Source organism: Budorcas taxicolor, chromosome 11 (genome assembly GCF_023091745.1).
Source record: "Budorcas taxicolor isolate Tak-1 chromosome 11, Takin1.1, whole genome shotgun sequence".
In the NCBI taxonomy this organism is placed as follows: Eukaryota; Metazoa; Chordata; class Mammalia; order Artiodactyla; family Bovidae; genus Budorcas; species Budorcas taxicolor.
The window spans coordinates 31,887,983-31,944,850 of NC_068920.1; the positions used below are offsets into that span (position 1 = coordinate 31,887,983).

General features: G+C 45.8%; 3 protein-coding genes across 3 annotated transcripts; 2 read left to right on the top strand and 1 right to left on the bottom strand.

The window, feature by feature from the left end:
• The first annotated feature begins 14,850 nt into the window (after positions 1-14,850).
• Positions 14,851-26,099, top strand: TRIM40 (tripartite motif containing 40). Its single transcript, XM_052649611.1, is given in 6 exon segments — positions 14,851-15,195; positions 24,442-24,537; positions 25,143-25,361; positions 25,654-25,676; positions 25,857-25,867; positions 25,870-26,099. Coding segments are annotated over 6 exon segments (924 nt in total).
• A 4,431-nt stretch (positions 26,100-30,530) lies between these two features.
• TRIM10 (tripartite motif containing 10) lies at positions 30,531-38,273 on the bottom strand. Its single transcript, XM_052649614.1, is given in 8 exon segments — positions 30,531-31,072; positions 32,792-32,824; positions 34,013-34,128; positions 34,461-34,483; positions 35,202-35,432; positions 35,949-36,044; positions 37,844-37,855; positions 37,857-38,273. Coding segments are annotated over 8 exon segments (1,470 nt in total).
• Positions 38,274-41,749: 3,476 nt separating this feature from the next.
• Positions 41,750-51,654, top strand: TRIM15 (tripartite motif containing 15). Its single transcript, XM_052649735.1, has 7 exons — positions 41,750-42,118; positions 44,257-44,352; positions 47,329-47,559; positions 48,317-48,339; positions 49,589-49,704; positions 50,082-50,114; positions 51,137-51,654. Exons 1-7 carry the CDS (start codon positions 41,750-41,752, stop codon positions 51,652-51,654), a joined length of 1,386 nt encoding a protein of 461 aa, XP_052505695.1.
• Positions 51,655-56,868: the final 5,214 nt, after the last annotated feature.

A 56,868-nucleotide genomic window follows, 5' to 3' on the forward strand; every position in this document is an offset into this window, starting at 1 on the left:
AGAGAGACTAGGACACACAGAGACATCAGAGATACTCTCATGCAGAGGAAAGGCTGTGAAGCTGGCCAGTGGCAAGCCAGGGAGAGAGGCCTCAAAGAAAACCGCCTGGATGGTGGACTGCTAGCCTCCAGAACTGTGAGAAAAAGAATTTCTTCTGCTTGAAGCCATGCAGGTGGTGGTATTTTGTTATGGCAGCCCTAGCAAATTAATATACTGATACACAGATTAATGCCCATGTTGCTGTAAAGCCCACCTTACACCTCACCCCTAGCTCTGAGTTGCCAATTCTGTACAAGGGGTCTCCCTACCCCTCCCACCTCCCATGGGACACAGCAGCACTCGGGGCTGTTCTTCTTCCATTCCAAGCTCTAGGTGGGACATGAGCTGGTTCAACCTCTCTGAACTGCATGTTGGCAACATATACTAGATAAAATTCTTTAAAAATGCACATAAGATCTTTAGTCTCAGCAATTCCATGTCCAAAAATTTGTCCTACAGATACTGAGTATTTCTATATGTGCCAGGCACAGTTCTAGGACTAGTGGTAGTGACAGAGCAGACAAAAGCCCCACTCACTGAGAAGAGCCCAACAAATTAGCTAACCAAATGAATTATACATTAAGGGGCAATTACATATTATGGAGAAAAGGCAGGAAGGGGGCGTTTTCAATAGGTGGTCAAAATGGGCCTACCTGCATCCTCAGCGGTGTCCAACTCTCTGCGAACCCCTGGAGCAGGTTGTCATTTCCTCCTCCAGGGGATCTTCCCCACCCAGGGATTGAACTCTTCGGCCCTTTTCATCTTCTGCATTGGCAAGTGGATTCTTTACCACTGCACCACCCTGGAAGTGCAAAACGGGCCGAACTAATGTAATGATAATCAGGCAACAATTTGAAGGCAATTAACAGCAAATTGTAAACAGTTGCTATTGCTGGTTGGTGGAATTATGGCTAATTATTTTCTTTTTTACTTTTCTGTACTTGCCAAATATATTACAATTAATGTATTTCTACACGGTAGGGGAAAAACCCCAAATAAATATTTTTATAAAGCCATCTTCAGTCAGTCCTGTTTTCTACAGGACAAAGTCTAAACTGCTGATGTTTAAAGGCCTCCTCCCTTCTATTTAGGCTTATCTTTAGTTTCTCCTCAAGATAAACTGTCTTTTCCAGTAAGGCTGATACTCTGTGATCCATATGTGCCAGTAGGATTGCCAGACTGAGCAAATAAACAGTACAGGCCAGCCAGTTAAATCTGCAATTTCAGATAAACAATGAATACTACAGTGGCAACCCACTGCAGTATTCTTGCCTGGAGAATCCCACGGACAGAGGAGCCTGGTAGGCTGGAGTCCAAGGGGTTGAAAAGAGTCAGACTCGACTGAACGACTTCACTTTCTTTCTTAAGACATTATGAAATCATCTGAAATTCAAGTTTAACTGAGACACCTGATTTCTAGCTGGCAATACTACATGTGTTCTTTCCTCATCTGCTGGAATAATCTTTTTTCCATCTTCCCAAACCTTTCTAATTAAGCCCAAGGGTGGGGAGGAGGAAGAAGAGATGGGTGGAACAGAAAAGCTCGCCTATATAAGCTCAGTCAGCTCCTATATAAGGTGGGGGGGGGGGGGGTGAGTGTGGGCCAAGTGAGGGGCTCCCCCTTTACTTGGACTGGTGACTCTCCAGTAGATAAAGAATGCACCTTTGATCGGAGGGCCCAGACCCTGGAGTCAGGCAAAGAGATGAAAGTGCCAAGGCTCTCAAATTCTCTCCCCAGAAGAAACTATTTTAGTTTAAAGGACATTTGTTCCAATCTTTGCTATTTTAATCCGGGTAAAATATCCTTAGTAACTTTTTTTTAACCTAAAAGTGTTTAAAAAAAATTACATTGCAATGCCTTTTTTTTTTAAGATGTTGAATAACTTGAGGCTTTTAAAATGGACAGTTTTTGTTCCAAATAAGAATACATTTCTATTTGTCTGACCCACCCATTGTCGGCTATCCCGTTCATTAGCTCCACTGGGACCTGAGAGCGCCTTAAAGTTGATCTGAGTCAGATTATTCAGTTGACTCAGAGATTCTGCTAAGTCTGCAAGGGGAAAGCTGATACTCCTCTCTCCTAGGAGACAGCAAGGTACTCTGGCCCAGACCTGACACAGAAGAGCTGCAACACCCAGGCTGCCAGAAACCCCTGGGCTAATCTCCAGCAACTCCAGTCCTCAACAAATCTAACGCTGCCCGGCTGCTCCAGTGAGTCCAAATCACAAGACAGATGAGGAAGCAGCTGGATGAACACCCAGGACAAATTCTAGAAAACCCCTCCCAAATCCACACGGTAGAAAAAAATTCCCCCTTAAGACAATGGGAACTAAAAGTCCTTACTCATGGCAACGTTTTTCCATCTTGATCACCTCAGCACTTAACCTGGTGCAAGATAATTTTGTTGCCATATTAAACTGAACCAATTTATAAGGGCTCTATGTACTGACATGACAAAGATAGCTAGGCTATAAAAGTGAAAAAGAATATTATTTGGCAGGCAAAATTTTGCTTTATAGGGGGAAAGTACAAATATATATACGTTTATAGATATATAGTATAAATACACTTGTATTTACTTCCACCTACATAAACATTGAAACCGTTTACCTCAGACTGGGACTTGAACTCACTTGCTGGGACTTGAACCCAGCCAAAACCCAGTTTGGGACAGAACCCACATGGCTGGGATGCAAACCCAGCCAAAACCCTGCTTGGGACTTGAACCCACAATCTTTTAATTAGAATCACTCACCCGATATCTGGACTTACTGAGGTTCAGGTTCTTTGTGTCTCAGCACAGAAGGAATTCAGCGAGAGGCAAGGTGATAGGATTTACTAACATAGGACCTTGTAAGAGATGCAAGCGGGCAGGCAAGGTAGCTCTGCCCTGAACTGAGTGGGCTACAATTTATAATGGAAAAAGGGAGAGGGGAAAAACCACTTTCTTCAGATAGACATAAAGCAGACATTAAGGCATTAACTTCTCCTTCATATTAGGTAGGAAACTGTCTGACCCTCTGAGGTCAAACTAGGATTATTATATTAGTAGAAGGGTGGTGGTCTTCCATCTAGTGGCCTCCAGCATATCTTGTGGTTTTGTTTATGGTTTTATAATTAAGCAAGACTGCTTCATTGAATAATGTTCCAATAGCTTTTTTTGAGCCATCACTGACTTACAAAGGCCTCCCAAAATTTCCTAGGTTTCATTCTCTATCTATAGGCCCCTCTGGGGACTTCTACAACTACTTGTATAACTATCCTATTCTATCCCTATCAAAAGGATACACAAGAAACTAGTAAAAGTGTTTACCTCTGGGGCAGGGATGGAGGTGGGTAGTGGCAGATGAGATGAATAGGGGTGGATGGTTGCAAATCTTGTACCTAGTTCTTTTTGAACCAGATGAATGTACAACCCTTACAAATTATATAGTTCAAATTATATGCTTTATTTTTTTGTTTATGTCATTCTGCGATATCAAAAGCTGAACTGGAAACAGGAACTACTCTCTCTAAATCTGTGTGATCTTCAGATAGACCAACAAGAGTATGACACTTGAGTTTCCATGACTTCATAACTTTAGTACCCGTGACTCTCTCAGGCTAAAGTTATTTTTTTTTAACATCTGCTATGCCACTTATTAAAATTCCTGCTTCTCTGCCAGATCTTTCAAGTCTGGCTTGTATCTCCTTGAACACAGCACACACAAAGTCGTTAGTCTCTGCCAGTAAAGGCAGTGTCTGAAATCCCTGTGCGTCTAATTCTGTCGTCCCTGCTTTCCTTACTGGTGGGGTTTCTTGTCCCTCTGGTGCCTGGTTATTTTTGCCTGTGTGCTAGATACATTTGAAGACATATTTGTAGAAATAATTCAAAGCCTAGGATTATGTGAGCTTCTTCCCAGAAGGATTCTTTTTTTTGACGCTGCAGCCTAGAGTCACCTTAAACAAGTTCAACACTTGATATTTTGGGGGCTTGGGGACTCTATTTCTAGTTCCGTAAGCCTTTAAAGGCTGTCAAAAACACAGTCTGGGATCTCAGCAACATGCAGGATCAGCAAATGTTCCCAGACAGAAGCAACTTTTAAGTTCTGGGCTCAGATCCACAGATTCCTTTCCCAAACTTTGGCCCAGCCATTCTTTACTGGCCCTTTGAATTTTTAAGATACTTGAAAAATATTTTATCCAGCTTTTTCAGTTATCTTCACCTGGAAGAAGTCTGAATTACTCAGTCCACTGATAAGAGCAGAAAACTTTCTGACTCAGGCCTCAGTTTTTGCAGGGGGTTGCTCTTCTCTGAACCTTAGCTTTCAGAAAATGTATTTTCCTCTTTTTTTCCTTTTCCCTTTAGTAATAAAGTCTATATGGGCTTTTCTTGTTGGTGCACACACACATTGCCGTTTTACCCCCAGACAGAGCTGAAATAGAATCTTGCATCCTGCACATCTAATATTCCAAAAAGAGCTGGAGTCAGACCAGCCCTCCTTACTAGGCTCAGAAACAAAAAGCCTGTTCCTGCATCTTGTCAGGTTGGTGCCTGGAAGGCACAAGCTTTCATGGTGGCTGTGAGGATTCTGGCTTCAGTGCAATATAAGGAGTCCTACCGCATACAGCATAAGGGCCCCTGATGCGTCTCAGTTTGCAGACCAGGATGTGACAAGGAGATTGGAGCTGCAGCCAGCTCTAGAGGCAGAAGAGGAGCCAAACAGAAAACTCTCAGAGAATGATGCATTCAAAGGTTTCTGCAGGCCTCACTTCTAAACAAAGTTTTTCCATTCCATTGGTTTGGGGTGAGCTGTGTGCCCAGAGCGCTTGCTAAATGGGTCGGCATAGGGCCGTCTGGAACGACGGAGGGTCCTGTATGGGAGAAAGTTCCGAGGCCGGTTTTCTGAGGCTGCCTCTGTTGTAGGAAATCAAGTGTTAATCCTCCCACGGTCAGTCACTTACAGTACATGCTTTTGGTCACCACTCTCAGGGGTCTTCGGGGTCCGCCTTTCAGAGCCTTCCGTTTTTGCACGGGCAGAATGGAGATGACTCCTTGGCAAGAGGTCGGAGGAGCGGAGGACCGAAGTAGGGCACCCACGCCGGCACCCTGAAATCCGCAGGGTCAGGAAGAGCCAGGAGCAGGCGCGCGGGGACTCACACCACCCGGGGGTGATGTGAAAGGGGTAGCTGGGTGCTGGCCGCGGCGACCCGCGGAGTGAGCGGAGGAGCGGCTGGGCCGGGCGTGGCCAGTGGGGCGGCTCGGGGGGCCGTCGGGCACCGTTGGGGTGACTGGGCCGAGGACCGCCGGTGAGCGCGCTCTGGAATGAGCCGGGGCGCGCGGCGCGCACCCGCCCCCACCCGGGAATGAGCGACAGCGTTTTCAAAAAAGCAACCGATTTGGCGGTTAATCCTGATAATACTGTCTCAGTTGAGGTGGATTTTTTTTTTTAATTCCAAAGCACATGTTTGACCAGGAAAGCCACTCCCTCAAAAAAAAAAAAAAAACCTGAGAGATGGTTGGAAACACGTGAGGGCTCAGTTGCCTGTTGGTGAAAGTGAAAGTGAAGTCGCTCAGTCGTGACCGACTCTTTGCGACCCCGTGGACTGTAGCCCACCAGGCTCCTCCGTCCATGGGATTCTCCGGGCAAGAATACTGGAGTGGGTTGCCATTTCCTTCTCCTGTTGGTGAAGGTTTTCTGCAAATCCCGAGGTCCAAGCCTCGCTTCTGGAATTATGGAATCGCTGCAAAGAGAGGAACCCAACCCACCTGAGCACGTGGAGCCTCGGCCCCGCCCCGGGGACGGTTCTGAACTTGCCGCAGGGACTTCTGAGTGGACTGGCCGTCGGGCACTCTCGCCAGGGCGGGGACTCGCCATCTCACCTGTCACTCTGTCCGCGGAGCCTCGCCAGCCAGTGCTCCCGGGCAACTTCTTTTAATGTTCAGATCTCCTTTACGGCTTCCTGATGGAGACCTGCGCCCACCTACATCACACCATCACTGCCCCCCACCCCGAAAAAATCCCTCATAGCAGGGAGGGGGAGGGTTGGGGGGATTGGGGTGGTGGAGGGTGGGGGAAGTGGAGGGATGGGGCGTTAGGTTTGTGGAGCCTGAAGCTAACACATTGTTGGGGCCTCTTCAAGGAAAAGGACACAAAATTAGAGATATAACATTAGGAATCAAAGTGAATATTTACTTAGAATGAGAAAAAAGCAATGGCAACAAATTACAAGGTTTAAGAAGCTGACATATCATAAACATCAAAAAATTCAAATATTTTTAAATAACTGGTCACCACTATATTTTCCCTGTATTTTTATACGTTTTTTTTTTAGTTGCTCAGTTTTATTTGCGATCACAATCATTTAATCATCTCCCTCCTCCAGCAACAAGGAAATAGGTGGGCCCCAAGCACCCAAGAGCTGGTATAGGCAAAAAAACTGTAGGCTTCAAGAATGAAGTGGCATCTACTGCAGGAAGCAGTGCCTTAGAAAAGGAAGTGTTGCCTGACATGGAACAGAAGGCTGGGCCTCAGCCCGCTTTTCCTGGTAGAGACTTCAGGGGCAAACAGGGACCCAAAGCAATGAATGGTCCCCACTACCAGGAAAAGGTGGCCAAGAAAGGAAGTGAAGGAAATTCAGAAAAAGCCAGGCATCTTCCGCAGTCCATCTCACACCTGGGAAGCTGCCATTCACCCACAGTTTCTTCTGAGTGGCCTTTCAGGTGAGGCTCCTCATGAGGAGCCAGGAACTGGAGGGTGATCTCTGCCTCTAGGGAGGACAGGAACAGGCACTCTCAAGGTGGACTCATGTGTGTGGACCCGGCGTCTTCTGGCTCAGGTGTGGGTTCTTGGCCTTGCCCTCACCCAGGAGGGGCAGCACCACTGCCTGTGCCCACACGTGGCCATGTTGGCCACCTTGGCCTCCTGCACGACCCACCTCTCTGGAGGGGTCGGCTGGGGCCTGCATAGCTGCCACAAAACCCCCTCAGGGGCCAATGCGAGATGAAGAGAGATTGAGCCCTTCAGGAAGCCTTGCCCCTTCTCTATACTTTTGTCTCCTTCATTTGACAACAACTTTGTAATACATTTTCTCTGGTGATGATTAGTCATTTTGATAGGGACAGAGTAAAGGGACAAAGAAGGTGATTAAATAGTTAATCTTACTAGGGGACTGTAAGTAGAAAAAATATACTGCTACTGCTGCTGCTAAGTCGCTTCAGTCATGTCCGACTCTGTGCGAAACCATAGACAGCAGCCCCTGAGGCTCCCCCGTCCCTGGGATTCTCCAGGCAAGAACACTGGAGTGGGTTGCCATTTCCTTCTCCAATGCATGAAAGTGAAAGTGAAAGTGAAGTCGCTCAGTCGTGTCCAACTCTTAGCGACCCCATGGACTGCAGCCCACCAGGCTCCTCCGTCCATGGATTTTCCAGGCAAGAGTACTGGAGTAGGGTGCCATTCCCTGCAAGTTAATGATTACTCAAGAAAGAAGGTTTGCTTAGCCACAAAACCAAGCAGGCTTGTTTAGCAACAAAACGATGCAACAGAAGCACTGGAGACATGCCCCTAAAATGGTGGCATGAGCCCCACATCCTGCCCAGTGAACTCAGGAAGTTAAAGATCCCTAAGACATGTTCTCTGCACACATAAAAAACAATAATCTGTGGACCAGCTTGACCATGAAGGGACAAGAAAACTCCCCTGCTCAACCTGGAGGAGGAGCTGATGATGGAAGCATGATGTCTATTCAAGAAAGACAAAGAAGTTTTCCCCTTCCCCACTTTTCTTTTAATTATAAAACTGTAGCCCAGGAATTTCTTAGGGCATTGCATTTCTCGTCCGTTCTCACCTGTCTGCTTGTAAACCTCACGAGCTTCTTATTCTAATAATCACTTCTTATCTATCACTTTGCCTGTCTCTGAATTCCTTTCTGCACTGAGATATAAAGAGCTGTGGTACCGGAACTCTTTGGAGTCCCCAGTGAAACAACACCCAGTGCTTTCAATTTGGCGTTTCCTCTAGCTTGGTTAATAATTTTTTAAATTGAAAGTTAAGAAAAATTTATTTCAGTTTCACTATCATTATTGATAATAATGTGCCAATTTTTAGTTCATTAACTTTGGGGAAACTTCTGTTAAGAGTTTCTTCTGTGAGCTCTAAGATCTCAGAACATTCCAGTGATTAATCTTAAATAGCTCTTTAAATTGCTAAAGGTCACTGACCTGTTTATTGCTAATTCCTTTTTCTAAAAAGGTATTGTGAGTTCTAAGATTCCAGGTGCCAATATTTCATACTAAATCAACAAGAAATGGCAACTAAAAAATAAAATAAAGTTTTAAAAATGTAATATGTTTATAGGTTTATTCTTTGCCAACTGAGTGTCAAAAAACCTAGGACTCTATTCTTTACTTCTATTTAACATTCATCTCTTCCCATCACTTATTGATTTTGATTTGATCTGAATTGTTTTTCTTCCAAGTTGCTTTTTGATGTCAGAATAACTTCAATTGATTTCATGTAGAAATATGTTAAAAATAATTTGTCATGTATACATATTCATATCTGTTACATTGCTAAATATATTCCTGAAGAAAAGCACTTCCATTTTGACTGGACCTCGGTGAAACTGAATCCTACACTTAAAATTTTCCACATCTAGGGATGTAGAAGGGATTTATTGACTCCCCTGTTCACAGACGTCTGGTACCACATGTCACAGGACATGTGTCATGACACATTCTCTGACCCTTTAGTCTCTGAGGTCAGGTGAACTGTCTCAGTGGGTGCTAAAGGTGTTCCTGGAAGCCATTTCTACATGGAGGACACCCAGCAATAACTCATGAACTTGTTAAGCAATAACTGATGAATCTTAACAAACCTGAACAATGGAAGCCCAACTTAACTCATCCTTAGTTAGATCGCACACCCCAAAGTCACCCGATACCAGGAAAGAGACAGCAATCTTACCTATGGTTAAAAATATATTACTTTTGCAAATTTTACAGAAGAGCATGGCCCTGTTAAACACATAGCTAGGGCCTATCCCAGAGCACTGGAAAGGGCCAGAGCAGGTGAGGAGCTTCAGGATCCTCCTCTGTGCACCCTGACACTGCAGCAAGATTGTCTCTGAAGTCCCTCTACTGTGGTCTCACATGCATCTGCCCCTGACTTTCCATCTCGCCTAATGTCAATCTCTGCTCTTGCTGGCTCCCTTTCTTGCTTTTCAAGCCTCAGTGAGTTTGGAAGTTCATAAATTCCCCTATTTTGTTTACCGTATAGTTTCATCCTTTTGTTGAAAACAGGTGTGTCCAACCATGTACCGATGGTCAGTCACTTGTACACCTTCCACACAGGGTGGATTCAGCCCCTTCTGCCACCTCAACAACCAAAGCATTCGTACAGTTCATCTGGCTGTGCTTCTCAGGAGAAGTCTTTCTATAGGACTCAAAATAAGGACTCTGTCAACCTGGTGAATGACTAATAGCCTCAGTACATTGCAGGCGTTTTCCTCCATGCCACTGGGTAGAATCCAGGAGGTCCCACCTAGAACATGTTACTTTCACTAGCAGCTCCTAAGGCCTCTGCTGAATTCTCCTTTTTTCCTGAGTCTCCAGTCTTGAGCTCCTATTCCCCTCCCTTCCTTTTCCATAATCGTGGAGCAAATAGATTAAGGTTCAGCATTAGACTTTCTGCATTTTAAAATTCTTGGCTATTTCTGCCACTGGATATCTTTCACCGGCACTTTCTTCCTTGGTCCCTGCCTTTTGCTGCTCTGCAGGCTGTCTCTCAACTTCCCTTTCACTTTTCACTTTCATGCATTGGAGAAGGAAATGGCAATCCACTCCAGTGCTCTTGCCTGCAGAATCTCAGGGACGGGGGAGCCTGGTGGACTGCCTGAAGCGACTTAGCAGCAGCAGCAGCAGCAGGCTGTCTCTCCTGGGCTATACCCCTCCTCCTCTTATATAGTTTTATGCCCCCTTGTCCTTCTTTCCTCCCTCTTCCTGAATGTGCATTATCAGAGCTAACTTTCCACAGCCAGGTATATCTTGCTCTGAGGAATTACAAGGCCAGGTTTGAAACTCCTTTTAAAATGAATAGTCCCAGGGCCCTGAGTTATTCTGCCTCCCAGAGGTGAAAATAAGGTGCGTTGTGTCTTGGGAGACAGCGCCACCTACTGCCCAATGAGAGACAGCTGTTTATTGCCTGTTGGGGTAAAGTCGCTCAGTCGTGTAGCCCACCAGGACCTCTGTCCATGGAATTCTCCAGGCAAGAACACTGGAATGGGTTGCCATTTCCCTCTCCAGGGGATCTTCCCCACACAGGGATCTAACCCAGGTTTCCTACAGTGCAGGCAGGTTTTTTACTGTCTGAGCCACCAGGGAAGCCCTGTTCTGGGTAAGGTGGCAAATAATCCAGGTAATAATAATTTAGAATCGAAGTTGAGATGGTGATGAGACATACAAGGATGCACAGGAAGTACATCAAGACCATAGATAAATATCTGGATGGCAGTGGAGCTCAGGGAGCTTACTGGACCTTCTTAAGGTTCGCAGCTGCAAAGTGGTGGAGCAGAGATGGGAATCTGGCCCATCTGCCTTCAAAGTCCATGCAGCTCCACCTCATTGTGCTAGGATGCAGTTGATCCCCTGTAATGCATGGTCAGAGAGGTAAAAGGAAACCCAGGAGGCAGCAGAGGTGAGAATTTCAAGGAAGGGACTGCTGATGCTCTCATGTTTCAGAGTCATCACTTTGGATACGGACTGAGAAACGATCCTTAGGATTTAGTTGGAGCCTTGAAAGACTGGCTTAAGATACCCATCAGCGGGCTAGGCATCAGAAGGTATGTCTTCCGTGAGCAAAGACATAATCCTGTTCCTCGCGGAGCTAAGCATGAGCCAAAGTCAGAGAAGTTGGGAAAAAGTTAACAGTAATAAATTAGGAGATGGCTCAGGGACTTCTCTAGGCTTCCCTGGTGGCTCAGCAGTAAAGAATCCACCTGCCAGTGCCAGAGACATGGGTTCAATCCCTGGGTAGGAAAGATTCTCTGGAGAAGGAAATAGCAACCCACTCCAGTACTCTTGCCTGGGAAATCCTACAGACAGAGGAGCCTAGTGGGCTACAGTCCATGGGCTCTCAAAGAGACTTAGTTACTAAACAACAGCAAGGAGTTCTCCAGTGGTCCAGTGTTAAGACTTGGTGCTGTCAACGCAGGGAGCACAGGTTAGATCCCTGGTCAGTGGCCAAAAGATAATTTTTTTTTAAAAGAAATTAGGAGGTGATTCAGGAAAAAGAGTGATGCATATAGACCTGCCAGCCCCTCTGACACCTTTGTGCAAGTTAGAATGGGCCCCTCCCCTTCGTCAGGGGCAATGCTGCTGTGGGCCGCCGAGGTTCGTGGCTCTGTAAGTAGACTGTACTGGGTCTCCTTGCTGCCTCATCCCATCTCCCAGGTGTTCTTGTACAGTGTACACCCTGCCCATCTGTAAGTGGAGGCCCTGGAAGGATGAAGATGGAGTAGTTAGGAAGGTTACATGCAGGAAACTGGGACATGAACTGAGCTTAAACTGATTCTAAGAATTTAAAGCAGCTACAAGAAGAGGTGAGGGGCTTCTCTGCTGCAAAGTGTCAGAGCAGAGCCAGAGTGAAGGAGAGGGAAAAGATGCCAATCACTGGGCCCCTGGCTCCAATATTTTAAAGTAGGTGAAATTAGATAAGATCACTCATTCAAATGGCTCTCAATATGCACGGAGCTATGCTGAATAGACTGTGAGGCAGGGAAATAATAAGCACCCCCTAACCGGTGTGCACTGGTTTGTAATTTCTGAAGCATCTCCATTTCCAGCTGTGACATTTGATCCACTTTCCTGGGAAGGAGGCTGAGATTGTGGCTGTCTTGGCACATGAAGCTTCAAATCTCAGAATTAAGACCATAATCCAGATCTTTGGGGTAGTTAAAATTCCTTTCATTCTAGCCACAGATTTTTCTTCTTCTTTAAATGTAATTGTTTAAATAGATGATATCCTTGTTGTTGTCATTTAGTCACTAACTCATGTCTGACTCTTTGCAACCCTATGGACTGTAGTCTTCCAGGCTCTTCGTCCATGGAATTCTCCAGGCAAGAACACTGAAATGGGTTGCCATTCGCTTCTCCAAGGGATTCTCCCAACCATTAACCTCTCAAATCAGATAATTATCAATCTATCTGACAATTCATCTTTCCATTTACTAAGACTTTATTGATTTTTTGTAAGGGGAAGGAAAAGTGTGAAAAGATGACATTTTGTGGAGAAGAAGCCCGTGGGCTAAAATGACAGACATCCAGATCTAAATCCCAACTCCCTGTTTACCCGTCTGTGGCCTCAGCAGGTAACCTAATCTCTCCTCATTTTCCTTTCTCATATTATCTCATGAGACGTGACAAATTAGGAATGTGGAGGGGTCAAGGTTTAGAAATTGGTGACCAGATGAGGTAGTAACAAGCTTGGGAGAGAGATGTAAAACAAGTCTGATGCCTGGATTTGTGACTTTGGGTGGTGAAATCTGTTCTGACAAGGACCAGAGAATGGTTACCAGGGTGGTCCCCAAAAGGGAAAGTCACTGGATGTGAGCAAGTCAAGGAGCTTAAGGGCCTCAGACCAGATGGTCAACTACATCGTCCTTGAAATCACCCAGGACGACAGCAGGATTGCAAGGTAGGGTGGGGAAGAGCCCATGAGCTTCATTCACAAGACTCAGTGGCTCATCTTTAACAAATGGGGGGAATTGGCTCTGTGGAGGACAGCAAGGCAGAAGGAGAGAGTGGACAGCCAGAGCTCCACACACAGGTATTTTTATCTGGCTCTGGGGCATCACGCTCAGGAGGTGGTGGTATGGAGTGTGAAAGATGGTCACTCCATCTGTCACCCTGAGATTTGAGGGAGCCATCGCCTTTGATAAAAAGGCCAAGTAACTGTGACTATGGTGAAAGTAACTTTTTTTAAACAATACCTTTTATGTATTATTTATTTATTTTTGGCTGTGCTGGGTCTTCATTGCTCTGCGGGCTTTACTTGAGTTGGTGAGTGGGGCCACTTCCGGCTGCCGTGCTAGGGCTTATCACTGTGGTGGCTGCCCTTGTGGAGCACGGGCTCTAGACACAGGCTTCTGTAGTTGTAGCACATGGGCTTTCTAGTTGCAGCTCCCTGGGCTCTGCCGCACTGGCCTCATAGATGGGGCTCACGGGCTTAGCTGCTCCATGGCGTGTGGGATCTTCCTGGACTAGGGATTGAACCCATGTCTCCTGCATTGGTAAGTGGATCTTTACCACTGAGCCACCTAGGAAGCCCGGGAAAGTGACTTTTTAATAGGAACCCCACAGCAGACAGTGGCCAAGTGGGATTGAGGAAGGATAGTATGGAGTGAGATTTGAACAAGAATGCTGGACCTTTTAACAAAGCCTCAGGAACTCCCTGGAGGTCTAGTGGTTCGGACTGCACGCTTTCACTACCAAGGACCCGGGTTCAGTGCTTGGTTGGGGAGCCAAGATCCCACAAGTCTCACAGGGTGGCAAAAAAAAAAAAAAAAAAGCCTCAACCGGCAACTCTTCTTAGTGTTATTCCCCATGGGCTCCCCCAGGGCGAGTGCTGAGACCAGCCTAACTGGAAGACAGTGGGTGGGCGCCTGGCGTTCCGGTATCATGAGCAGATGCCATGGTTCTGTGTCACCGACACCAACCACACCTGGATCCCAAGGTGTCTAAGCTGGGCTCTGGGATCATTCTGTGTCCTGACTGACTTCGTGTCATATTCACGTCCAAGGCACCAAGACTTTCCTCCTTCCTGTGTGCAAACAAGCCACACCTTTCACCGACCAAAGTCCATCTCACCCCTCGGTCAGTCACGCAGCTGTGGGAGGATGGGCCTCATCACCTCTCCCCCACTTTTACTAACACGTGAGCATATATAATTCGCACGGTTTAAAAAGAGCCAGTCGCCTGCTGGCCATCACTCCAGATCTGGACCGTGAGACACGACCTGAAATCGCCACGGGAGAAACTGAGGTAGGATACCAGAGGAGCTTTTCAGGAGGAGGACTAAACAAGAGGCTTGGGGATGAGGGGATGAGAGTTGAATGCAGTGTTTTAAGGGACATAGGGACGGGAGAGTACTTTCTTCCTTGGGTCTTTGGAGGTGGTTTGAAAGGAAGGGAAAAGGTCTCTGGACTTTTCTCTGTCCTTTTCTTCTTCTCTGTCCCTTTGATTGTGGAATTTGTATATGAAAGAGATGCTGGTTGACAGAGGTGCTGATGCAAATGTCAAGTCATAAATGACAGCAGTAGCTAAACTCTTAGAGTGTGACCACAAGTTTTCAGGTATTGCAGTGTGGTACTCCACCAGCTCCTGCAGCTTCTCTCAACTGAGGGCAAATCAGAGACTTTCAACTCTGAAGTTTATGAAGCTCTGGCTTCTGACAGGGACACTCCGGCCTCTTAACTTTGAGCTGTAAAAATATTCACAGAAAGTTCTGAAGAGTGGAAATATGCTCTTTGAATCACCTACTTCCTCCAGGTGTATGAAAAAGAGTGATTTTATGTCTAGTAAAGACTAGGAAACCAGAGGGGAATGTGAGAGATGACGTATTTCTGGAACTTGTTGCAGAATGGTGATTTCCGTGGTCCACGCTATGCTCTGTTGCTGAAGAGCAGGTGGTTGCTTGAAATTGGAGGGCTGAGTTGTGTCCTGTCTCCGGGGCTGCCTCCTCCTTAGCTGGACTGTCAAGGGTCGCAGGCCGTCCAAAGTTCCTGTGGGGAAGGAGGCCCTAGCAGACAGGACGCTGGCAGTGTCGAGTGGAGGCCATGGGCCCCCTGCGGCAGGACCACCGGGAAGAGGGCGTCTGCCCCATCTGCCAGGAGTGCCTGAAGGAGGCAGTGCGCACCGACTGCGGCCACCTCTTCTGCCGGGCCTGCCTGGCCCAGCACCTGGAGAAGGCCTCGGCCTCCGGAGTCCGCAGCTGCCCCCTCTGCCGGAAGCCCTGTTCCGAGGGGGTGCTGGGGGCCGGCTATACCTGCGATAGCCACCAGAAGAAGGTGTGCTGGTTCTGTGAGGAGAGCAGAAGTCTTCTGTGCATGGAATGCCTGGTGACCCCTGAACACAAGTCTCACAATGAACTGACCATTGAAAATGCCATCAGCCACTACAAGGTAACGCGAGGTCATTGTCGCTATCCCCCTGCCACCACCTCCCCGAGTTACTCCTTTCTACTCCCTGTCCTTGATCCCGGGCACGTCATAGAGGTTCAATAACTGACACTTGTCTTCGTTTCTTCTGCTTTATCCTGTTTTAGACCTTTGTCTTCATTTTCATATCTTGCTACTGATGTTAAAGTTTCAGTGTATTACTGGGAGTCTGAGAGGAGACACTGTCACGTGACATCAGATTCCCAGGAAGCGTGAACTCCTCACACTTCTCATCTGTAGTATGAAAGAGCTGGACTAAATAAGGCAAAACCCTTTTAATATTAAGACTATATAGTTCCCTTGATTGACAGTACTAGGATATTGGCCAGAAACGTAATCAGGTTTTGTTGATATTTATTCGCTAAGTCATGGTCCGATTTTTTTTGCAACCCCATGGACTGTAGCCTGCCAGGCTCCCCTGTCCATGGGATTACCCAGGCAAGAACACTGGAGTGGGTTGCCATTTCCTTTTCCAGGAGATCTTCCCAACTCAGGGGTCAAACTTACATCTGCTGCTTGGCAGGGGAATTCTTCACCACTGCGCCACATTTACGTATGTTAACAATTATCCTGTAAATATATTGAAACTTGGAAATTAGTACATGATTCTCTCTTTTCCTTCTTCCTTTGTCTTTTTTTTCTTCCTTCCTATAGTAACTATTTTTATTCTATTAAAAAAAACTTTTATCATCAAAGTGGTACATTCAGACAATACTGTAATGTATAAAGTCATAACTAAAAATCTTTCTTCCTGTTTTACCCCATTCTCAGCCCCTAGAAGTAACCATTTTTAGATTTTTGTGTACAATTCTTTCAAAAAAATGTGTGTATGAACACACTGTCTAAAACACAGATATACAAGGATTCTCTACGTATCTTTCTGTAACTCATTTTTAACATCTAAAAATACATCTTGGACATCATTTCATTTTCCCATCAGTACCTTTAGATCTTATGAATTCAATAACTGCATGGTGTTCAGCTCTATGAATGTACCATAAATTGGCTGGTATTGAGTTGTCTATAGGTTACTGTTTTGAGATCACAAGAAATGTTCCAATGAGTATCCTTCAACATTTATTTTAAAGGACTTAGAATAGCCAAGATATATTTTGATGAAAGAATAAGATAGCTTCCAAATTATGATCAGTTTTTCTGTCATCATTTACTACTGAATAACCCAGAGTCCCCCACTGATTTGAATCCCAACTTTATAGTATGCCATGGGTGCATATAGACTTGCATATTTTCTTGACTCTATTCTGTTTTATTCTGCCTGGGTGTAAAACCATTTTTAAAACTGTCCTTTTCCAATGTATTTTAGTGTCAGGTAGGTCTTAGAACTGTCAGAATATTCTTATTTTTCAGAATTTTTGTGGATATTTATATATGCCTATTTTGGCAATTAGCTTTAGCATTTTTCAAACCAATCTTCCCCCTCTCCCACCCCCAACTTAGTTTCCATTTGACTGGATGGAAAATTGACATATTTTCACCATGGTGTCTTTCTATCCAATAATGAAGGATGAATTTCCAAAGCTTTCTTTTAGATTCTTGACTTTTTGAACACATTTTGAAACAGAATGAGAAAGTGAGGAGTCCAGATCAAGGGTGACTATGGGAAGGGAGAGAAATAACTCAGAAAACCAAAGAGGCCAAGTTCTCTAGATCTAACATCATTCCCTCTAAGTGTAGGGGATCACAGGAGGGCAGAGGGCGGTCTCCCACCTGCTGATGGGCCAGTGAATATATGGGAAAATCTATTCACTCACTCAATGATTTATTCAGGTCTGTGCTTTGCGTATGATGTCATGCCAGGCATTGTTGGAACTATAAAGATGATTCATAATCTCTGTCCTCAAGTCTACCTTTAAATTATGACAAGGAACCTGAAGTAAATAAAGAACAACATTTGTTTAAGAAAGACTTGAGTAAGTTCCTGCAGTGTATCAGTAACTACCTTGCATGCTAGGAATACAATGCTGAACAAGTCAGATGCCACCCCTCCTGCCAGGGATTTTCCAAAGAAAGATAGGCAAGAAATCAAATGACAAGTCTTGTATGATCTAGGAAGAAAACAAACAGGAATCAAAGATGGAGAGTAATGGGTGACCCATGTGGTCAGTGAGGGCCTCACGGAGGAGGTGGCACTGGTGCTGAGACCAGGGAAAAGAGAAGGTGGCCAGTGGAAAGACTGGGCAGAAGGAAATACAGATTTGGGAGCCCCAAATCTGGAAATGTCTTGTTGTATTTGAAGAGTTTATAATTAGAGTGTGAATTGACAGCATCTACTGACAGATTAGAAGTGGGGTGAGGGAATGAAGGGAATCAAAAGATGACTTCATGAGTTTCTAGTGTGAGAAACTAGATGGATGATGGAAAGATAAGGACTGAGGAGAACAGGTTTGAACGAACCATCAAGTTTCATTTAAGACAAGTCGAGTCCAAGTTGAGACACATCAAAGCAGGATCTTAGATATGCAGCTGGCTAAGAAATCTGAATCTCCAAAGAGAGTCTGGGGTAGTATTCCCAGAACCTAGGACAGGGTGCCATCAAAATAAAGATAATATTTAAGGGAATTCCCTGGCAGTGCAGTGGTTAGGACTCCATCCTAACCCTCCCTGGTCAAGGAACTAAAATCCCACAAGTCATGCAGAGCAGTCAAAAAAATAAATGAAAGTAAATAAAATAAATTTTAAAAGATAATATTTCAAACTAAGGGAATTGCTGCAATATCCCCAGGAGAGAATCTAGGGAGAAAAGAGTTTCCAGGACAAGGTCCTGAGAAAGGCCATCACTTAGACATAAGATGGAGGGAGACCCAGTAAGGGAGGCTTGGACTGAGCCACTAGCAAGTCTTGAGAAAAGCTAGGGAAGTGGTGTTCCAGATGCTAAGAAAAAACTGACTGCAGAGTACATTGAATGATGCTGAGCCATCTAGTTAGATGAGCGAGGGCAAAGAAGTGGATGCTGGGCTGGGAGGAGGCACACTCTGTCCATTGAGACAGTGGGGAACGAAAGAAGGCATCTGCAAGGGGAGGGAGTCTTGCAATTTGGGAGGTGACTCACGTGTTGTGATTTGAGCCACTGAAATGAACTGAACTGAATATGTGAGAAAGAACACCAGCTGTGTAGTTAGAGGCGGGGATGTGGAAGGTTTGAAAAGAGTGAAGCTGTGGTAGGTCGAGTTTGGAAAAGTGAACCTATCTATGAGTGAAACCGAGTGGGACTGGAATGTGGCATGGAGCACTAACTTGATTTTTGAAACTAGGGATTTAGTGTTTTCTGTTCAAAAGTTATTATGCAGTTTTGATACTTACTGCTTTTTGGTTTATTTCTAAATGTAGCAGCATTTCACCAAATATTAATTTTTGTCCTTGATGTTCTTGCTGACTGTCTTTTCAGAAGGATTTTCTTATGCAATGTTTCTAAGCATGATGGAGAATTCCGTGAAATTTTAATTGGTATCACACTAAATTTTTTGCCTACACTAAGAATTATTGCTTTTACGGACCTACACAGTCTTGACCAATAGTGGGATATATTAATATCACCAGTGTTTTCCTTTATGTCGCTGAATCAGATGTTACATTTCTTAATTTAAATCTCATATTGAGGGTAGCTATATATTTTATAAGAGTAATTTTTTGGGGCAATTGGTACATTGTAGATCCAAATGAGAGTCTTTGCTGAATTCCTATATCCTTTAACTTAATTTCCTGACATTTTCCATATGTGTGATCATGTGGACATTGTCGGGTTTAGTCATCAACACCATTTTTCCTCATAAAATATAATAGATTATACTATAATCTATATTCTGGGACTTGTTCTGTAAGGAGCATGTTTTTTGAAAATTGGTCTTTTTGTTTTCTTGGTGACTGTGTAGGGAAAGGTAACTTTTTGCCTTCTAACCACTTTTTGTTTGATGCATATTGTTAGTAAGTCATTTGAGAGGATTTTCAGTGTTGCTAGGTTCTCATGTTTCATCACTACTTACTACTCTTTTTGGTCAAAATTTTTTTATTGTGAAATCACATTTTAGGATCACAGACTTTAAAAAAGCATTTATGAATTCAAAACAGATCTTGAACCATTGCTTATCTTTCAATTTGTCTTTTTTTCCTCAAACTCCCTGAGGAATATTTTAGCAAGACAAAAGTTTGTAAAATTTTGCTTTTTAACTCTAATGAGTACCTTATTCACAAAATATGCACACACTAAATACTATCTTAATGCAAAACTGGATGAATAAATATTTTTTTAAAAAAGGACTTTACCTTATTCATTTTGAATACTGTAAATGATAGATCTGAATTATCTTCGATTATTTCCTGCATTTATCTTTATTGCTGTTATCTTTGTTTCCTTTTTTATTTACACAATGTTCATAGTTGACTATAAACTCTTCATTAAATTTTAAGCTACTCCAGAAGACAGGACTGTGATGTTTTGAACCAGATCTTAGGAACAGGCCTGACTTTGACAGGCAGAAACAGATAGCATTCCTGGCAGAGGGAAGTAAAAGAGAGGTGCGGCTGTATGGGGTGTGTTTGGGAAACCACAAGCAACTCCATTTGGCTCCTGTGAAGAACATGAAGAAAGTAGGGAGAGGGAACACAGAAAATATAATTGGGTTATGGTGGGGTCTTGGATATTGGGTTAAGGATTTGGGGCTTATATTTGACAATAAGAAACTCTTGTGAAGACAGGAGTAAAACAGGTAAACGACAAAACATGACTGAGAATTCAGGTTGGATGACAGGCAGAATCGTGGCTCCAAGGACAGAAATATGGCAGTCAAGAGTAGTGGATTGCGAGAAAGGGTGGGGAAGAAGAAGATAAGTTTGATTACTCCAGAATGAGTTTGATTACTCCAGACTGAGTTTGAACTGCCAGCAGGGCAGTGGGAGATACTTAGGTCTCAGCTAGAAATAGGATTGACTGTTAGGACAAACATCTTTCAGGAAATTATGATAAAATCTGAAGCCTGAAATTAAGGACGTAGTTCAGCAAAAGAAACAACCTCGCAAAGGTCAAGGAAGGACAGGGTGTGGGAGGTGGGTAGAGTGGGGCGGGGAGAATCACAGCAAAGAAGAGGAGCCTGAGAAGAAGGCACCTCCGAAGCTTCTTTCCTGGAGTTCACTGGTGACCTTGGAGAGAGCAGTTTCCAAAGAGTGATAAGAAGCAAAGAGATGCTGGGGAGCAAAAGGGTGCGAGGATGTGAAGACAGTGAGAACCGCCTACTCCTTCAAGAAATGTAGTTGTGACACCAGAGAGAGTACATGGAAGGGGTAACAAGGTGAAGGTTATTTGCTTGTTTCAACTTTGTGAGACCTGAACGTTCATGCTTACACAATTCCCCACCCCACCTGAGCCTCCACCCTCACCATCGAGGCCCCTGAGTGAAATTCACATGCCCTTCCTTCTGTTTTATTCGTTCTCTGTTGGGAAATGCATGCAGGTAACACCCAGTGACGTGACAAATGTTTAATAAATTCTTAGTGACATCACTGTCTCTTCTGCTTACTCTTTGTTTGCTTGAATGTCCTTGCTGATGTCTCACCCATAGCCCTTTGACTTTGGTTCTATATTCTGAATCTCAGGGCCAGAGAGAACTTTCAAAGTCATCTTGTCCAACCCCAGCCTCTACGTGTACATCTCCAGTGATGCAGGACACTTCTTTTCCAAAGAGGAAGTGAAGCAAAATAACAGGGAAAAAAAAAAAGAAATATCCCCCATGAACAGCCAACAACAACAAAATCCCCCTCCCCCATTTTTTTTTTTTTTTTTTTGACCTAAATTGAGACGGATTTACTTAGTGAAACACACACTCTTCAGTTAATAGCACACTCTTATCTTTAGTCTGGGCTTCCCTTGTGGCTCAGTTGGTAAAGGATCCACCCCCAGTGGGTTCGATGCCTGGGTTGGGAAGATCTCCTGGAGAAGGGAATAGCTACCCACTCCAGAGAAGGCAACGGCACCCCACTCCAGTACTCTTGCCTGGAAAATCCCATGGATGGAGGAGCCTGGTAGGCTGCAGTCCATGGGGTTGCAAAGAGTTGGACACGACTAAGCAACTTCTTTCACTTTTCACTTTCATGCATTGGAGAAGGAAATGGCAACCCACTCCAGTGTTCTTGCTTGGAGAATCCAGGGACGGCAGAGCCTGGTGGGCTGCCATCTCTGGGGTCGCACAGGGTCAGACATGACTGAAGCGACTTAGCAGCAGCAACAGCAGTAGCAGCAGCCAGTAATATGGCCTTGAGAATCCCATGGTTTGTACAGTATTCTGGCCTGGAGAATTCCATGGACTGTATAGTCCATGGGATCACAAAGAGTCGGACACAACTGAGCGACTTTCACTTTCTATCTTTAGTCCACAAATCTTGTTTTTGTTTTGTTTGTTCCATTTAATTTAATCACTGTTCCTCTCTCCTCCATGGTAACTAGTTAGTGTTTGTTATATTTTTATTTGTAGACAGTTTGCAAAACACACATTGCTGCATTGTGTGTTTATATATTGAATTAACAAAATTACATGATGGGACTCATTCTATTTTTTTCCCCCTTGACTGGGCCCCTTGTGGGATCTTAATTCCTGAGCAGGTGTTGAACTTATGCCCTCTGTGGTGGAAGCGTGGAGTCTTAACCACTGGACCACCAGGGAAGTCTCTACTTCTTGCTTTCCGTTCTACCATGAATCTGAGATCAGTTCACGTTCTGTGGGTCACATGGTCCATTGTTTCTGATAGCTGCACAGTGTTTCACAGCAGGCACCTTCCTCATTTTACCTATCTGTTTCCCGGGAATGGACTCTACGTGATTCCAACTCTGTTACCATAAACAGTGCTGTAGCGGACACATTATCTTAGAACCTGAGTGAGGACTTCTCTGGGATTTTTATCCAGAAACGGAACCACCGGATCATAGAGGAAAGCACACCTAGGTGGCCAAGACCCTCAACAGAATGCTATGCTAGTGTGCATCTCACCAGCCCGCAGTGTGGTCCTTACACCCACACACATCCCATCTTACCCAGGTGTTATCCGGTTGTCTAATTTTTTATTAATCTGATGAGGGTCAAGTAATATTTCTTTGTATTAGTTTCCATTTCTCTAACCACTGATGAGTTTGGGCTTCCCTTCTTCTGTAAATTAACTGTTATATTCTTTCCAAATTTTTCTTTTGGTTTCCTGTCTTCTTGTTTATTTCTAGGCTTTCCTTTTGTTTATTTACGTATTTATGGCTGCACTGTGCCACTTGTGGGATCTTCGTTCACCAACCAGGGACTGAATCCAGACCCACGGCAGTGAAAGCATTGAATCTCAACCACTGGGCTGCCAGGGAGCTCCCTAGGCTTTCCCTTGATGTCCTGTGTATAAGAAGTCTCTTGTTGGTTTTAGACACTGCAGATATTATCTCCTAGTCTGTCATTTCTCTGTCAGTCTTGTCCATAGTGTTGTTATTGAACAGAAATATTTAATTTTTAAGGTCATCAAATTAAATCATTGTCTCATGGTTTGTGCTTTGGGGATTTTATTTAAGACAATTTTTCCCTACCCCCAGGCCACAAATTTATTCTTTAATATTATGTTCTATTAACTTTATAGTTTTCCTTTCATGCTGTCTTTAATCCATCTAGAGTTCTGGATAAGCATTTGGCTTTCTCTGTTGTTGTAAGCCAGTTTCTCAACACCATCTCCTACAGATTTTGTCTCCTCTCTTACTGATCTATATACTACTTATTATTTTATTTTATTTCAGTTTCATTGATATATGATTGACAAACAGTAGTATAAAAGTTTAAGGTATACAGTTGATTTGATGTATATTCATAACAAAATGATTATTACAGTAAGTTTGGTGAACATCCATTATCTCCTATAGATATGAAATTAAAGAAATTTTTAAAAAACTTTCTTGTGATCAGAACTCTTAGGATTTACTCTCTTAACCACTTTCATATATAACATACAGCTGTGTTGATTATATTTATCATGTTGCACATCCATCTCTAGCACATATTTATCTTATAAGTGGAAGCTTGTACCTTTTGACTGCCTTTATCCAATTCACTCTCTTCCTATTCTCTACCTCTGATAACCACAAATCTGATTTCTTTCTTCTGTTTGTTCGTTTTGAAAGTACAATTGACCTGCAACACTATGTTAGTTCCTCTTATACAACATAGTGATTCAACATTTCTATACATTTCAAAATGATCGCCAGGACAAGTTTAGTTACAGTATGTCACTATACAAAGATATGACACAGTTACTGACTATATCCTCCACACTGTACATTGCATACCTGTGACTCATTTCTTTGTATTTTTTCTTTTTAAAGTCTTTTGTAAACATGGGTCTCTCCCTGAGCTCTCTCTTCTTTCATTTTCTAAATGTTCTTGCCCCAGCACCATACTGTTTTATTACTAAAGTTTTGTATGCCCTTTTATCTAGCAGGGCAAATACATTTTGTCACCGGTCTAAAAAGGGATGACAAGGAGATTGTTTCCAGAATCTTTTGCTGTCACCTCCACCCTGGACTTTTCTTCCATTCTGAGTCATTAAAGGCCTGTGTTGATATCGGTATCAGCTTTGTTTATTTTTGCTTCCTATATAGTTTTTCAAAAACCTGAAAGTTAATTTTTTAGAAACTGAAATCATTCATTACATCCTTAGTTTCCCGGACACAGTGACCCATCCAGACACTGATTTAAGATTTAGAGAGAGGTCCCATGCCTTCCTGGGCTACAGGTTTACCTCTAATAGAGGATTCTTGTCCAACCCAGCCAGGGAGTGGTACCAGAGGCTTTGCATCTCCTCTCTAAGTCAGTTCTCGCTAGATTGGCTTCACTTGTTGATGAGAAGTAGTAAGAGTTGCCAACAATCAACACAAAACTTGTAGATGTTGGGAGAAAAACACCCTGAATTCAGAGAAGAAAATGTTCTGTTACTGTCTGTTATTCCTGTGTAGTTAAGGCTTAAAAAAAAAACAATCTCTTTTCACCATCATCATCCATTAAATAAACTCTTGTATTTCTTCCCCCAAGGATGACACATAGAAAACTGTCTCTTTTTAGGCAGAATTTTCCTTTAGCCTCATCCTGGGATCAGGACACCCACCCCCCCCAACCCCCCCCACCCCCGCCCAGTGGGCATCACCCTCACCCGTGGTCTGATCATCAAGCGTGTCTGTCTCCCTAGGAACGACTCAACCGCAGGGTCAGGAAGCTCAGAAAGGACATCTGTGAACTCCAGAGGCTCAAAACTCAGGAGGAGGAGAGACTGCAGGAGATGAAGGTGGGTTTCTTAGAGTCTCAGGAAGGACTACAGCCTGGCGATCTGTCTGTCTGGAGCAGCCTGCTGCAAGGGGTGCACCTGGAGGCTGGAAACATGGGTGCTGGGCACCGTCTTGGGATTTGTTGGCTGAGTGGCCTGGGGCAAGTCAAACCCTCTGAACTTCATGTGGTTTATATGTTTAATGAAAGCCAGTCCTGCTCCACCTGGTTCAAGGTAAGAATCAGAGACAAGCAGACTATCAATTGAAAATTACTCCGCAAACCATAGGGCTCTTTCTCTGTCTCTGACCATCTACCTTTCTGTCTCTCTGTCCCTCACCTTATGACCCGAGAGGGTTAAAAGGCAGTGGGAGGATAGAGCAGAGTCTGTGTGTGTGTGTGTGTAACATGCACATGTGGATGTTCACAAGGGTGTTAGGTGGGGAGAAGGGGTCCCGGCATTTTTGAAGAACGTGGCTGCCTCTTTAACACCCATGACAGGCAGAGTCAATGTCATGAAGGGAGGAGGACTGGGAAATCAGCATTCTCACTCAGTGCTCAGAGGCGGAGGGCCAGGCGGAGCCTTCTGACATCAGATCTTACAGAATTCCTTTTCTGGAGTTTCAGGCAGATCGTGGGACCCACAGGCTGGAGGCTGAGCTGGAGCAGCAACCCCAAACCAGAAGAGAGCCGGATGCCTCCGCTCAGCGGCAGCCAGACCAGCAGGGGGATGTGTCAGCAGAGCTGTCCAGAATCCCTGGCATCTCCGAGGCATTACGTCAGCTCAGCAGCCTGGTCACTAATCTGGAGGGGATGTCCAAAAAACTGGACACCAGCCTGCTGAAGGTGCATATCCTGGGGTGCCTTCCAAAGCCTGGAATTCTCCCCAAATAGTGGGCAGCCTACCTGTAGTATCCCTCTGGGAGGTGTAAGAAGAGACTTCTCTGTGACACGTGGTGGTGACCTGTCCAGGCTGCCCAATGCTGCTGCAGCAGAGGGTGGGTACACAGAAGGGGTGCACCCCTCCAGTCCTCAAGGTGGCAGTCCCGAGTGCCATCCTCTACTGGGGTGGGGAGGGGACTTGGAGGGAACAGGAACCTGAGAACCAATGGTGACTCTCACTCTTTCTCTCTCCTAGGATGCCAGTGACCTACTGAACAGGTATGAGCTATCCCATCTCCCTTCCTACATGTGCTTCCACACACAAACCCACACCAACCTAGATGTATGTGTGGGCTTTCTCAAGGTCAAGGAGTTACACTATTCCTTTAACTTGCATCTTCATGCTACATGGACAGTGGAAGAGTCAACAGAATATACTGAAGGATTTTTTGTTTCTAGGAGTGCTCCAGAGAATTAGAGGCTATTTATCCCAACTTAGACAAAAGAATGAATGAGTCACTTGTCCAGCCATCTTCAGCAGCTCTGACCTGTTCATTCCCGGGCCATCTCATCTCAGACTCACCTCACCCTCCTGGCTCTCCTTCCCCCAACCTGTGCAGCCTCCCATGAGGTCTGCCTGGTGGCCCCTCAGACCTGCCATCTCCTGAACATGACCTCCATTCCTCATCGCCAGAACTGTGACCCGATGCCTGACCCTCAGACCCCTGGACAATAGTCATTGCCTCACTTCTAGGCTTGTAGTTTGGCTCCCACTGCAGAGGTCAGGATCCAAGCCCTCCTTTTCCTGTGAAATGATGGTAGCACTCATCTCTCACCATCACATATTGAAATGGGAGCATCCGGACATCTGAATGGTACGCGCTCACAATGGTGAGGCCACCTCTGCACGTGGAGCCCGTGCATCTGTTGGAGGGAACATTCCTTCTAAGCTCCTGTAGCACCTGGTATCTGTACCACTCACCTAGCGCTTTTATTATTTTTGTGATGGACAGACTCTACAGTGACCTCTCACGATTCTCCCTTCATGGTGTTCATACCCTTGTGTGATCCCCTCTCCCTGAGTGTGAGCAGAACCTGTGACTTGCTTCTAATCAATGAAATATGGCAAAGGGGATGGGCTGGCACGTCACAGACTGCGTTACACGAATGGGACGCCTCCTTGTTAACACTCTCACTCTTGAGATTCTCCTTGCTGGATTGATGATGTGAGTGACTCTGCGGCCAGCAGGCAGCCTCCAGGAGCTGACAGCAGCCTCCAGCCTTCAGCCAACAGGAAGCAGAGGCCCTCAGTCTTGCAGCTGCCAGAAAATTAATTCTGCCAACTGCCTAAATGAACTTGGAAGTGGATTTTTCCCCAGTTGAGTCTCCAGAGGAGAACTCAGCCCAGCTGACACCTTGATTGCAACCTCATGAGACCCTAAGCAGAGAACCCAAACTTCTGATCCACAGAAACTGTGAGGTAAAAGATGTCATGGAAATTATGATATAATGAATACAGATCAATGAATAGTACCTTTGTATATTAATCATTTGTGCATCACTTCTTTGGGTGAGTAATAACAGTGACCCAACCCGCATCCATCTCACTTGTCTGATGTATAAAATGGGGCTATTTTTTAAAACGGGACTATTAATAATACCTACCTCATAGGGTTGTTGTGATCAATAAATGAGTAATATATTAAAAAATATTTATTTACAGTGACTGGTCAGAGTGAGCTCTCTATGTGTTCATTATTATTACTAACATTTTTTAAATCTTTAGTTCTTTCTTCGGGAACTACTTGTGTCCCCTCCAGCACCCTCACCATAGCTTCCCATGAAGCTTGGTTAGTGGTGGGAAAGTCCCATTTTCCTTATTTACGTGTCTGATCTTATAATAAACTTTTCTATTATTTGAACTAACTTGAATGAGTTGTCATTCCTTTTAATAGAGCTGTTACAGTGTAAGCTGTGAAAAAATCATGTAAACATGTGGATGTCCCACCAAGTGTGCACAGTCCTTTGGGGGTGTTGGAGAGGGTGATGGGGAGCTTGGGGCTCTGGACTCCAGCACTTCCTGGAGGAGGGAACCTTGAGACCAGACTGTGACAAGCAGAGCGTGGAGGCTCATGGAGCTACCTTATCTTGAAGTCACCGTGTTTTAGGATCGATCCACTTCCTCAGCACTGAGTCCACACTCCAAACAAATGAACTTCAATTACCCTGCAAGTGCTGATAGACCAACACGAGTATTTTCACTCACTAGCAGTTTTATTTCTCAGTGTAAGAAATCTAAATTGATTTCTGAATCCAAGTCCCTTGTTGGGAGCATGTCCAATAATAAAATATTCACACCTACTGGTGGACCCATTTCTGAACAAGATAGCCTGGTGGCTAAGAGCTCTTGGGTCTGACATAGATCAAAATCCTGGGTGCATGATTTTGGCTGAGCAAGTACCCCAAATTCACCAGGTCTCAGCATTTTTAACTTTAAAATGTAGATAATAATAGGAGCTACCTGGGTCACTAAGATTAAGTGACATAATACATGTAAAGTCCTTCAACAGGCCAAGATCTCTCTTTAAGGTCTAATGTAGTCTTTAAATATACATATATATATATATATTTTTTTTTTTTTTTTTTAATTGGAGGATAATTGCTTTACAATGCTATCTTGTTTAGGCTGGGATCTTCATACACATTTACCCTAGAGGCTAATTGTCATTTTTAAAAACACAACTAAAACCAGTGAAAAATAAACAAAAAAAGACAATCCACTTTTTGGTGGAATCTCAGGCCTGAGGACTTGGGGTATGTTTTACCATTATATAAGGACATGCATGTGCCTTTTCCTTTTTTTTTTTTTTTTTTTTTGACTACATTTTACCTGAAATACTGAACACTCCCAGAAAAAGCAATTGTACCTTCATTTTCCAATTCCTGGCTCCCGATCTCCCCATGTTTTCTACTCGCTAAACTGAGGGCTTCCCTCATAGCTCAGCCCATAAAGAATCTGCCTGCAATGCAGGAGACCTGGGTTCGATTCCTGGGTCAGGAAGATCCCCTGGAGAAGGAATGGCAACCCTCCCCAGTAATCTTGCCTGGAGAATCCCAGGGACAGAAGAGCCTGGCAGGTGACAGCCCAGGGGGTTGCAAGAGTAGAATATAACTTAGCGACTAAACCACCACTAAACTGAGGCTAAACAACAGGAAATTCCCCAGCAGTCCTGTGGTTAGGATGCCAGCTTCACTGCCGTGGGCCTGGTTTCAATTCCCGGTTGGAGAACCAAGATCCTATAAGCCTTTTAGCCAAAGGAGGAAAAAAAGAAGAGGGTAAATAACAGAACTTTTAGGGTGACTTCTAAGCCTGGGCCTCAATACACTGTACCCATCTCTCCTTAGAGTTTGCACCTGGATGGTTTGCTCCTCCCAGAGGCTGCAATGGGGAGATGATAGAATGTTTTACTTTATGTTGAGCAGATTCAACAGAGACAGTATTAAAGCGAAGGATATATTTAAGCAGAATAAATGACACCACCACCAAGAACTAAAAATAAAATATAAGACAATGCTTTTATTGTACACAGGGTTAAAACTTCCTTGGAATGACAGAAATCATCTTACAAACTCAAGGCAGCCACGTGTTAGTTCTTGTCCCTGAACCAGCACCAGGCAGGGTGGTTTCTGGAGTCATGAACACTCAGCTTCTTCACACCACGTGCAGCCACAGCTTCTGCCAATACAACCTGCTCCCCTACAAGGTCTCTGCCCATATCCACACATCTTCGCAAAGTCCTGATTCTCTCCCTTCCTCTGCCCAGTCCCTCAGATGACACTTCTTATCCAGCCCTGGAGCAGTCCCAGTGCTTTGGGCTACAAGTCATAGGTCTCCTTCTGTAACTGCGTTTGGGCAATTCACCACCTGCCTCTGTCTGAGATTCCTTCCCCAGTACAAAGCTTATTATGGTGCTATCTCTGCTCCCACAGCTGAGCTATTGGGGACTCATTCCTGTTCACCATCATATTCCTTTTGTCTCATTTCTCAATGTCAGATGGTGATCAACAGATCAGGAAGAGGATTTTCCTGATTTTCCAGGGGATGAGTGTGGACCTCGGGTTATGGCTTATGTCCACAACTTCCCTGACCCCTTCCCACCAAGGCCCTGCATTTTCATCGCAGCCAGAAGAAGGCACTGAGTGGTGTCAGGGGTGGGTGTCATGAGCAATCAGCTCATGAAGACAGTGCAAATGACCCAGTGTCCCATGGGTCACAGATCATCCATCCACTTCTCTGCCACCCCTTCTCCCTAAGATGCTTTTTCCCCTTTTTTCCTCATTCACTATAATCATCTTTTGGTTTTATTTTTGTCCACACTCTGAAGCATGTGGGCTCTTAGTTTGCTGACCAGGGATCGAGCCCACATCCCCTGCATTGGAAGCATGGAGTCTTAACCACTGGACCACTATACCTATCTTTTAGACTCCCCTTTCTTGAAAGCAACCCTGACTCACCTCCTGCCTCCTCATGGGTTATACCCCTCCTCTGGGCTGTTCTAGTGCCCAGATCAGACTCCTATCACAACACTTTGCTCTCATTTCCTCCTGAGGTCTCTGTCTCTTCTCATGACCTCCTTCAGATACAGGACAAGTTTTGTGGGGGTTTTATTGTTTGTTCGTTTTTTTCTTTTCCCTTTCATGTCACCAGTGGCTACCATACTGCTTGGCTCATAATTAGCACACAACAAATATTTCCTAAGGATATGAGTAGATGAACTCTAATATTTTAGGGGAGAAAACAAGATGAAGAGAGTGAGATGCCTAGTTTAAGATCATATAATTAGTTCATTACAAGGCTGGCTCTAGAACCCAAGTCTTCCTCACTCAAATCCAGTATTCCTTCCTCTTACACAGTACTTCTGTGCCTGGTGGGGATGGTGGTGAGGAGGGCTGGCAGTAGTCTGAGTCCCATCCACCCGGCATTGAGGAAAAGACTTGATCAGCAGACTGAAGTTCATCTCACCTTGTCCCTCTCCAAAGTCCCGACTCATCACATCATCGAAAGCAGTCATTTCAAATCTCAGGTGACCCAGCCAGGGTCAAGTCAATAGGTCCTCTCTTTGAGCCCTGTGCTTAGGACATGGTAGCTGCATCCTCTTGGGAGCTCAGGGAGAACTTGGACCCTCGGCCCCAGAGCCCAAAGAAGGGAAAGACCTTCTGGGTGAAGGACGCAGTGAAGGTGTAAATGGGTTCCTGGGTGACGGCGTTGGCAAAGGTCACCCAGCCCACCTCGTAGTCGATGGACACCCGCACCTGCTGGGGCTGCTCCTCCAGGGTCAGTCGAGTGGGGAAGGAGCTCAGGGCTGAGACGAAGCCCCAAGCCAGCCTCACCGCCCACACCCCCTCCTCCGGCCGCAGCCGAAGCTCCCCCTTCCGGCGGATGTCCTTACTGACCACGCCCAGGGTGCAGCTGCCCCCGTGAGCCAAGTCCACACTCACCACCCACGTGTGTCTCCCCCCTGTGAAGCCACCATGGGCCAGGACACAGGTGGCCCGGTCAAAACGCTGGGGGTTGTCCGGTGACTTCTGCCACTTGTAGGAGAAACGAGCCTGCTGGTAGTCCTCGGACAGCAGGAGCTTGGGGTGGGAAGTCCGGGGGTCTAGAGAGATGTGCGCTGTGGGGAAAACAAAAGGGGTGCAGATGTCAGCAGACACACTATCACCTTCCAGAAAGGCCTAAACACTCCCCTTGGCATTCACGTTAGCATTACTCCCAACAATGTGTAGAATGCCTACAAACACCGGAAGCATGGGAATCTCCTGGGAACTTGTTAGTGACACTCTCAAGCTCCACTCCAGACCACCTGAGACAGAATCTGCATTTTAGCACCATCCATAAATGATTCCTGAACCTGTAAACGCCTGCTTCAGAGGATGTGTCCAGTTCAGTCGCTCAGTCGTGTCCGACTCTTTTCTGCAACCCCATGGAGTGCAGCATGCCAGGCTTCCCTGTCCCTCGCCAACTTCCGGAGCCAACTCAAACTCATGTCCATCGCGTCAGTGATGCCATCCAACCATCTCATCCTCTGTCGTCCCCTTCTCCTCCTGCCCCCAATCTTGCCCAGCATCAGGGTGGTGCTGATGCTGACTTTTCCAATGAGTCAGTTCTTTGCATCAGATGGCCAAAGTATTGGAGTTTCAGCTTCAGCATCAGTCCTTCCAATGAATATTCAGGACTGATTTCCTTTAGGATTGACTGGTTGGATCTCCTTGCAGTCCAAGGGACTCTCAAAAGTCTTCTCCAACATCACAGTTCAAAAGCATCAATTCTTCGGTGCTCAGCTTTCTTTATAGTCGAACTCTCACACGCATCCATGACTACTGGAAAAACCATAGCTTTGACTAGACAGACCTTTGTTGGTAAAGTAATGTCTCTGCTTTTTAATAGGCTGTCTGTGTTGGTCACAGCATTAGTTAGTTGGTTAGCGTGTTAGTTTGGACACGTGGGTTCTCATCTGGTTCTCTGCAGTCCCCTGAAAAGCACTTCTGCTGCCTGCAAACTGGCTGACACCCAGAGCTGTGTGTGCCTGCTCTCATTTCCTCTGCTGACACATCACGTTCTATCCCTCCTGTACCTCAGAGGGCGGGGACATTCCCCCACCCCCAGTCCAAACTTCATGATCACTCCCTGGGTGCATGTGACTCATATACCCAGTCTTCTTCGCTCTAGTCAGTCTCCCTGACTCACCCATGGGGTATTCATTCTGCCTCAGGAATCTACAATCAGGCCGTCTGAGGGCCACTTTTTGACATCAAAACTATGCATAGTGTTACCTTTAGTATCCATAAGTTGAGACAAATACGTGAATTCTGATATGTCCATGAATTAGAGTCGCTTCCAAGAACCCCATGACATCCCAGTGTCTTTGGCTGATAGACTAGGAACAATGGCCTTGAGAGGGCTCCAGTCTTTATTCCTTTCCTGCCCAGAGGTTACACTCCTATCATCCATGAAACAATACCTGAGAGAGAGTGGGGGGTCCTGACAATTCTAAAAATGTTATTCTAAATCCAGATCAAAGTTCCCCTCACCCAGGAAGCCCTTCCCGATAGACCTTGGCCCAGGCTGATTTAATCTTTCTATCTCGTCAAGTGCAGATCAGAACCTGAACTTCTGTCAGGTACGTGGTATGAGTGTGTGCGTCTCTCCTACAGTCCTTATGAAGGCAGTGACATGTATCACTGCCATGTGTGACATTATGTGTGTATGTACATTTATTTATATATATATGATATATATGTATTTGACTAGTACATTTTCCAGTGTGGAAAATTATCTGTCCTTTTCAACTTTAGATTTCTCACTCCCTCCCATACTGACAGAGGCAACTCACCTGGCTCATAATCCAACTCAAAGCTGAGTTTTTCTGTAAAGAGGAAGTAAAACAAGATGCGATTTCATTAGTCTCACAAAACCACAGAACATTCACTGATGAGGAAACTGAGGCCCCAGAAAGGGAAGGGACAAAGAGAAGGGACAAAGGGAAGGCCCCAGAATGGCAGGTGGAACCCTCTAGACCAGTGGTTCTGAACTTGAACTTGCATCAGAGCCCCCGGAGCACTTGTTTTTGATTCAAGTGGCCCAGGGTGGGGCCGAGATTTGCTTTTCTGGCAAGTTCCCAGGGCATGCTGATGCAGGCTGGGACTTCATTTTGAGCCTCACTGTCTAGCTCTGAGTAGGCAGAGACCATGTTTACCAACAATGCCTCACACAGAGCCCAGGATATAGTAAATGCTCAAGAAACATCTACTTAATGAACAAATAAGTGGGTTAATTTGTTTCTCATTCTGCTTGGAAATAATTTAGGGGAGAGTCAAAGGTCAGTCTTTGACGAGAGTAAAATTTCCTTCTCTGCTAGGCCACTTACTGGCAGGAAGTGGACTTAGGGGAAAACTCTGCTAAGGTGACTTTTTTTTGTAGGCATGTCATATAGAACTAGGTGGCATCATTCATGATGTCATGTGGGACGAGGGGGAGGTGCTGGCAGCAAGCCACATTTCTGACTCTCATTTCAAACCCTCCAGTCCCTCACTTATCACCACTCCCTGTCCTGGAAAAGGGATCATGGTCCCCACATGGGCAGTTCAACTCTGAGGACCAGGCTAATGGGGTGGAGGATGGGGGAAAGCCAGGGAAAGGAGGAAGGAAAGTCAGCTAAGACAGGGCACAGAAAAATACTCTCAGTGGCTATTAATTAACAATCATAAAAAAGCTCATCATATATTACAAATGCCCCTGTGGCTTTTTAAAATTATTGACAGTGACCAATTTTTGTTAATCATTATCTTACATGTCACTTCATGACAAGTGATTAGATCGGTTTCATTATTTTTCAAAATAGTTAAAATTTTGTGGAAAGCTTCAGCTTTATTATCTCACTTCGTTGTCACATTATTCTGAAAGCAGATTTTATAAAGATCGGCAAATAAGGAAAACAAGGCACTGGAAAGGCTTGAGCCTTGTCAAAGGTCACACAAGCATAGGGAAGCAGGGCATGGAGGCCACTCGTAAGCCCAGGCTTCATGGCCACCTGTGCTCCATGGGGTCCTCTTACCCAGAAACATCTTCATCTCCCTCCGCAGCGGGAAGGCTTGCTGGGGGAAGTCCCGAATCCTCTGGCCTAGCTCCGGAGATATAGCCACTGGTTTCCGGCACCTTCTGGTTTCACATCTAGGGGCACAGAAATGGTGGGGTCTGGGATTTATCCTCCTTAGCACTGCCCCCAGACTCAGTTGGTCATCTTCTAACTGAGCTTGGAGGTGCCAGTCCGCATGGGCAGACATCATTCCTCTAGGATGGACCCCCTTCCTCTCCTCACTGCCCACTTTCGGGTAATGCCATGCTGAGTGTGTACCTATGGTAATACGTGGAAATGCAATTGAGGATGTGAAAGTTTACATGTGAGTTTTATCTGTAAAGTGAGAACGTATGTTTGTTTGGCAATAACCAGGCATGTGGTGCCTGTCTGTTTATGTGTGTGGGGAAAGAAGAGACAAACTTACCTTATTAGAGTGCTTCTGATATCCTAGGAGAAAGAGAGAAAGCAGAGATTGGTTTCCACTTCTCCTTCCCACAAGAAAAGACAAAAATACTGTAATCTCAGCCCTAGATAGAAAAGGACACCAGATCCATGGACTCACAGCATTTTAGGGTTTATGAGGCTTCAGGAATCTTGGAGCCCAACTCCTTTATTTTATAAGATGTAGACAGTGAAGTGACCTGGCCCTCAGAGGCAAAGACAAGTCCCATCCCAAGGTCACCTGCTTCTCAGTCCCAAGTGTGTCCCCCTAAGTCATGCTGCCTTTGTGATGCTGTATTGGGACCCCAGTATCTCTCCTCCAGCAAGACAAAGTGAAATAGACTAGAAAGAACTTCCTGACTGGGGGGTGTGGCACAGAGAATGGTTTGCCTTGAAAACAGCACCTGACATTTGTTTGCATAGTGCTTGATGCTTTGCAAAGTGCTACTTTCACTTGCATTTTACTGTGGGATCCTCACAAATAAATAAAGTATTTGTGAGATAAATAAAGCATCTTCCCTATCTGAATGGATGGTAGGATGCACAAATTGACCCGGGAGCTCTGGGGGAAGCAAGGACTCTTAGAATGCAGAACCTGTGGTCCTGTGACCCATCTTCCACTTGGGGTACAAAGATCTGTGAGTGAAGAAGAGATGGCTCAGATGATAAAGATGCCGCAAAGCCTAGGCGAGCACAGGGGATGGGGGCGGGGCTCAACTCTCACCGTCAGGAGCTCCCTCGCCGGCCTCTCCTTCTTCTCCTCCAGTTCCTCAATGAGGGCGTTGAACCGGCCGATCTCCCCAGTGACCAGGACATCAAACTCATCCCGATGCTTCAGGATGTCCTCGTCCAGCTTCTCCAGCTGGGCTAATAGGATGTTCTGCTGCTCTTCCAGGAACTGGCTCAGATGTGCAAACTCAGAAATCACCTTTTGTTTCTTGGTGGCCACCTGAGTCTGAGAGGGCAGGAGAAGAAAGAGGCCAGGAAGTTATTCCTCCTCTTCTTCCCCTTCCTTTTCCTTCTTTTTCCTTAATTCACTCCCATCTCCCTCCTGGCCCAGATCCATATCTTCCAAGGTTTGGTGGTAAAGTCAGGGTCCCCTAGTCTCCAGGTCCCTGGACAGACTTGGAACCACGGCATGGTTTCCTTTCCACCTGGCCTGCCATTTCCGGGAGGAGATGTAAGGAGGGGGTGAGGAAACCTTACTTCCTGCCGTTTACCAAGTGTAACAACGTGCGTGTCACTAAGGGACAGTCGTTACAGCAATTCAGTGAGATAGTGACGATTTTTAATCTTCACTTCACAGGAAAATAAACAGAGCATAGAGAGCTGTTTGAGGTCATAGAGCTAATTTGTTTCAGGATTCAAACTCAGAAGGACTTCAAAGCCCCTTTATGCGATGTTTCCTTATTTCAGATAGGCACTGGAGCCAGAGGAAAGCAAGAGGGCTAAGGAAGGGATGATGACCTACCAGGAGGACTTGTATTCTTCGATTTTCCCTTGACTGAATTTCTTGAATCTCCTCTCTCTCTTTTCTTAGACATTCAAGACACTTCTGTATTTGTTCCTGGAAAGAAGGGGCATAAAATATCTAAGATGGAGGTGGGGGAGGGATAAATTAGAAGTTTGGGATTAGCAGATACAAGCTACCATATGTAAAACAGATAAACAACAAGGACCTACCGTACAGCACAGGGAACTAAATTCAATGCCTTGAAATAAATTATAATGGAAAAGAGCCTGAAAAAAATATGAATCACTTTGCTGTACACTAGAAACTAATACAAAGCTGTAAATCAACTATGCTTCAATTAATTTTTTAAAAATATTTAAGATGGAAACAATGATTTGTGAAGAAGTGTCATCTCTGTCTCCTGGAATAGAGTGACCCAGTGGAAGGAGTTGGGCCTCAGCTGACAAAGCCTGGGTTATTATTGTCCTTAACAGCTGACTCTCTTTGGGTCTTTTTCCTCTTGTTTGGCCCTCCAAGAATTTTGATCAGGGCTTTCCCCCCTTTAACCTGCACCATGATAGGCTATGATTCCATGTTCCCACCTGAGCCTTCCTGCTATCAGGTTGTGTAAATGTGCTCAGTCGCTTCAGTCTTGTCTGACTCTGCAAATTTATGGACTGTAGCCCTCCAGGGTCCTCAGTACATGGGATTCTCCAGGCAAGAATACTGGAGTAGGTTGCCATGCCCTCCTCCAGGGGATCTTCCCAACTCTGGAATCGAACCTTCATCTCCTGTGTCTCCTGCATTCAGGCAGATTGTTTACTGCTGAGCCCCCAGGGAAGCCCTGTCATCAGGCTAAACAGACTCTAATTTCTTTTGCCTTTAGAAATGGTATCTAGGGTCTGTCCTGAATTTGATATGCCCTTCTTTGAAATTATCCTAACTTTCTCACATCTCCCAAAAGGAGCACCTCCAAACAACCTCTGTTATGAATGGAATCAACTTTCTGAGTATGATCTGGAGGGAACAAGAAACATGGATAATGCAAAAAAAAAAAAAAAATCAATGACTTATTTTAAAAATTGCTTGCTCTTGCAGACTTCCCTGGTGGTCCAGTGGTTAAGACTTTGTGCTTCCACTGCAGGGGGCACAGGTTCAATCCCTGGTTGGTGAACTATTAATAAGATCCCACAGGCCACATGATGTGGCCAAAACACCCTCCCAAAACAAACATACAAAAAATTTCTTGCTTTAGAGAAGAGTTACAAACAGTTATACACATATTAATGCCCATAAAGGTACACTGCAAAATATATTTAGAACTCTTCCAATACATGCTAATTAACTAGCTGACACATATACACAGACACCTACTTGTAATAAAACAAGATGCATAAACAACTAAAACCAGCATACACTCATTTAATGACAGAGAAAATTACACACTATATGTAACTACCCAACCTGCATATATGTAAACACTAATTTACTCACAAACATGAGCACTCAGTTACACATACACACTCAAATTGTCAGATCCCCCCAAATACACTGCATCCACTGGGAAATGTACAAACATTAATACTAATACACACTATGCAATCACTTCCTCAAGTGCAAACCCAGACATCCTCAGACACACCTGACTGATCCAGGGCCAGACACACATGCTCTTGTTCTGGTGACTCATTCATTCACAAGGTATTTGTTGAGCTACTATTATGCGTTGGCCGTAAGGAAACAATATAGGACATACTTAAAACACAAACACACGATCTTGCATTGCTGGGTCTATTGCCTGGCTGATCATAAAATAGAGAGTGGCCCAAATCATCCACCCCTCCGCTCTGCTTCTTTCAGTCTAGTCACATCTGAGACCCACCCCCGGAAAGCTCTCAGTTTCCCCTTCGTACCCGGTAGGGCCCCCGCTGCGTCCTCCAGGAAGCGCACGGTGTGGGCGCGGTGCTCCCAGGCCTCCCGGCACACCACGCACAGCTGCGTCTCGTCGTCCTCGCAGAAGAAGTAGACCTTCTCCCCGTGCTCTGGGCAGACATCCTCCTCGTCTAAGTCCATCTGGGACACCAGCTTGAGACGCTCGATGTTCTCCACCACGTTGGCCAGCTGCCAGTTGGGCCGGAAGTTCCCTGGGCGGAAAGGCTCCTTGCAGAGTGGGCAGGTCGGGGGCTCCTCGGGGTCCAGGCTGGTGATCTCCAGGTAGCGGATGAGGCAGACGCGGCAGAAGTTGTGGCCACAGTCAATGGTGACCGGTTCTCTGAGGGTCCCTTGGCAGACGGGGCAGTTGACCTCATCTGCCAGGCTGGTCACGGAAGCAGCTGAGGCCATGGTGCTGCTGCTGCTTGTGACCTCTTCAAGGTCACCTTCTCTGCTCGGCTCGGGGGCAGGGCTGGGAGAACAATGATGACGCACAGCGCACACTTACACACCCGCATGCACACACGGCCAGACACAGGGGCACCCTACATACCCAGTGACAGCCTCATGGTCACACACATACACACCTGCACTTGCACACAAGAGGAAGGCACCCACTGGCATGCCTGCAGCCAGGGGTCTGCTTTCCCCCTCCCAGAGGAGCAGACACACACCTCCAGTGGCAGAGACAGAAACAGCAGAGGAGCCGGAGAAGAAGGGGTGACAGCCTCCCAGAGATGACCTCAGTTACTGTCTCAGCTGGTGCCCATGACCAGCAGGTTGCTGCTTTGTCCCGTCCATCCAGAGACGCTCGTGGTAGAAGGAAAGTATCTTAACCACCCACGGGTGGAAGAGACTGTTCTTCTTTTGGGAGCAGGAGGGAGACTGGGTCACAGAGCAGTGATGCCACCCAGCCTCCCTGCAGTATGACCAGCTGTCTCCAGGGAGATTGAAGGTATCAGCCAACCCAGGGGAGTGTGGGGATCCAGATAAGGGTGTTGTACCCGGGGCGGGGGCGGTGGATCAGGGCACAAGCAACTTCACCAGTGATGCTCCAACCGGCCTGCCGTCGGCTGCCCAAGGGGTTGGAATGTACTCTGTGTGGGGGAGGAGAGAGAAAAATAACACCAGCCAGAGCTTATTTACGATAGCCATATTCCTCATACTGACATAAGCAGTTTAAACATGCCATCTTATTTATTCCTCCAGGCTGCTCTGTGACGTCAGCGCTGTTGCGATATTAGCTGAGCTCAGCCAGGTTACTTAGCTTGCTCAAGGCACAGAGGTAGGGAGGTGAGAGGCCATAATTTGCACTGAGATTTGTGAGTCTCAGAGTCATGCTCTCCAACAGAAATACCATGTGAGCCACACGTGCAATTTTAAGTTCCAGTAGCCATATTTTTTTATAAGTGAAACTAATTGTTGTTGTTGTTCCATCACTGACTGCAGCAGGCCAGGCCTCCCTATCCCTCACTGTCTCCTGGAGTTTGCTCAAGTTCATGTTCATTGCGTCAGTGATACCATCCAGCCATCTCATCCTCTGGCGCCTTCTTTTCCTTCTGCCCTCGATCTTTCCCAGCACTCGGGACTTTTCTAATGAGTCACCTGTTCACATCAGATGACCAAAATACTAGAGCTTCAGCTTCAGTATCAGTTCTTTCAGTGAATATTCAGGGTTGATCTCTGTTAAGACTGACTGGTTTGATCTCCTTGCTCTCCAAGGGACTTAAAGGAGTCTTCTCCAGCACCACAGTTCAAAGGCATCGATTCTTCGGCATTCTGCCTTTATTACGGTCCAACTCTCACAACTGTACGTGATCACTGGAAAGACTATAGCTTTGACTATACAGACCTTTGTCGGCAGAGTAATGCCTCTGCTTTGCAACACACTGACCAGGTTTGTCATCACGTTCCTGCCAAGAAGCAGTCATCTTCTGATTTCAAGGCTGCAGTCACCATCCACAGTGATTTTGGAGCCCGAGAGGAAATCTGTCACTCACTTTTCCACCTTTTCCCTTTCCATCTGCCATGCAGTAATGGTGCCGGATGCCATGATCTTTTTTTAATATTTAGTCTTAAGCCAGCTCTTCCACTCTTCTCCTTCATCCTCATCAAGAGGCTCTTTAGTTCCCCCTTCACTTTCTGCCATTAGAGTGCTGTCATCTGTGTATCTGAGGTTGTTGATGTTTCTCCTGCCTGTCTTGATTCCGGCTTGTAACTCATCCAGCCTAGCGGCTCTCATGATGTGCTCAGCATATAGATTAAACAAGCAGGGTGACAGGAAACTAATATTTAGCCCCAAACAGTACCAATGTGTGTAATTGGTAGAAAAAATTAGTCATGAGACATTTTACATTCTTCTTATTTGGTGCTAAAGTCTTTGAAGGGGCTTCGCGGGTGGCTCAGTGGTAAAGAATCCACCTGCCAATGCATGGGTTCCATCCGTGGGTCGTGAAGATCCCCTGGAGACGGGCATGGCGACCCACTCTAGTGTTCTTGCCTGGAGAATTCCATGGACAGAGGAGCCTGGTGGCCTACAGTCCGTGGGGCTGCAAAGAGTTGGACATGACTGAGCAAGTAAACAACAACAAAGTCTGAAATCAGGGCGTATTTTACACATACGGCACACTTCATTTGGGACCGGCCACGTTCAATGCCCAGCAGCCTTGGGCATTTGGAGGCTCTTGTGCTGGACAGCACAGCTCCAGGGACTGCACTTTTGGGGGCAGGGGGTGTAGGTGGGGGGAAGGGAAGTTGATACACAAAGTAGCTGGAGTGGAAAGGGAGTGAGACAGGGTGGAGGGCTGATCTCCAGTGGGGTTATAGGAGGTGTTTTCCTTGGTTTTATACACAGATGCATGTGAGTGGATGAAGACCCATGACTGTCTGATCCCCTTGTCCTGGCTGGGAGTTCAGGAAGGGCACGTGGCTAGAAGCCAGGAGACTTGAGCTGACTGCAGCCCTGCAGCTTTCTAGCTCTGTGACTCAGGAAGAGTCGCTTTACCTTTCGCTTTACATTTCCTATAATCATCACCTGCCCTCAAGGGCTGTTATCAGATTGGATGTAATAATACGAAAATACTAAGCCTTAGATAAGTGTGGTTAAACCTGTTTATCTCTTTTTTTATTATTAATTGAGTTTTCTAAATTGTATCAACACAGATCACTTGTATTATGCTTTCTTGCCTTCTCCTTGCTGCAGTTAAAAGTTTAAATGGAAGTACAGTGTTACCTCCAGTGGGGATGCTGACTCTGGGAGGTGGTGGGGGCAGAGTTTAGGCAAGACCAGGCAGAGTCAAGGAGGTGAGCAAGGAAAGGGGGGCAGAGGAGGGGACCTGGTGAGTGATCATGACACCTGCAGCATTGAGCAGAGCCCCCGGAACAATCTCCCGGAAGTGAGCACTCCCACTCCAGCTGGACTTTGCCGCTGTGTGCACACCTCAGAGACAGTTTATGGCTACCACCTGCTCAGCCGGACAGGAAGCAAGGTCTCCTCCCCGACTCTCCCCACCCCACAGCGGTCAAGCGAAGGATTCCAGGAAACCCCATCTCCCTGTGACCTCATGGTGTGCTCTGTTCCCCACCCCAGGGGCCGGAAGGACTAGGACGAGGGGAGACTGGGCTGCCAGGCTGCTGTTGGGGAAATGCTGGGTAATTCGAGATGCCCTGGAGTTTGAACCCACTCAGCTGATAAGTGGTGGCCGGGACTCTGGGAAGCACAAGAGGTGGAGCCAGGTGGCTTTTCTGTCCGGACACCCCTGCCTTCCCCTCTCTCAGCCTTCCATTCCTTTCCTCTGTGACTCATGTAAAGTGATTCAATTTCAGGGAAAGAGGGTTCATGTGGACTGAGCAGAGGCCTGAGAGGACGGGCTGGGGAAGACACCGTGATGCCCACGACCCCCTCCCACAAAGCAGCTGCCTGTTCCAAGTGCAAAGGGCCCCTGGAGGATGCAGTGACCGCCGCCTGCGGACACACCTTCTGCCGGCTGTGCCTTCCTCCGCCCTCCCAGATGGGGGCCCAGCCCTCCGGCAGGGTCCTTCTCTGTGCCCTCTGCGAGGAGAAGGAGCCGAGCGAGACCCTCCTGGTCCCCGTGCCCTTGGGCCCTCTCGGGGAGACTTACTGCGAGGAGCATGGCGAGAAGATCTACTTCTTCTGCGAGAATGACGCCGAGTTCCTCTGCGTGTTCTGCCGGGAGGGTCCCTCCCACCAAGCCCACGTCGTGGGCTTCCTGGACGAGGCCATCCAGCCTTACCGGGTAAGAGGCGTGGGGTCAGCTCGGGCCATCTGGGGCAGGACAGTGTCCCGAGGTGGTGAAGGGGACGGAGCAGAGAGCTCCAGGAAGAGCTGGATATGGCCATGGTCCATATCAGGAGACCAACCCCAGGCTGCTGGGACCTGGGGCAGCCCCTGGATGAGTGGGACGTAGTTCTTTCCACTTGGAGGTGTGGCCGTTCAGTCTTGGAGAACTTCAGCTCCAGCCCTGAGGGGACCCCACAGTGACGGAGCACAGAGCATTGTAGCCACGGCTTCACTGGGAAAGAGAGAGAGCAGCTGTCCTCCTGCAGGTCACGGGCAGGGTGGCCTTGGTCTCCCCGGATCCAGACTGGGTATGGGACCTAGCAAGGCCCCGACGGCTGGGGCTCAGAGGGGAGGCAGGATGGGGAGGTCATCCTACAAGCGCTGCTCTTCTTTTCGAGAAGCGGGGTGTGGCAGCACAGTAGCCCCTCTGGTCCTGGGGACGCTATCCACTCCTATCTGCCCCTCAGGTCCCTCTTGTCACCCAGTCACCAGGTCTGGAAGTGGTCTCCCTGGAAGCATCTCTCCTCTTTCCCTCGGTATTATCCCCACAACCACCCCGGAATCCAGGCTGTCCCCATCTGTCACAGAGGCTCCATCAAGGGCCCTGTGTGCACTCTCACCTCTCCAGTCACCCTCCAGTCTGCTGCGAGGCAGAGCCTCCCAAATCGCAAAGCCCGTCATGTTGCTCCCCTGCTCACAACCACCCTGTGGATCCTGACTCTGTGTCTGAAGAAAGCCCGTGCCTTTAGCATTCAAGGCCACTTTAGCATTCAGGGTCCTGCCTTTATCTGTCAGCCACCTTCTCCAGGCACAATGTGTCCAGACAGACTGACCGTTATGTACCTGCTGTTTGCTGAATTAACACTCTTTCCTGCTTCTAATACTTCTCAGTGGTTTCTTCTTCTTGGAAAGCTTTCCACCCCCCTCACTCTCCCCCCTACCCACCTTAGTGGTGGGGACTTTTTTGTGTGTGTATTGGGGTATAGCCAACTAACAATGTTGTGATAGTTTCAGGTGAACAGTGAAGGGACTCAACCACACATATACGTGTATCCATTCTTCCCCAAACTCCCCTCCCATGCGGACTGCCACATAGCATTGAGCAGAGTCCCATGTGCTTTACAGCAGGTCCTTGTTGGTTACCCATTTTAAATATAGCAGTGTGTACTATATATATATAAATATTTATATTTTATATATTAAAAAATATATATATACTGCTGCTGCTGCTGCTAAGTCACTTCAGTCGTGTCCAACTCTGTGCGACCCCATAGACGGCAGCCCACCAGGCTCGCCCATCCCTGGGAGTCTCCAGGCAAGAACACTGGAGTGGGTTGCCATTTCCTTCTCCAATGCGTGAAAGTTAAAAGTGAAAGTGAAGTCTCTCAGTCGTGTCCGACTCGTAGCGACCCCATGGACTGCAGCCTACCAGGCTCCTCCTATATATATTTAAATATAGCAGTGTTGATCCCCAAATCCCTAACTATCCCTTCACCCCACCCTTCCCCCTGCCAGCAACCTTAAGTTCACTCTCTAAGTCTGCTGCACTCTTCTTTTTTTTTAAAGCCATTTTACCAAATTTTAAGTGTACAGTTCAGAGGCATTAAATACCTTCCTCCCCTCCTCTTACCCAACTGGAAATGTGTCTTTCATGGCCCATTGTAACTGGTAGCTGCTTTCTACACCCTTCCCTTGTCCCTGCAGGCAGAATTGTCCCCTCTGCTGTGCACCCATCTCACTGTGTACACACCTCGATTGTTGCATTTGTATCTATTTCATTCACTTTTCACAGACTCCATCTCTACATGGTGGTCTTTTTTTTTTTTTTTTTTTTCATTTTTGAGCTGAGCAGCATGGCTTGTGTGATCTTACTTGCCCAACCGGGGATCAAACTCAGGGCCCAGGCAGTGAGAGTGACAAGTCCCAACCACTAGACCACCAGGAAAGTCCTGATAGTGGTCTTTTACAGACAAGAACTGGGTCTTTTTTTACCTTTGACTTCTTCAGCACATGACAATGTGCCGGGAACATGGTAGACAATTGAGTCGAATCGTGAACTAAGCCTCCTCTTTCTTCCTATTCTTCCCTCCGCAGGATCGTCTCAGGAGTCGGCTGGAAGCTCTGAGCACAGAGAGAGATGAGATTGACAACATGAAGAGCAGGGAAGCCCAGAAGCTCCAAGTGCTCCTGGTAAAGGCCACAGCCCCATAGGCCGTCTTCTCCTTTGGGGATTTTCTTTTCTCATTGTTTTGTTCATTTTCAACTCTGTTAATTTTCATCTCAGTTTTCACACAGATTTCTATTTGGTTGTTTTCCAAATACAATTTTGCAGTTCTTTTTTTTTCTCCTTCAAATTAAGTTTTTTCCTGTTTTCCCCATGTCTTTAAACCTTATTGTTAGTATCTGAAGGTTATGTGATATTTAATTTCTTTTAACCCTTCATCTCAGTAACTTATTTTCTTGTGAGTTTTCCTGTGGTTCTCACATTCGGGGGTCCCACCTCTGGGGTGGCTCCAGTCAGCACCTTTCTTTGTTTATTCCAAGGGGGCAGGATGGGGACGATCCACATGGGAGTGAGGGCCATGTGATCAGTCAGTATCTGGATGGAGCCCTGGCCTCTCACTCTGATCGCTCTTCTGGATCCTGCTCTTAATAACTTCTGGTCCTCAGAAGTTCCCCAAGTTTCCCATCAGCTCCATCAGACATTTTAAGGATTCTTGTAACCTTTGAGAATTTGTGGTTGTCTGCATTAGACAGCTTTTAGGAATAAGTATAATTTTGTTCTGAATCATCAAATAACCACCTAGCTTCCAGGAATAAAATATCTCACAGAGACATTTGTGGCAGAACAGCGTCTCGTAAGAAATCCTGATTTTCTTCATTTAGAACACCGCACCCCATATATCATACAATAACATTACTTGTAGAGTGTGATTATTTTCTATATATTTATTTTTGGTTGCACTGGGTCTTCGTTGCTGTGTGCGGGTTTTCTCTAGATGCGGTGGTTGGGGGCTGCTCTCTAGCTTCAGTGTGTGGACTTCTCTTTGCAGTGGCTTCCCCTGTTATGGAGCATGGGCTTAGTTGCACTGTGGCATGTAGGATCCTCCCCAACCAGGGACTGAACCCATGTCCCCTGCATTGGCAGGCAGACTTCCAACCACTGGACCACCAGGGAAGCCCTGTAATTATTTTCTTAATACTTGAAAGTGTTTTTATGGTTTGCACAAATTTCTGATGTGATAATCCTCCACTTTAATGAATAAGGCATGTACATGGCCAGAATTACTATTTTGCTTTTCTTTCTTTTAAGGGTGCATTTTCTCCTTCCACCCCAGCTTTTATTAAGGTATACTTGAGAAATAGAAATGCATATTCTTAAGCTATGCAACATGATGTTCTGACCAATGTATACATTGTTTCCTGTAACTTTAAGGTAGTTTTGGTAGAATTAGGTGAATTTAGTCTTTTATCTCTAGTCTCACTGCTTCCTTCTTAGCACTCCTTTGACTCTGCAAAAGCAATATCAGTTTGGATTTGCTATTTAATCCAGTAGCTATTTAAAATGATCCTAAATTCAATTTTCTTGCAGCTATATAGTACTTATTAGTTATGTATTAACTGATATTTTTATTGTCATTCCCAGTGCTGAGAAAATATGACCTATAGGATTTCTGCTGTAGGATTTCATAAAGTTAATGATACATTTTTAGGCCTAAAACCTTGCAATATTAAAACAATACTCTGTAGTATTTGAAAATTATGTCCATATTCTGATAAGTGCTCAAAAATGCTTTTCGTAAGTCTACCTGACTAGTCAAATTTTAGAATAAAGTTATTTAACATGTGTTTGTTTTTAAAACTCATTTTATTTAAACAAAAAGTTTACCCATTTCTCCCACTTGGAAATCCCCATTTAGGGGTTTTCTTAGCAGACTCTGGGGCAGCTTGTTGTCTGGTGTCTGTTGCCTGGCTGGGAAGAATGGGCAGACTGTTCTTATTCACCTCCCTGGCTTGCCTCTGCCTCTGCACAAGGGCATTTGAGGTCAAGGTTGAGGAATCCCAGAATATCAGAGCTGGAAGTGGTTCTGGCATCTTCTAATCCAAGATCCACCTTGCCAGCCATTATTTTTCAGAGCAGAAATTTCATGTCCAGAAAAGTGATACTCCCAAGGCCACATGGCAAAGTCCAAGTTCATGATGAAGTGACTAAAACCTGGTTCTCTTAACCCTTAATCCATTGCTCTTCCCGTTACAGTCTGTCTACCTGAAAGCACTGCCTTCATATAGGAACCTTGGGGCCAGAAAATGTATACCCGTGTCTGCATGCTAGGACTGATCACAAGGCTGACCCCGAGGACAGTGGGCTGATAGTGTGGCAGTATCTGGCTCCCTTCCATCTCTTTTCTTGTGCTACAAAGTTCTCCAGTAGGATATCCACACTGTGGAATCTCTGACCAAGGAGAGAGAGTTTGGGGACAGGAAGATCTCCAGCATCCCTGAACTCCCATCAAAACATGCCCTGTAGATGGCGACCTCGGTGGCTAAGACCAACGCCACATGGTTCTTCTCTCATACAGTGTGTGCATGTTCAGTCATGGACATGACCCCATGAACCGTAGCCCACCAGGCTTCTCTGTCCGTGGGATTTTCACAGCAAGAATACTGGAGTGGGTTGCCATTTCCTTCTCCAAGGGATCTTCCCAACCCAAGGATCGAACCTGGGTCTCCTGCATTGCAGGTGGATTCTTTACCACTTGAGCCAGTAGGGAAGCCCTCTCTTCGCATAAGTTGTGCTCTAATCACAGCCTCCTCTAGCTTCAGTTGCTCTCTAAGAGATCCTCTCCACCTGACTCTAGAGATGGTATGGGAGGGTTAGGATGGTATTGCAGATGTGGAAGTACGTTTGAAAATCCTGGCTCTGACAGCATGATGGGCATTATTATTAGAATCTCTAGGTGAGAGGAGAGCATGATTCTCATCCTTGGTAAGTTTATCCTGACACCTACCTACTTGTATTAATACCATAATATTATTTGGGAGGATGAATCTTGGAACTACTTACTTCCTGTCCCTTTTAATCAACAGTAAGGATATAGATGAGGCTCTGGGAACCCAGCTCTGTGAGTTTCTCCCTAACCATGCCTGTCTTTCTACCCCTTGCAGGCTCAGATTGAAAGCAAGAAGCAGCAGGTGGAAGCGGCTTTTGAGAGGCTGCAGCAGGAGCTGGGGAAACAGCAGCACCTCCTGATGGCCAGGCTGACGGAGCTGGAGCGGCAGATATGGAAGGAGAGGGACGAGTATCTCTCCAAACTCTCTGAGGAAGTGGCCCGGCTGGGAGCCCAGGTCAAGGAGCTGGAGGAGAAGTGTCAGCAGCCAGCAAGTGAGCTTCTGCAAGTGAGAGACACCCCACCAGCTCATGGGATAGGAGAGCGAGCCCACAGGAAGGGGACACCATGCTGGGGGCTGGAAGATGCTGGAGAGAGACAGGAAAGGGAAGCGGAGATGATGTGTAATGAGAGGGACTGATGGTTATTGGGTTCCTTTGGCCCAAGGAGGTTACAGAGATGAAGTCCCAGAAGGGCTGGATGACTTTCCCATGTCACATACGGTGGTCATGCCAAAGGCTTTGGAGTCTGATGGTCTTGGGCTTCAGTGTCAGCTCTGCCGGCTGTGTGACTCTGGCAAATCTCATAACCTCTCTAAACATGGGGAGATAATAGTACCTCCCTCATGGGGTTGTTGCAAAGACCATAAAAAAAAATTTCATGCAAAATGCTCACCATAGTCCCTGGCTCACTGAAAGGACTCAGAAAACAGTGCCTGTTGTGATTATCACTATGTTATTCTGTCTCATATCTTCTGGCTGGTAACTCAAGGCCTGGTGCCTGCTGTCCACCATCTCCTAATGGTTGGAAGCAGAACACACTCGTAGGATGAGGCTGAGACAGAGGACCAGCTAATGAACTGACAACACAGTCCCACATGAGTAAGGAGGCATGATGTAAATGAGCAGTCTATGAGTAGGTGATTAAACAGATCAGCTCTCTGGAGGGGAGAGTTCTGAGCTGATATGAAAAGGAAGAAAGGATGTACAGAAGCCCTGATGGGAAGGATGTATGGAAACTAAGTGCATTTTTTTTTTCTTTTGTAGGATGTCAGAGTCAACCAGAGCAGGTAGGCCCCACTATCCCTGCTCTGCACTTGACAGTGAGACTGAAGGGGGAGAGGCACGCATTGTGGGACTGAAGGTGCAGGGTCCTATACCTTGCACCCACATGTGGTTACACAGAGAAGCAAAAGCACTTCGATAGACACACTGTCATCCTCTCACACATAAACAGCCCCAATTTACTCAGGTCTGTATGCTAAGGCTCCTTTTTAAACTGGTATTGGGGACACATTTTCTTCCCCCTTAGAAGTGAAGTTATAAATAATAATCATGGGGAATTCCCCGGCATAGAACTCCATGCTCTCACTGTCTAGGGCCTGGGTTCAATGGCTGATAGGGAAGCTAAAACCCCACCAGCCATGTGGCAAGGCCAAAATAGTAGTAATTTTAAAAATTAAATAATAATTATGTTGAACTGATCCAGGAACATCTTATTTAATTCCTGAAATTATTAGTGTTTGAGTCAGTATTTAACACCATGTAAAATGTCAGTCTAAGGGGAAATATTTAGTACAGAATATGAGAAGCATGAAACTTGGGAAGACCAGTCTATTCTTTCAATCATTTTTCCCACTCAACTTAGACACAGTGACTAGGGAAGAGTTCTCATATATTGTTGCCCTTGTGTGTGTAGGGGGGCTGAACTCAGGTGCCCACGAATCAGGAAGTTCTCTAAACATACTTCTAAAGAATGTCAGAGATTTAGATCTAGAAGAGTTTTTCTGAGGTTTTCATGTCTGATGAAGAAGCTAAGACCTAGAGGAGAAGTGCTTGTCAGTCACACAGAGATTGACAAGCAAAGACTGAGCTGGAACCAGCACTGAGGGCTTTCTCGCTGCTGCTGCCCTATAGGATTTCTTTCAACTCCTTTTTCATCCCTCTTCAACCCCTTTCCCTTTGTACCAAACATCATGCAAATTAGATCGGTTAAGGCTGTTTTTCAAATGGCACTGTACCGCCCTCTAGAGGCTAATAGGGGTGGTGATCTTACCTCTTTCGGTCCCCAAGGGTACATTCTCTTAAAGCACCTGTATCTAATTTCTGAGGAGTGGTTACCATTAGTTCCTCTTAGGTCTAGCTGAAATACTTCTTGCTTTAGTAACTCCACATTTCCAGCAAAGATAAGAGATGTCACTCAATCTAATTCACCACAGATGCCAAGATTCTTGAGGCTGATTATAGCCTCATTGGGTCTGGATGACCCAAACCTTATTTTTGGAATTAGAACCTAACTGGTTACCAACTTGTCTGCAGGTGTGAGATGAAGACTTTTGTGAGTCCAGAAGCCATTTCTCCTGACCTTGTCAAAAAGATCCGCGATCTCCACAGGAAAATACTCACCCTCCCAGAGATGATGAGGGCGTTCTCTGGTAAGAAAGGGGATAGCAACTTCCCCCATTCCCATCAGTTTCCCATCTGCCTTCCATGAAGCTCCATCTTCACCTTCCCAACCTGGCTCAAGACGTCTCCCATCCCTTAAGCCTTCCCTTAGTGATCCTACTCTCCCCAGAAAGACCATTCCCTGCAGCATCTCCTCTCCCCAAGGATGAGCACGGCAGAGTCAGGAAGGTGAGGACATCATCTCTCTCACAGCAGAAGCCCCCTTTCTTCTGTCCCTGTCCTCACATTGTTCCCAGGACACACTGCCCTTATTTATTTGAAATAAGAGCTAATAAGTCCTATAAATCTAATAATAATAAGGCTTAAAAGAATAAGTCACAGATCTTTCTATTTTTGCTTCCCTCAGAAAATCTGGTGCATCATCTGGAAACAGAATCAGGTAAACACTTGGGGGCTTTGGGAGCCATTGTTTCATTTATCCCTTCGTGCATTCATCCATTCACTCCAAGACAGAAGGACAGAGCAATTAAACTCTAGAGCCTGGTTGTTTGGCTTCTCTGTTCTAGCTTTTGCTAGTTATGAGACACTGGCAAGTCATTAAGCCTCTTTGTCCCACAGTTTTATCTGTAAAATAGAAGATATAATAGTATCCATCCCATAAGTAGTTGAGGGTAAATGAATTCATGTATGAAAAAACTTAGTATAATATCTGGCACATAGTAAGTACTCAGTTAATGTTAGATGACACATACATATTATTTATTTAAAATACTTATCAAATGCTTGGTCTTTTTGCCAAAACTTGTACTAGACTCTTTATTGACCTGGACAAATATTATAACAGTTCTTTAAATAGCATTTACTTTTAAGCTTCCCTGGTGATTCAGATGGCAAAGAATTCTCCTGCAATTCAGGAGACCCGGGTTCCATCCCTCAGATGGAAAGATCCCCTGGAGAAAGGAATGGCAACCCACTCAAGTATTCTTGCCTGGAGAATTCCATGGACAGAGGAGCCTGGTGGGCTACAATCCACGGGGTCATGAAGAGTCAGACACGACTTTTAAATTGGTGTTTAATTTAGAAACTATTTCCAAAAGCATCACCTTATTCTGCTTCTCAAATTTAACTTGCAGAAAACTCAACTGGGGGGTCTTACTAAAATGCAGATTCTGATGCAGTAGGTCTGGGTTAGGGCCCAAGATTCTGCATTTCTAACAAGCTCCCAGGCAAGTGATGGTCCTGATTCATGGACCCCACTTTGAGAAGCAAAGCCTTGCAGCACCCCTTGGTGGTCAGGTATAGATGTCATCCTCTGCCTCCTGGAACAAAACTGAGGTTCTGAGAGGTGGGACAATGACAGGCTGCCCAAGGCGGATGCTCTTTGTGCCTCCCACTCACAGCGCTCTGTCTAGGGGTATTTGTGGAGCCGCCAGTTCTGATGTGCAGCCCTTCTCCTAATAGAGGTCGTCACTCTGGACCCTCAGACCGCCAGCCGGAGCCTGGTCCTCTCCGAGGATAGGAAGTCTGTGAGGTACACCCGGCAGAAGCAGAACCTGCCGGACAGCCCCCTGCGCTTCGAGGGTCTCCCGGTGGTGCTGGGGTCCCCTGGCTTCTCCTCAGGGCGCCATCTCTGGCAGGTGGAGGTGCAGCTGGGGGACGGCGGCGGATGCACGGTGGGGGTGGTCGGGGAGGAGGTGAGAAGGAAGGGGGATCAGGGCCTGAGCGCCGAGGAGGGCGTCTGGGCGGTGGTCCTCTCCCACCAGCAGTGCTGGGCCAGCACCTCGCCGGCGACCGACCTGCCGCTGAGCGACATCCCGCGCCACGTGGGCGTCGCCCTGGACTACGAGGCGGGGCGCGTGGCCCTGCTGGACGCCGACACCCAGGCGCCCATCTTCACCTTCACCGCCTCCTTCTCCGGCAAAGTCTTTCCCTTCTTCGCTGTCTGGAAAAAGGGTTCCTGCCTTACCTTGAAAGGCTGAAGCAGGCCGTCCAGTGGGCAGTGCGGCGCCCGGGGATCCAGCGCCGACCCCTAGACGATTCGTTAGGACACGGGATCTCCGAGTCCCTATAGTTTTGTAAATTTTTTCATTTTATTTATCGTATGTCTTTCAACTCCCAGAAGTCCCTGGTCACCCGGCTGACGCTCCTGCCTTCTGTGCAGCCCCGAGGGGAGAACCAGAGATAGGCAGGTTGCTACCAGGATAACCAAGTCGAGGAGTCAGTGGGTTTTGGGGGGTGGAAAAAAACTAAAAAAAATTTTTTTAAAGTTTCAAAATAACCATCATGGGAAAAGCCAAAACTGTGTGGAACTTGCACTAATGTATCAGGTTGACTGTTTTTATTTGGACATACACATGAAGATGCTTCTGCCTCTCTGATCCTACAGTCTCTTCAGCCAGCCCCAAGTGGACCAGGTCCCTTTTATTTCTGGTCCTTTCTCTTGTGGAGTATGTCCTAACAAAGTGTGCAACCCACCCAGACTCCTGCGTCCAGTGTGTCTGATCGGTGCTGATGGGGTGGACAGAAAGGCCAGTGGAATCTCTGTGACCAATACATATCCTGTCCCTTTCACTCAGGACTTGCCTGAGGGTAGGCTAGCCAGACCCCACTGTTCAATAAGAGGAGGCTAATAAAAACATTTATTATTGTTACTGTTGTTATTGGACACAGAATCTGACTACACATGGAAGTAAGTTCACGAAGTATGAATCTCTGTAAGAATGACGACGATTCACACACCACCACCGCCACCACCTCCACTATACTTTCTGATTCTAGCTCTCTTTCCTTTCAAGTTTAACACTTATATTCCCATCCTCCCACCCCAACCCTGGAAACAAAAATCTACCTTCTTCCCCTATCAGGGTCTCTCTAGTAGAAATCTTTGTACAAGATTACCTTTCGTATCCTATGAGCCCTGTTCCTGAACTATGGGGTCAGATGTTTTCAAGATACTCCAAGTGCTTGTACCCTATGTGAACTGCATTACAAAACTGTAATATGAATGATTGCAATGTAAATAATTACCGCCAGTTTCAGTAGATTAATATAAGTCCTTGATACAAAAGAAGCGAATCTGAGGCTCTTCTGTCGTCACAGGCAGAGCCACTCTGTGTCTAACCCAGAAAAAAATCAAATTGTTTGATAGTCCAACCTAGTACTAGTAGTAGTGAAACGTGAAAGCTGGGTTCTGTTCACGGAGCCGAGGAATGAAATCTGCTAACTCGCGAACACTCACACAGGCAAAGTTTATTCTAGAAGACAGAGATACAGAGCCCTCAGTATAGACACTGAGAGGAGGTGAAGAGCCCCCAAAAGGCAGGGATTACAGGAGTTTTGTATCTCTACTAGTATTGACCTGTACCTTTTTGGTTGGCTCATGACTTTAATACATGCCATTTTTGATCAACTAATTTAAATGTCTCAATGTCCAGTTTGTCAATTTATGGTTTTCTTGGATCCCCCAGTTTCTCAGTTTCTCCAGACATTGCGATGCCATCCCTTGACCCTTTCTCAAGAACCCAGATCATTAGTTAGGGGCTAGATGTCTGTTTGGGAGCTAATTGTGGGTAATCGTCTACCTGGAGTTTTTCTCCTTGATAAACTGGACAGCAGTTAATGATTGTCTTGTCCTGGGTCTGAATGTTTTATGACCCTCCAGACCAGGGAAGCATTCTTCTGAATGCCTGGAAATTGAGTGAGAGGCTTACTTAAGAAGAGATAATTTAAATTTAATAAAAATGAATTGAAGTCTCAAAGTCTTATACTGTCTAGCAATTTCTGCCTCAGTCGTATTACCTAATGTTTATTATAAAAGCAGTATCAGTATATACTCCTGGTTTTTAAAAGATTTAAACATTTTCAGAGAGTGAAAAGTCCCACTCTCCTTACTTTCTCTTATCACATCTCATAAAACTCTGGTTAAACATTTTGTGTATACTGCCAGTTTTGTAGACAAGTCTATTTAACCTTTTTTTTAATGAATTTATGAGATTATTCCATAAATACTCTTTGCAATGCCCCTCTCAAAGAAAAATGATATGCAACACATGCCTCATTGTAACATTTGTCAAATATTACCCAAATCAAAAGCTATTTTTCAAAAATACATATCTTCCTTTGAACATTTTGGCAAACCTGTGAAATACAGAGGACTTACTTTGTTTTTCTCACCCCATGGCTGAGAAAACTGGCACAAGTTAAAGGAACTGTCTGACAGACTTCTCAGCTGGTCTTTGTAACCTGGGAAGTGGAATCCTCAGTTCCTGGTCCTCAGTGCCTCAGGCTGGTGACCTGACGAAGAAGCTCAGACTTTCCAGACAGGTCGATGGGGCTTTGCTCCTCTTCCTCCATCCTGAACTACTGTTTTAGGCGGACAAGACTATTTTTGGTTGAGTATGAAATAGAAAAGAAACAAATGAGCAACTTACACTGTATTTCCAAGCCTCTAGTACTTCCCATTTTAGGGTGGACCAGAACTTCCAGATGTTCAAGCTGGTTTTAGAAAAGGCAACGAACCAGAGATCAAATTGCCAACATCCGCTGGATCATGGAAAAAGCAAGAGAGTTCCAGAAAAACATCTATTTCTGCTTTATTGACTATGCCAAAGCCTTTAACTGTGTGGATCACAATAAACTGTGGAAAACTCTGAAAGAGATGGGAATACCAGACCCCCTGACCTGCCTCTTGAGAAACCTGTATGCAGGTCAGGAAGCAACAGTTAGAACTGGACATGGAACAACAGACTGGTTCCAAATAGGAAAAGGAGTACGTCAAGGCTGTATATTGTCACCCTGCTTATTTAACTTATATGCAGAGTACATCGTGAGAAATGCTGGGCTGGAAGAAGCACAAGCTGGAATCAAGATTGCCGGGAGAAATACCAATAATCTCAGATATGCAGATGACACCACCCTTATGGCAGAAAGTGAAGAGGAACTAAAAAGCCTCCTGATGAAAGTGAAAGAGGAGAGTGAAAAAGTTGGCTTAAAGCTCAACATTCAGAAAACTAAGATCATGGCATGTGGTCCCATCACTTCATGGGAAATAGATGGGGAAACAGTGGAAACAGTGTCAGACTTTATTTTTTGGGGCTCCAAAATCACTGCAGATAGTGACTGCAGCCATGAAATTAAAAGACACTTATTCCTTGGAAGGAAAGTTATGACCAACCTAGATAGCATATTGAAAAGCAGAGACATTACTTTGCCAACAAAAGTCCATCTCATCAAGGCTATGGTTTTTCCAGTGGTCATGTATGAATGTGAGAGTTGAACTGTGAAGAAAGCTGAGTGCCGAAGAATTGATGCTTTTGAACTGTGATGTTGGAGAAGACTCTTGAGAGTCCCTTGGACTGCAAGGAGATCCAACCAGTCCATTCTGAAGGAGATCAGCCCTGGGGTTTCTTTGGAAGGAATGATGCTAAAGCTGAAACTCCAGTACTTTGGCCACCTCATGCGAAGAATTGACTCATTGGAAAAGACCCTGATGCTGGGAGGGACTGGGGGCAGGAAGAGAAAGGAACGACAGAGGATGAGATGGCTGGATGGCATCACTGACTCGATAGACATAAGTTTGAGTAGACTCCAGGAGTTGGTGATGGACAGGGAGGCCTGGCATGCTGCAGTTCATGGGGTTGCAGAGTCAGACATGACTGAGCAACTGAATTGAACTGAACTGGGCAGACAGAGGGCTGTGGATATGCACATGTGGAGGCTCTGTGCCAAAATAAAATTGCCCTGAAGAAAAGATTCAGAAGCCTGAAGCAAAGGCTTAGGTGTACATAAGACCCAAGGATGAGGACTCGGAGCTGTCTGGAGAAAAGGCAGAGGAAAATAATCCATTTGGTGGCCCCATTGGAAAGTTGGAGAATATCTGTGTTGCAGTGTTTGTGCTATAAAGCCATCCTTTATCTCCTCTATGGGATCTTTGGCACAATCTCCATTGATCTCGATATTTCTGTTAGCACTGCAGTTTTCTGGGAACAAGAGAGTGTTGAGGTCTGTCCACTGCTGAGAGTGTGCTCAGTCGCTCTGTCATGTTCGACTCATTGCGAGTCCGTGGACTGTATCCCACCAGGCTTCTCTGTCCATGGAATTTTCCAGGCAAAATTGTTGGAGCAGGTTGCCATTTCCTACTCCAGGGCATGTTCCTAACCCAGGGATTGAACCTGCATCTCACATCTCCTGCGTTGGCAGGTGGATTCTTTACCACTAGCACCTGGGAACCCCGTCGCCTACTGGGCAGGAGGCAAAAAGAGATCTCACAACTTCCTTACCCATTCCTCTGTTGATGGATGTTTAGGTTGCCTCCATGTTCCAGCTATTGTAAATAGTGCTGCAATGAACATTGGGGTGCATGTATCTTTTTGAACTGTGATTTTCTTTCCTGCGTATATGCCCAGGAGTAGGATTGCTGGATCATATGGTAGTTCTATTTTTAGTTCTTAAAGGAAACTCCATACTCTTCTCCATAATGGCTGTATCAATTTACATTCCCACCAACAGTGTACAAGCGTTCCCTTTCTCCACCCCTTCTCCAGCATTCATTGTCTGTAGATTTTTTTTGATGATGGTCATTCTGAAGATATGGTACATATATTCAATGGAATATTGCTCGACCATAAAAAGGAATGAAATTGTGTAATTTGCAGAAACATGAATGGACCTAGAGACTGTCATACAGAGTGAAGTAGATCAGAAAACAAATACCGTATATTTACACTTACATGTGGAATCTAGAAAAGGGGTAGAGATGACCTAATCTGCAAAGCAGAAATAGAGACACAGACCTAGAGAACAAATGTATGGATACCAAGGGGGCAGAGGGTGGCATGGGATAATTGAGAGATTGGGCTAAAGAAAAAAAAAAGAGAGAGAGAGACAAAGATATCCCACAAAAGGGTTGCCAGGCTGCTGGATTACATACACTCAAGGTGCCTTAGTGAACTAGAGAGGTGATTATAGGGAACATGAAGCCCAAGAATGGTGATACCCTGGGCTGGTTGTGATGGGAACAGGAGCCATGGCAATGCATTGTCTCTGATTCTTGCCTTGGTCTCCATGCGGGGCCCATTTTTGAGCCTACCCGTGGGGCTTGCTGTCCTTACTCGTGTCCTTTATTTTCCTGCTCATTTCAGTCCTTTCCTTTTTTCTGGCTTTCAGTGCAGAGTTAATGCAATCATATTCCTTCA

Coding starts and splice junctions, on each gene's coding strand:
- TRIM15 (XM_052649735.1), top strand. CDS start 41,750: ATGCCCACGACCCCCTCCCACAAAGCAGCTGCCTGTTCCAAGTGCAAA. Junction 44,353..47,328: donor AGAAGCTCCAAGTGCTCCTG/GTAAAGGCCACA, acceptor TACCCCTTGCAG/GCTCAGATTGAAAGCAAGAA. Junction 49,705..50,081: donor GATGATGAGGGCGTTCTCTG/GTAAGAAAGGGG, acceptor TGCTTCCCTCAG/AAAATCTGGTGCATCATCTG.